General features: G+C 42.6%; 1 protein-coding gene, 1 long non-coding RNA gene, 1 other non-coding gene and 2 pseudogenes across 5 annotated transcripts; 2 read left to right on the top strand and 3 right to left on the bottom strand.

Moving 5' to 3' along the window:
* Nucleotides 1-10,283: 10,283 nt before the first annotated feature.
* On the bottom strand, nt 10,284-21,586 carry LOC100735236 (histone H3.3A). Of its 2 annotated transcripts, XM_063239406.1 has the most exons (5): nt 21,390-21,586; nt 19,785-19,930; nt 18,116-18,269; nt 12,726-12,866; nt 10,284-10,737 (listed from the first exon to the last, which is right to left on the bottom strand). In XM_063239406.1, the coding sequence occupies exons 2-4, from the start codon at nt 19,910-19,912 to the stop codon at nt 12,738-12,740; spliced, it is 411 nt and encodes a 136-aa protein (XP_063095476.1). In that variant the 5' UTR covers nt 19,913-19,930; nt 21,390-21,586; the 3' UTR covers nt 10,284-10,737; nt 12,726-12,737. The 2 variants fall into 2 exon arrangements, with proteins under 2 accessions (XP_063095476.1, XP_003462414.1); XM_003462366.5 differs by lacking the exon at nt 10,284-10,737 and having other exon boundaries at nt 12,218-12,866.
* Nucleotides 21,587-26,955: 5,369 nt separating this feature from the next.
* LOC111754452 (U6 spliceosomal RNA) lies at nt 26,956-27,049 on the bottom strand (annotated as a pseudogene).
* An 11,826-nt stretch (nt 27,050-38,875) lies between these two features.
* On the bottom strand, nt 38,876-39,017 carry LOC111754454 (small nucleolar RNA SNORA2/SNORA34 family). The gene has a single exon (XR_002789138.1). It is a non-coding gene; the product is annotated as a small nucleolar RNA SNORA2/SNORA34 family (small nucleolar RNA).
* Nucleotides 39,018-55,222: 16,205 nt separating this feature from the next.
* Nucleotides 55,223-61,136, top strand: LOC134473809 (uncharacterized). Of its 2 annotated transcripts, XR_010044248.1 has the most exons (3): nt 55,223-55,471; nt 57,470-57,718; nt 59,741-61,136. It is a non-coding gene; the product is annotated as an uncharacterized LOC134473809 (long non-coding RNA). The 2 variants fall into 2 exon arrangements; XR_010044247.1 differs by lacking the exon at nt 55,223-55,471 and having other exon boundaries at nt 57,401-57,718.
* Nucleotides 61,137-68,193: 7,057 nt separating this feature from the next.
* LOC100735512 (S-methyl-5'-thioadenosine phosphorylase-like) lies at nt 68,194-70,019 on the top strand (annotated as a pseudogene).
* Nucleotides 70,020-71,801: the final 1,782 nt, after the last annotated feature.

Below are 71,801 nucleotides of genomic sequence, written 5' to 3'. Positions count from 1 at the left end.
GGAGCACTGTTGAGCACCAGAGGCGAATCAGCACAAACTACCAGGTACTCCGTGCTGCAGGTAACCGTCCTGCCGATACCGTGGGCCTCCGGGCTTCAAGCAAACATGCATGTGGTGTCCTCTTCCTCACCAAGCCGTGGGATAGAGCATGTATGGCAGCAGTTTCTTACCATGTGAAAATGGCATAGGTGTCTTGTTTGTTTTTTAAGACAGAGTCTGTATGTGTAGCCCAGGTTGCCCTTGAACTCGAGATGATCCTCCTGCCTCAGCCTCCTGAATGCTGGGATTATAGGAGAGTACCGCCTCACCCAGCCAAGGGAATAGTATATGTGAGCTGTGTGAACTGGCGGCCCAGACTCCATGTCCCTTGCTTCACTGCTTCTCTTCCGTTAGTCCTCGGATCAGAACGGCGTCGCCTGAGAAGGAAACACTCGCGCCTGATTTGCAGATGGTCTGCACAGACAGCGACAGTTGTGGCCCTGGCGCTCCACGCCAAGGCGGCCTTGGGCAGTGGGAGAAGAAACCGCGCGCGGGCTCCACGGGCTCAGCGGAGGCCTCCTCCCGCGGGCGCGGATGGGAAGGCGCTTGCTTCCCTGCGAACGCTCCGGTGAGAGCTCCATCACCGCACAAAACGCCTGCGAGTACAGTCCAGGCAGTTACTCTGGCTCGCAGGTGCCGCGGGCGGGTTCCCGTCAACGCCGGGCCTTTTCCAAGGAGGAGCACCACAGTGGAGCCAGGCTGCAGCGGGGACAGGCGGGCGGCCCCAGGACCGAGCGCTCCGGGAGCCGCAGGCCGGACTCCTGCGAGGCCCAACTCCCGCAGCCGCAGGCGACCCGCAGAGGAGGCCGGAGCGCTCGGCGCGGCCTCGGAGCTGCGCATGCGTCGCCGGCAGAGGCCCCGCCCCGCGGCGGAAGCGTACGCGCCGGGAAGGGGACCAGCCTGCCCGGCAAGCCGGCTATCGGTGACCGTGGGTTCTGGCCTCGCGCGGCGCGGAGGCGGCCTTCGCATACACACGTCCTGCGGCTGTGGGGTGGCTTTCTCTGATCCTGTCCTGCTGGCGACACCGGGAGTGGCCTCGCAGCACGTCCCACTGACGTGTTTACGCCACACGACGCGGGCGGGCTCGGAGCGAGGAAAGAGCAGTCCGGCCCGGGCCCGCAGGATCGGCCCGCGCGTCACGCGCGCTACCGCCCAGAGCGCCTGGCCTGACCGCAAGGGCGGGCGGCTGCTGAGCGCACGTTTGCGGGGTCGCAGGGGCGGGGCGGGGCGGGGCGGGGTCTCCTGCCGTAGCGAGCCGACACTTTGAGTCAGGCTTGGGTGCTGCTGTTGGCCGTTTAGCACCCCCCTGAGCCTGGGAGTCACCAACTGCACGGGAGGCCGAAACAGGAAGATCACAGATTCCACCCGAGCCTGGGCAGATGAGTCTCAGAGCTATAAAAAGAGCTGGGGATGTAGCGCAGCATTCCCTGGGTTCGAGCTCTAGTGGGAGTGGGATGGGAATACCTCCTCTGTATCCTATCTAACACCTAACTGGTGGCCCGTTTCTCTACTGCTCGAGTTTCATCCAGCAGACAACCCACACTCATTGTTTTAATAGACAAAATTCGGTATAAACAGTTGTAGAACTGAAGAGCGAAAAGGAACTTGAAGGCATCACAAAGGTAGAGGTGCGGAAAACAAACTCATTCCTAGGACTTAGGGCACTCAGACCTGGGGGAGAGGTGGAAGCATCAGCCAGGGGACTTTGGGCCCTTGGCCAGCACCAACTTAAGGGCGGAGGAGAGCGTGTGATGAGGAATCTCAGGGGCGTGGATTTAGCCACTGCTGCCACAGCAGAGAAACAAAACACAAAACGCTGCTGCCACTGGATCGCAAGGGCAGGGCTGGAGTGCTGCCCGGGCTGGGAAGCAGCAGGACCGGGGGTCCCTTTCCTGGAGCCCAGAAGGGCTGTTGGAAATCGGAGTTCTGGGCCCAACAGCTTGCGGCTCGAAGAGGCCCAAAACAGGGCCCTGATGTGCAGGTTTAGGGAACACTACTTGTTAGGACTGAGGGTAGGTCTGTGTCTGCAAAACCTAACGAGTGTTTCACATACTTGTTATTATCTAAATTCAACGTCCTGTGACGGGCTATGAGGCTGGACCGCCACCGAGCTGCCCGGAGTTTGGGATTCCCCCGCCTGGGGAGACACGCTGCACTTCCTTGCCTGGACCTCTGTAATGCCACCAGGGAGAGCGCAGGAAGCTGCTCAAAACACTTACCCTGAACAAAATGCACCTTTAGGGTCCACCGTTTTCAGTACTAATTTCCGGGTCCCTGGGAACATTTTAGACTATGGCATTATTCTTTATTCCTCGGTAGTGGGCACTAGAAATCTCCTGTACCCCGACTTCCTGCCCTACAGAGCAGAAGCAGGGAGGCTCTGCGGGTCCCTGGTGAGGCTTTGCTGACATCCCAGAACGGAGCAGGTAACAAGCCCTTCTGCGTGGCTGCTTAGGTGCTGCTTTCTTAGAGAATTATATCTGTGCTTCCCAGAGCTTTTTTTTTTTTTTTACTTATTTTGCAACAGGGTCTCACTCTGTAGTCCATGTTGGACTGGCCTTCAACTCTCAGTCCTCCTGCCTGGACCTCCTCAGTGCTGGATTGCAGGCCTGTGCAACCACACCTGACTCCCTCCCCATGAAAAAACTGTAAAACTTCATAGCACAATAATAGGAGAATAACGGAGTTAATACATTGGATATTGCCATCTTCAAAGTGGTTACTCAAAGTACAAGATATGGGCATAAAAAATTCTCCAATCGATGTTAGCACAAACATTGCTTTTCAGTGGACTGAGACACTAATAATGTAGGTAACTTGCATTTATCTCCCTTTTACCTTCCTTCCTTTCCCCTTTTCCCCATCCTAGTTCCTTTTTCTTTTTAAACAATTCCTTCTCATTTCACAATGTCTGTGCGCTGACCATGGATGGAACCTATTGAAACTGTGAGTCAAAATCAGTGTCTCCTCCCTTAAATTGTGGAGGTCAAGGATTATGTCTGGGTGATAGGATTACAAATGATTTGGATGGTTATGAATGTTGTTGTTCAGCTTCTAGAAAGAAAAATACTATATTCCACAGCTTATTTTTTAAAAATTTACCAAGCTTGGAATTCCTTCTGTATCAATATATGTCTCTGGGAGTCGTCTTTTTTTTTTTTTTTTTTTTTTTTTTGTCTTTTTTGTTTTTATCGGTACCGGGGATCAAACTCACGACTGCCTGCTTGCAAGGCAGGCACTTATGCCGCTAAGCTAAATCCCCAGCCCCGAGTCGTCATTTTTTAACAGCTGCTTGGTATTTCTTAAATATCATGGTTTCTGAAATATAATTCTTAAACTCCATAAAACTGTACTTAGCCATTATACCCTACTGATGGACATGGAGCTTGTTCAGATTTTCAGTTTTACAAGTAGTGCTGTTTTAAGCACACACAAACTAGGCTATTTTTGCATTTCTAGGGGACAGGTTAGTAGAGAGAACTTTGAGGGAAAATATTAAACCATTTTCATATTTCCTTTCAGTTCTAATTTTGTTTACATGCAGCCTTCAAATCCAGCAGAAGTTAATTCTGAAGTTGTGAAATAGCAATATAATTCTCTATTGAATAGTTCAACTGTATCTACAAATTGTATAGCTTATCCTTATCTAATTTTAATACCATCTTTATATTTTAGATCCCCATGTATTCTTGTTTTGTGACCATTTGTGTAGTTTCGTTGATTACTTTTATGCAAATACTAGTTATAAATATTGTAGCTTGAGAATATACCTTGCCATCATCCCCATTAGACGTTGATCTAGAAAAGACTTTTCTTTTTCCTAAAATTTTTTCACATTCATTGCCCAAAATATTTTCTCTTCCTGAAGAACTTTAGAGTTCATCAAGTTATGTGACATCCTCAGCTCTTTTCATTTTTTATTTTGAGATGATTTTGCCAACTTATCCAGGCTGGTCTGAAACCTGTGATGCTACTGTCTCAGGGTCCCGAGTAGCTGGGATTCCAACATTTGGCTCACAACAAGCTAAAAGCCTGTTAGAACATTTATTAAGATTGTCTCAATGTCTAGATTAATGTGGAAAGAATCAAAACCTTTACAACCACCTACAGTGCTAGCATACAAAACATACAGCGGTAAAGGTATGTCCTATTTCCTCTGTCTTATAGGGAGAAACCCTGCTAGGCCACCACTGCTCCTTACAGTTACTCATTTCTCTCTACTAAAGCCAAACTCTTGGAAAGAGGTACAGCTATGCTTTTTGTTTTTCCTTTTTGAGACAGGGTCTCACTATGCAGTTCAGGCTGGCCTGAGCTCACTTTGTAGCCCAGGCTGGTCTCAAATTTGCAACAATCTCACCTCAGCCTCCAAATGCTGGGATTACAGGAATGCACCACCACACCCAGTTAGCTATTTTTCCTTGTTTCCTGCAATTCTCTTTTTCAGCACTGAGACAATTCTCTTTTTAAAAGCATCATCCCCAACCACTGTTCTGCAAAAATTTTAAACTATTGGTAAGTTTAAAGAACATCTTTTCTGGGGGCTGGAGGTTTAGCTCAGCGGCATAAGCGCCTGCCTTGCAAGCAGGCAGTCATGAGTTGGATCCCCGGTACTGATAAAAAGGAAAAAGACAAAAAAAAAAAAAAAGAACATCTTTTCTATAAATTTACTGATTGACATTTACATTTGTTTTTTGAAGTGGTTCATAAACAACATAGGAATCCAAACAGCCAAAATGATAAATTTGGAATTTAATTAGCTGAGCTCATCGACCACTCACCTGGACCCATTTCAGAGTCTCACCAAGTAGCCATGAACTAGAAAATTACAAAGCTTTTAAAAAAGAGAATTACAAAAGACATCCTGTTGGAAACAATTTAGCTAAAGTCTTACATTAACTTTTGGTTGACACCTGTATCCTGCTTCTCTTGTTGAGCAGGTTAATCTTTCTCCTGTGGGTACAGCTCATTCTGCTTTTCTCATGGGACTTATTCTGAATAATTTTCCATTTCCCTGGGTCAAATACAGGGCACTAGTTAAATGCAGGGCTCAAGATGGCATCAGTTATGCCAAGCTACATTTACTCTATGTATTTTAAGCTGCAGTCATTTTGACTCCTTATCTCTTTGGCCTACCTCTCCTAAGAGCAAGGACTGTTACAAAACTCAAGAAGTTTGAAAGAGATGCATTATTAATGCATAGTCCCTATTATATTTCCTCTATTGTCCCAATAATTTCTAAACTTTTTAATTTTTGTGGTACTAGACTATGAATCTAGGACTTCGTGCATGCCAGCCCTGTTGAAGTGGCCAGGTCTTGGGGTGCTGAAGCCTCTTCCTGGAGGCGGTTTATGCGTTCTTTTTGCCCTGAGCAAGAAATTAGTCAAGACAGTCACAAACAGTAGCAAAAGTTTTATTAAAGGTAGGAAAAGAAACAGATTCTGCAGCGCCTGTTTGGGCCAAGTAAAAGTAGGGAAAAGAGTGCACCCTGTAACATGAGGGCAGCCACCATGCAAGAGAGAGCACAGTGGCAAAAACTCACTCTTCAGGCTGACCAAGTTCTATGGAAAAGCTGTTGAGTCCATGTGCAGGGCTTGGGGGGCTGCTCTGTGCATGCATCCTGGGGTTATGTAACTAACAGGTCATGCCAACCTCCCAGTCAGCTTTCTTTGACACACTCTAATGTATTTTTTTTTTTTTAATGTGTGTATTCTAACACTTAAGCTGTATCTCCAGCCCTATTTACGTATTGAGACAGGATCTTGCCCCTCCCTGGTAAGCGGTGGTAGTGTGGCCCACTGCAGCCCTTCCAGGGGGAGAGCTAGCAGTGTCTCCTGAGATCCATGCCATGTTGGAACTTAGGACTCTGGGAAGCCAAGCCAGCACCTCCCCTCCCTGTAAGCGGAGGCAGGGTGGCAGCCTGCGGCCCTTCCAGGGGGAGAACTAGCAGTCTCCTGAGATCCACACCATGCTGGAACTTAGGACTCTGGGAAGCCAAGCCAGCACCTCCCCTCCCTGGTAAGCGGAGGCAGGGTGGCAGACTGCGGCCCTTCCAGGGGAGAACCAGCAGTGTCTCCTGAGATCCACGCCATGTTGGAACTGAGGACGCTGTGAAAACAAAGGACCATCCTGTCTCCCTGCTTAGCAATAGTGAACCTACTGCTACATGGCCTAGAGTCAAATATCCCACTTTCCCTACCCTCCTTCTCCTCCTCCTCCCCGCCCATTAGCAAGTGGGAACCAGAAATCTGAGCATCCCCTGGGAGATTGACCATAGCAAATAAGGGGGACTTCCTTCTACCATTTCTTTGAAGGCAAATATTTTTATTACTGTTTTGCTCTTTTCTGATTAATGGTACTGCTCTATTCAATATTCTGTTTTGATGAGTTCTATAGTGTTCTATATTTCATCTCATTTATATATACGGGATTGAAAGAACAACTATTATAAAGATAACGAAATATACTGATACCTATTACTATTATCCCGGTAACCTGCTGTGAAGTTCTGTACCAGTTTCACTGTACGATCTTAGTTGGCTTTATTCTGACTTGTTCTGTTATATCCTTTCAAAATAAAAATTAAAAAAAAAAAAAAAAAGAGACAGGATCTTGCCAAATTGCCTCCAACCTATAATCTTCTTGCCTCAGCCTCTTGAGTATTTGGGATTTTGGGCATGGGCCACTTACACCCAGTTGTTATTAGTTTTAGAAAAATCAATGGTACATAACAAATTTTAGTCCTGCCTGAGGAATTTTGTGAGACCATTTCAAAATTTTAAAAATGCTGGTTGTGGTGATGTAAGCCTGTAATCCTAACATTCAGTAGGTTTAGGCAACAGGATCACCATGAGTTTGACAGCCTGGACTGCATAGTGAGACCCCATCTCAAAACAAACAAAACAGAACACCCACCAAAATCAAAAATGTTTACAAAGGGATGGGGATCTGGGTTCAATCTCCAGTTTGTTTATTTTTTGATACCAGGAATCTAACTCAGAGTCTTGCACTTGCCAGACAGGGACTGTGCCACTGAGCTAATCCCCAGCCCAACTCCCAGTTGAAAACAAACAAACAAAAAAAAGTCCATCAGAACAATGACCTGTCTGCAATCCCAGATACTCTAGAGGTCGAGGTAGGAGTATCGCTTAAACCAGCCTGTGCAACATAGGTGAGCATTGGTACTACCCACACGCTAATCCAGTGTCCAACAATACTAACATACAAGGGACCGGGGATTTAGCTCAGCAGCATAAGTGCCTGCCTTGAAAGTGTGTGGTTGTCATGTTTCTTATGTTACCTTTACTCTAGAACTGCTCTTGCTGGGAGGTGTGGGGCACTCATGTAATTCTAGTGTTCAGGGAGGCTGGGGAAGGAGGACTGCAAATTTTTGTTCATTTGTTTTGAGACAGGGTCTCACTATGTAGTTCAGGCTGGAACTCACTGTGTCACCCAGGCTGACCTTGAGCATGTAACAATTCCCCTGCCTCAGACTGGGGTGCTAGGATTTTATAGGAGTGCACTACCACAACCTGGCAGGATCACAAGTTTCAGTCCTGCTTGGACAACTTGAATTAAAAAAAAGGAAAGAAAGAAAAGAGGGTCTGGGAATATAACTCAATGTGAAGGTCCTAGATCTAATTCCTGGCACCACCAAAAACAAAAACAAAAAGCATCTATTGCTGGTCTCTGCTTTGATTTGCTTCTATGGAGAACTGACCAATTGTTTTGTAGATTGTCTTTTGCTTAGTTTCTCTGCCAGTTTCAGGTTAAACCTTTGGGTGATGTTGTGTCCCTGATATATCAGTCTCATGATTGATGTTAAATTTGAACTTTTTTTGGTACTGGGGATCAAACTCATTACTTTGCGCTTACCAAGCAAGCACTTGAATGGCTGAGCTAAATCGCTGTCCCATAAATTTGAATAATTGATCAAAACCTCAATGAGCATTTCACCAAAACTGTAATTAGGATCACCAGTTACCTCTATGTTGTAAAATCTAGTAATTGATTCTCAGACTTCACTCATCGTTAGTGAGGCAGTGAGATGCTGTGCATAGCAGTTTTCAAAATTCTGTGCCCTGGACTTCTCACGAGAACTTCAGCAGGTTTTGCTAGGATGGCCTAGATCAGCCCTCTGCCTGAAGACTGCAAGATACAAAAAGCACAGTGGAGGTAGAGTTTTGCTACTGTGTGCTTGCAGTGAAAAAAGCATTCTTGCACTTAGGAGGCTAAGGCAGGAGGATCATTGCGAGTTTGAGACCAGCCTGGGCTACATTACTAAGTGAGCTCAAGGCCAGCCTGAACTGCAGAGACCCTGTCTCAAAAGAAAGAAAAGAAAAAGAAGAAAAGAAAATCAGCATGCTTTCCACTTTTAATTGACCCAAACTTTGCTCTGCAGAGCCTGCTTCTGTCCCTGTCTTTAATAAGTGTTCAACCATTTATATCATTTGCACTTGTCTTGACCAGTTCTTTGCTCAGGAGAGCAAGCTGTTAGAAACCTGCTCTAGGAGACTCTACCACCTCACCCCAGGAGCAGCATTACTGCACACAGTACCTCCCCATTCTGGAGCAGTGCTCTCTCACCCACATCTACATTCTCACTGGCCACACCACAGCGTATGCTGGGCCTCATCCCACCCCTGCTGAGTGGCTGCCCCGGACCCTCCTGATTTCTATCTGGACCTTGTCCCTTGGTGATCTCTAGCTTCTTAGCTTTAAGGTTATGTTTGAGTTGGCACAGTAGCACATGCCTGTAATTCCTGAGACCGAAGCAAGAGGATCACAAGTTCGAGGCCAGCCTGGACCACATAGTGATAACCCGTCTCAAACAGGTTGAGATGGGGATTTGGCTCAGTGGCCTAAGAGTCTGCCTGGCAAGTGCGAAGTTGTGAGATTGTGAGTTCAATCCCCAGTACCAAAAACAAACGAACAAGAAAACCAGGCTATGATTACTCCTGATGACATCCCACATTTGTATTTCAGGCCCAAATTTCTTTCAGAACTGTAGGTTACTAACACTCTGCCCTAAGTTTCCACTACAAAGTCTAATTCAGTGTCTCTATTTGAACATGTCCTGGCTGAACTCCTTTAACACCTGGCTACTGATTTCCATGCATTGTACCAGCTCACATTTTGACAACTGTTACTTGTTTAGCTTTTCTGCTCACTTTGCCTTCCTGCTAATGCCCACAGCAGGCCATGCCTACTGTCCTTGCAAAACCCAGGCTACAAGCTCTGGTCCCCACACCTGACTCCCTTCCTTAGTTCCACTGCTGTGTCCCTATTGTCCCATAAACACGCCCAAGCGTGTCTCAGTAGGCTTGGGGGAAATCATGGTACTTGACTGCTTTTGAATTTAGTGCTCAACACGTGTGTGAAAATTATGCCCAGGACTCATCACTTGGTCCTCCACATCCCAGAACTTGCTGGTATCAACTGCCTGACCACTGAAGAGTCGCCTGTGGCTTGTTGGCCCTAGTACTTGCTGCATCCCGGAACTAGTTAAGTGACAAGTACTGAGCTACAGCTATCTAGAAGATGCCTCTGATGCCCTCCCAACACTTATCCATTTTAGCACTTAAATATTTTACTTTCTTGTTTGATCTCTGGAACACAGCTTTGTGGTGACAGGGAATCTCTTCTATTCTGTGGTTCTTGCCTTGTTCCAAAGTTGGTGTGAAGCAACCCTTTCTGGCTTTTCTAAACCACCCCCCTCCTCAATCCTAATTTTTTCCCCCCTATCTTCATTTATTTTGATGAATGCTAAAACTTATCACGGGCTATTTCTTTCTGGTCTTTTTTTTTGGTCCTGGGGATTGAACTCATGACCTCACACTTGCAAAGTAGATGGTTATGCCACTGAGCTAAATTCCCAGTTCTTTTTGAGATAGGATTTTGCAATGCACTTCAGGCTGACCTCAAACTTGCAGTGATCCTCCTGCCTCCCCTCAAGTGCTGGGATTACAGGTGTGTACCACAACCAGCACTACAGGTGAGGTTGACAGCTCTTGACTAGCACATATAGGGTATAGTCTTATATCCAGTCTCCACCTGCTGCGTGACCCTGTACAAACATCTTCACCCATGTAGTGAAATGTGTGAATTCAAGTTGGGGCATTTTCATCACTTCCTAAGGTCAGATACATTTTCCAATTTGAATTTATTTCCTGCCAGATTCCACTGTTAAAGAACCCTAGGAACAAAACAAAACAAAACAAAAAACACCAGACAGTAAGCACTCTCACTTATCTGAAGCAGCACAATGAGAGCTCCCATTTATTTAAGGAAATGGTTTCCAAATTCTTTCCTAGAAGTTCTCCTACTTATACTAGTCGTCTAATTTTTCATAACGTATTTATTTTCATTATTTATAGACAGTCTTGCTCCGTAGTTCAGGCTGGCCTTGAGCTCCTAGCAATTCTTTTTCATCCTTTAAAGGGGTGGTATTACACCCCTACCACCTCTGGCTCCAAAACACAATTTACATTAAAAAAAATCCTCTCACAACTTAATTTTCCAAGGTGTTAAATGACCAGTTCTTTGAGTATTTCAGGCATAATCCCCATACAGTATTTGCACCCAACTCCAATTCAGTACAGCAAGTTTTTGATCAGCCCTATTGTACAGTCGGGAAGAGAGGTGCCATTCAAAAGTATTAACCCAGGTAGAGTTCCAAGGGCAGGCAGGTTGCACTCACACCTGTCAAAAGATAAAACAAGTTTTGAAACTATGTGTACTGGTCAATTCTGAAGAATATATACTTCTAAATTCCACTGCCTCATTTTGTGAATTTCACAGGAAATCTTAAGGGTACCAGTTAAATATGAACATACACAGTATACCAACAAAGCTCAACACACTAACCAGACACTTGCCTACATTCACTGAGTGGCAGATTCATCTACGCAATTCGCATTTCTGGAAACATGCACAGTCTAGCATTTGCCTACACAAGCAGAACATTTGTGCTTGCCTAGTAAGCACGAGATTGAGTTCATTCCCGGTACAAAAAAACAAACAAACCAACCCAAAAAACTTACAACTGGCTCCAACGACTCCAAAGCACAGCTATATTCCACTGGTACCCATCACTCCACCAGGTAGTAACACTTCCTCCCCACTGGAGACTCACATTTCTGTTTTCCAGTTACTACCTGCTCTCAGAGTGCATTGGGAAAACACCAAGCAAAGAGCATGAGATGTGCTTACTTTGAAATCTGAGCAGTAACCAGACCTTGTCCAGAGAAACTATTCAAGGACCACACTAAAAACTAGGATGCCATGTATTATCTACTGTATGATAAAAAAGTTTCATTAATTTCCCCATTAAAGAAATTTCACCTATAAAATTACTGCTGAAGTCGGTGAGACACAAGCCAAATGCTGGACATCACTAACATGAACCTGTTTCTCTGCAGTCATTACATGTCCAACCCAGGGCAGTTTCAACACACAAATGTTACAACTAATGTCACTGTATTAGGAACTTTACAGATCTTAAAAGGGCCATCATCTTCATTTAACACTCGTCACTACAATGCTAAATACAACAGGGCTAATGAATAGTGGAGTAACTCCTGGGTCGAACATCTTACAATAGATCAGCAATGCACCGTGGTTTTTTTGGCTTAGGGTCTATGTAGCTCAGGCTTAAGTTAATGGCAACTCTCCTGCCTCAGCCTCCCAAGTGCTGTGTGTGGCGTACACCACCAACACCCAGCTCCAATGGACTTTTGATCTGAAGACAGTTAAAACAGTCTAACAAGGCAGTGCATGTTCATGAACATGCTTTCAGCACTTTTAAGTATCTACAAGTAATGACGTTAACTTGCTAGGTTTGAGAATGATTCAGAGGTAGCACTTAACCAGTTAAGATCTGGTTTCAGGGAACACTATTTACAAGGCTTAAAAATATCAAAACTATAGGGCTTGGATTTAGCTCAGCGGCATAAGCACCTGCCTTGCAAGCAGGCAGTCGTGAGTTCCATCTCCGGTACCAATTAAAAAAAAAAAAAATAAAAACTATAGCCAATAGCTTGTTTTCTTTCCACATCCCTCAATAGTCTGTGTGACACAGTGGTATGTCCAAAGCAACTGATGCTACAAAGATTTCAAATATGGAAACTTAACAGTGAATTATTTTCATAAGGAAGGCTGATTAATAAAGACCAAAAGCAGATACAGTTTAATGTATTTTAATAGCAAACTTACAGGAACAGCACAGAAAGACAGACAACATTAAAAACATGTACTAGCATGTAAGACAACTCAGTTAGAAAAGTATAATGACTGAATGGAATCCACTGTATGATAAAAATGCTACAAACACCATTTAGTTGCTGTCAATAAGAAATTTACTTGTTTTTTAAAAAAAACCCAAATGCTGGCATTGTCCAGAAAAATTTAAGATTTTCATTTATAATTGTTATAAAATTGAAGTGCTGAAACTTGTTCACTGAAACATTTCAACTTGCATTAATGCTTTACATCCCCGCATGAATATTAAAAATTCACACACAAATGAAAATGGAAAAACTGCCAATACCTGATTTCTGTCCCCTATTTTCCACTCACAATCGTGTACTTAGGTACCTTTTGACCCCATGAGAAAAAAAATATCTAACATTCAGAACTACCAATAACAGGAAGAAGAGAAAAAAATTTTTTGAGCATGAAATGTCTCCCACCATAGTGGACTCTTAAGCACGTTCTCCACGAATGCGGCGTGCTAGCTGGATGTCTTTTGGCATAATTGTGACACGTTTGGCATGGATGGCACACAGGTTGGTGTCTTCAAACAGGCCAACCAGATAGGCCTCACTTGCCTCCTGCAACAAGAAAACTTTTCAGTGGTGTTATTTTCTAACAGATAAAGACACAAACGAATTCAAACAAGGTTTCTAAACACTTAAAATGTACTTCACAAGATGCTTATTTATTATTTTACCAATATAAAAGCATAAAGTATAAAACTTGCAGGTCCCAGTATACATCAGAAACGGGGCCTCAAGCCGGGCATGATGGCTCATGCCTGTAATCCCAGCACTCGGGAGGCTGAAGCAGGAGGATCATTGCCAGTTCGAGACTAGCCTAGGCTACAAAGTGAGCTCAAGGCCAGCCTGAACTACGTAGAGAGACCCTGTCTCAAAAAGATGAAAGAAAGAAAGAAAGAAAGAAAGAAAGAAAGAAAGAAAGGAGGAAGGAAGGAAGAAAAGAAAGAAAGAAAAGAAAAAGAAAAGAAAGAAAGAAGGCGGCATAAGGGCCTGCCTTGCAAGCAGGCAGTTGTGAGGTCGATCCCTGGTACAGACAAAAAATAAAAGAAAGAAACTGGGCACTGTATACTTCAATGTATTATGCTAAGGAGATGTGCCATCTCCTATAAAGTATTTGCTTCCTGCTCATTTCTTGCCCCCTCATAAACAGATCCCTACTTTTCCCCATTTGATGCTAAGATTCTTTCAAGGTATACTCCTATCTATAATACTACTCAAAACTGTTTGTTGGAGGAATCAGCCACTCATGCTTAGGGTGTGAAAATTATTCAAAAAAAGGGGGGGGGGTTGCTGGGGATTTAGCTCAGCGACATAAGCACCTGCCTTGCAAGCAGGCAGTCGTGAGTTCGATCCCTGGTACCAATAAAAAGGAAAAAGACAAAAACAAAACAAACAAAAAAGAAAAAGAAAACTCAAGGTATTAGTAAATCTCAGTTGTGTGAAAAGTTTAAAAATCTTTTGAAAGTTTCATCTACTTCCTCTTTTATTTTTTTGACAGGGTCTTTCTTGCTATATAATTCAGGCTGGCCTCACACTCAACAATGATCCTCCTGCCCCAGTCTCCCAAGTGCTGAGATCATAGGCAAGGAGCACCAAGCCTGGCTGATTACTCACTCTGAAATAAAATTATCCGTGTAATAGTCACCAACCCAACTGTTTTGGATTTGAAGCATTACATGTTATTTGGTTTTCTCTCCTCTATGAGGAAAATTTTCTCTTTTCAAGACATATTTGAAAAGTAAGCGCTCCTCTTACCAATGTCCTCAATATGATTAACTTTTCAACATTCAAGTGAATACAATGCTCTTAAGTTACTAACAGAAAACTCACTGTATACTCCCAATGCATTGTCCTCACACAGGCCCTTAATAGTTGCTATTGTATTTTTGTATCTAACACCTTGATTTAAAAAATGTACTATTCATCCCTCATGTCTCACTCATCACAAAGGTTTTCAACAACTCTAATACTCAGGGAATTACTCTTGGGATACTCTACAAACAGATTAAAAAGTCTGAAGAACATGGTACAGTGCAGCTTCCTCTGAAGGATTCACAATGCACAGATACTTAACTTAAGCTGCCCAGGTAGAAACCAGTTTAGTTGTGTTTAATCCATTGGTGATGGGGGTTCTGAACCAATAGTGGCACAAACCAGCCACATGTTAACCCAGTATTTTAGGATTATGCACATCTAAAACATGTCCGTAGAAAGCTATGTGGACAAGTCAACAGGTGCTAAGCCAGAAATGGTGACACACACCTGTAATCCTACCATTTGGGAGGCTACAGCCGAAGGATTGCTGTGAGTTTGAAGCCAGCATGGGATATGTAGGGAGCCCTCCTACCTCAAAACACAAAAACAAAAACCCAACATGTGCCACAGTTCTGAGCCACGTAGAGTGGTACCATGATCTATGGACTACTCTTATGCAGGGCTCTCAACTGCCATCTTAGAATCTGGCTGCTTGTTTGCATGGGTTGTGCATGCTCAGTTCTGCAAGATTACTGACCCTAGGCTTTCATAGACTTTCCCAGGCTGGCCTCAAATTTGGGGTTTCAGGGCTGGGGATTTAGCTCAGTGGCATTAAGCGCCTGCCTTGCAAGCAGGCAGTGGTGAGTTCAGTCCCTGGTACTGATAAAAAGGAAAAAGACAAAAAAAATAAAAAAATTAAAAAATAAAAAAAAATTTGGGACTCTACCTCAGTCTTTCCCATAGCTGGGGTAACAGACTTAAACATTATTCTGATTTCAATGTAATTTTGAAGTAATGGCACAAGAAAAAAAAAACACCTCTCAACTGTATAACAATGTTAATTTATGACGTTTTGAATATATTGGATGGCTGGCTCTTCTGTCTTCTAGAACAGTACCTATTTTTAAAAATATAAATGTGCTGGAGGGCTGGGTTTCAGCTCAGTGGTGTAAGTGCCTGCATAGCAAGCACAAGGTCCTGAGTTTGATCTCTGGTTAAAAAAAAAAGAAGTGCTGGGGCTGGGGATTTAGCTCAGCAGCATGAGCATCTACCTGGCAAACTTGAGGTCCCAAGTTCGATCCCTAGTACCCCACCAAAATAAATGTGCTTTAGCTTCAAATCCTCAGACATTAAGGGCCAAGGCTAAATTTATCATTTTTAGTGCATTGTAGACCCATGGTTTTACTTGCCAGTCAACTACGGTCTTGAAAATTCCAGAGAATTCCAGAAGTAAACAATATGTGGCTAAATGTGGAGGTATATCTCTATAATTTCAGCACTCAAGAGTGAGGCAAGAGGATTAACCTGAGTTCAAGGCCAGCCTGGACTATAATGAGATTCTGGGTCCCTCAATCCCAAATGTGAATTTTAAACAACTTTCTCTAATAGTATATTGTTATAATTGTTTCATTTTATCATTGATTACTGTTATTACACTCCTACTGTACCTAACATTAAGCTTACCACAGTTATGTACATACAGGAAAAAGCATAGCAAAAACAGGATTTTCTACTTCTACTTGTGGTTTCATGGACCCATAAAGTGTCTTGCAGTATATTCTCTGTGGACAATAGTACTACATTTAAAAAGTTGTGAAGTGGGGGCTGGGGATTTAGCTCAGCAGTGTAAGTGCCTGCCTTGCAAGCAGGCAGTCGTGAGTTCCATCCCTGGTACTGGCAAAAACGAAAAAAGACAAAAAAAAAAGTTGTGAATTGTGTAATTCTAAAGCCAGAAGTAAAGTGACTTTGAAATTCTATTTCAAATGCTATTTTCTATTATCCTGCTTCCAAGAACAAATTATCCTTCTATTATGTTTAAGAGATAATGTATGCTTGAAAAATTAAATACAAAATAAAATGCAGTAATAAACAAAAAGGGCTTGTAACAATTACTTATTCCAATAAAAATCAGAGTTAATGCTAAGTAAGAGAACTATTGGCAGATGCGAACATTTTGCTTACACTTTATGACAAATAATCGAAGTCTAAACACAAGTCATTCTAAAAAGGTGTCCCAGCACTCAGGAGGCTGAGACAGGAGTTGCAAGTTCGAGACCAACTCGGGCTACAAAGTGAGCTCAAGGCCAGCCTGAACTGCATAGCGAGACCCTGTCCTCAAAGACAAAAAAACAAAACAAAACAAACAAACAAAAAATTAAGAAGGTGGATATTTCTGTGAAGTTGTGAATCTAAATAAAGCTGGATTTTTAGAAAAGAAAAAGAAAAAAAGGGTCTTTTATACAGCATTTTGGGGGGGGGGTCTTTTTCCTTTTTATCAGTACCAGGGATCAAACTCACAACTGCCTGCTTGCAAGGCAGGCGCTTATGCCGCTGAGCTAAATCCCCAACCCCTACAGCATGTTTAATAACCTCCATTCACATGTCTGTTACTGACACCCAAACTCAAAAATACTGGACTTCCAAATGCAGTGCAGTGTTCTTTAAGCACAGTCCTGCTAATCATCAGCAAACAAAATTGGCAGTTTTAGACTTATCTAGGGACTCTTAGCAATGTTTCTGATTTAGTTATAAAATAAGAAATGAAGATTACCAGCTATTAAAACAAGAAAAGTTCTAAGTAACCCATGGGAAGATTTTAGTACTTGAAATTTCAGCCCACAATTTAATGGATGCCTAATTCCTGGAATTCACCAATCAAATGAAGTTTAGACTAACCATAGAAACAGCTCAACCAATGACACTTCAGGGTAGAATCCACCTATCAAATCTGTTTTTATATAAAGACCCAGGCACAGCAACAGCAGCCTTGAAAATCCTCCAATAGAATGTATGCAAGTCCAGACCAGTGATGGTGACCCTAACCTAAGCTTTTGAAGATGAGTGCCCAAACTGCAACCCCAAACCCACTTAGTTATTGCAAACTGCCAACACTGCAATTAAACTGAACACTCATTTTAGTCTAGAAAAAATAAACTATATTCTAACATTTTTTGTCTTGAAGTAACATGTGTGTTATAGGCCCACCACTGTTCATTTTGGACTGCATTTTAAATTACCTTCACATTTCTGATAAGAGTTGGTCTTATTATGAGATAAGAAATCTAAACAATGCCAACCACATAATATAAAACAGGTTATTTAGATAACTGATGTCCACTATATCTTACATATGGCTTGTGTAAAACTTTACTTGTTTTAATTCCTATCGATCAACTCTAATCACCAATTGCTGCTTTTTCTTCATGTATTTGGGCGACACAAGGTCCTGCTATGTAACTGACTAGATCTCTCTGCCTCAATCAGCATCCCAAGCACTGAAGTCCCATATGCATGCTACTATGCTCAGCTACTGATGCACAATTTTTTACTGCTGCTTGTCCCATCTAGATACTAAGCTCTCTATACTTGCATTTGTCACCTTAGTTCCAGGTCATTCCAGGAACTCTTTTATGCTAGTCACAGTTTGAAACCATGATCAAAATGTACAGACCTCTAGTTCTGTATTTTAATGCCCCAGAGTGTCTAGAAGTTTTCTATGAACACTGTTTATAATGCAATATTTAAACTTTAAAAGAATGGCTTCATATTATGACTGTGCCATTTTCTTTCTTTCTTTCCTTTTTTTTGGTACTGGGGATTGAACTCACAACCTTGTGCTTCCAGGCAGGCACTTACACTGTTGAGCTAAAAATCCCCAGACCTGACTGCCATTTTCTATGTGTACTAAACAACTTAACCTTCTGGAAGACTCTTCACCAGTGATTCAACCATTTTTCAGGATTAACTGCTGATGCACATACAGAGATTTCAGATCGTTCTTGGCACACAGTCGTACCAAAAAAAAAAAGATTCCCTGTTGGCAATCTTACCTGCAAAGCACCAATAGCTGCGCTCTGGAAGCGCAGATCTGTTTTGAAGTCCTGAGCAATTTCACGAACCAGACGCTGGAAAGGAAGTTTGCGAATCAGAAGTTCAGTGGACTTCTGATAACGCCTAATTTCACGAAGTGCCACAGTCCCAGGCCTTAAAAACAACAACCAAGAAAACAGCACTGAAGACACTTACCAGGTACACATTAACAGGGTAATTGGTTTTAAAGAAATGCATTAATACCTAAAAAACTAAGCTATTCAACTATTCTTCAGCTTCCATATCAAATCTGATAAATTTATTACCTGAACATTCAAATTCTTTTTTGGGTACCAGGGATCAAACTCAAGGCAGGTGCTTATGCCACTGAGTTAAATCCCTAGCCCTTCAAGTCCATTTTTTTGTTTTTTCAAAGAGGCCTTGAAATCATGTAGCCCAGGTTGGCCTCAAACTCTCAGTGATCCTCAAGTCTCAACCACCTGCTCAGATTATGGGCATATGCCACCATGTGCAGCTCAAGTCTATTAAAAATGATACCAAACTGGGTGTGGTGACATACCTCTGTAATCCTAGCATTGGGAAGCTGAGGCAGGAGGATTCCAAGTTTGAATACAAACGTAGGCAACTTAGTGAGACTGTCTCAAAATTAAAAATAAGCCGGGCAAGGTGGTACACACCTATAATCTTAACAATTGGGAGGCTGAGGCGAGAGGATCATTTCAAATTCAAGGCCAGCTTGTGCTCCATACCGAGTTCAAGTCCAACCTGAGCTAACAGCGGAAACCCTGTCATGAAAATAAATACAGCTTGGTGGGAAAGCCCTGGGTTCAATATTCAATAATGGAAAACAAAAAGCATGAAATGACAGGGAGCTTATCAAAACCCTGTCTGCCCTTAGGCCTGCCAAAATAACACAATGTGCTCCACTTAAAAATACAGTTAAGCATATTTAAGTTTGTTTTCCCAGAACTGTTGACTATCTTTTTTTTTTGTCTTTTTGAGACAAGGTCTCGCCATGCAGTTCAGTCTGGCCTTGAGCTCACTTTGTAGCCCAGGGTGGTCTCGAACTCACAATGATGGTCCTGCCTCAGCTTCCCGAGTGCTGGGATTTCAGGCATGAGCCACCACGCCCAGCTGCAACTATCACCTTTTTATCTTTTGTGAATAACAGAATTTGAAAACCCTCCATTATTTTTTACTGTCTACAAAGGATTTACCATTAAGTTGGATTTACTGTATAAGCTTTTATTTTAAACTAACTGTAAACTGTAGTCTGCCTGAGTGTGGACAACTTCTGCCCTCTAATGGCAGATGTCCTTAATAACACTGCTTAGGTCAAAACTAAATGCACTAATAAAGGAGAAAAATAAATTAAGGACGGGACTTTAAATTACTAACAGCAAATTAAAAAAGCTAGCGTATCCCATTACCATTATCAGTGACAATATTAGATCTCTTCAGGACTCTAGGTCAGACTATGGGTTTAAAATTGAACGTTTCCAGTAAGACTTGACACTAAATTATATTCTTATAAATATCTAGCCGAAGTAAATAGTCTAAGGGGAAAACATTAGTTTCCCTAAAGCAAAGCCTTTGACTGCTAGCTCATTCTTTTGTCAGAATACACGAACACCTGTGAGACTATCCCATTTTTTTCCTTTTTAATACCTGTAACGATGAGGTTTCTTCACCCCTCCAGTAGAGGGCGCACTCTTACGTGCGGCTTTTGTAGCCAGTTGTTTCCTGGGCGCTTTACCACCGGTGGATTTGCGGGCAGTCTGCTTGGTACGAGCCATGGTACAAGGTCCTCCTTACTGACATACCAGCATTAAAAAAGAAAAACAAATCACCATAAGCAGCTACTAAACGTGTAAGTCTTCCTGACACCAACACTCTCCCCAACCTGGAAACTACGATCAGCATAGAAAAAAAATAAAGTCCATAATGTTACATAATTCGAAAGAGTGCAGATCGCGTCTACCACCCAAATGACTTTCAAACAAACTGTAGTACTAGAAAATTGTTAGCATTAATTAAACGTCTCTCAAAAAAGCCAATTTTTGAGTCACAAACGGGGAGCCTGATTAGCCTTAATTAAAACATAAATTAGAAATATCTGTAAACATTCGAGCCATAAACAATTCAAAAGAAGCACCATCGAAATGTCAAGTCAAATTACAGTAAAAAAGGTTTCCGATTCCCCCACTGGTGGCCCCTCTAGCGCCTGGCAGTTGATAGATTGCTGTAAATATCAGAAAACATTTTTGGTTTTGCATTTTCAGTTGTACTGCCAAAAAAAAAAAAAAAAAAAAAACAAGAACTAACAACAACAACAAAAAAAGAGTCCCGAAAAACAGGAACAGCTACCCCGATGAGCAATATACAAAGCACCGTTCTCGTCTAGTCCTCACAGGCCTAGCAAAGCAATAAAGTAACCCGCACCCAGGTTTAATTAACGCGATACCGGCCATCCGGTTCACCCCCAGCTCCGCGTAAACTTTTGGTTCGCGGTCCCGGCCTGGGTTCCCCGCTGCCTCGCGCGGGCACCACCGCCGCCCCATCACGAGCAAAATGGAAACAATCGCGAAACGGATCCGGTTCCCTTCCAGAGACAAAACACCAAATCGTTTGAAAATACCCGATCCCCTGCCACGTGCCTCTTCCCAAATGCAAAAGTTTTTTTTTTTTTTTTTTGCATTTCCAACGCATCAAGTTTCTGTTTCTCCGAAAAAGGAGGCAAATGTCATTCTTTCAAAAAAATTTTTTCTTCCCTTTTTAAAATGGGGAAGAGAAACGGGAAAAATATGGTCGGTGACCAGAGAAGAGAGACAAGATGGTGAAGCTCAGCAACAACTGTGGAGAGGCAGCAGAATGCAAGTTACCCCAGGCTGGGAAGTGGCGGCGATTTCCACCCCCTTTCCCGCCCGAAAACTGCGGCCCGGGCCGGGGGACGGCGGCCCGCGGGTCCTGGTGAGGGTCCCAGGTCTGAGAAGGGGATGGCGGGCGGGCTTTAGTCAAAGAAAGAGCAGCCCTGACGCGGGAGGAGGCGGAGGGAGCCCAGGCTCCGCGTCGCGGCGGGCTGAGGCGCAGAGCCGGGGAGAAGCCGCCGCCAACGCGGGGGAGAACTCGCTCTTCACCTCCATTTCTGGGCCAAAAAGTTTGTCGACCAAGCCAGAGGGGCTGTAGGACCCGTCTCCGCACCGCCTTGGCCTAGCGCGGGGCCAGCGACAAGCGGGAATAGGTTGTGGGAAGCAGGCAGACGGGGAAACTTACCCCCCTTCTCCTTTGGCTGGAGCTCGGCGAGAGAGAGGCGGCGCTGGCGTTAGAGAGCGACAGTGGCGCGGCAGCGGCTGCGAACACAATTGAAAGATGGCTGACACTGAGGCTAGCCCCCAACACACGCGCTCCGCCCCCGCGCCGCACGCCAGCCAATCACACACAATGGAGGGAAGGATCGGCCCCGCCCCGCCCCACCCCGCACTCGCGCCCCGCCCCCGTCCCTCCCCCCCGCGCCGGTTCGCTGGCGCGCGCTCGCCCCTCCCCCGCGTGCCGCCCGCGCCCTCCTCCTGTCGGCCCCGCGCCTTGTGTACAAACACAAAGACATGCTGAGGGCGCCGCTTCAGCCCCGTGCGGGTCCCGGCCGCGGGGAACGCGGCGGGGGAGGGGCGCGGGCGCCCGGCGCATTCCATCCGCCGGGCGGTGGTGCGCCGCACTCCTGTGGGCCCCTTGTGGTTCCGGCGCGGCGGGGGTTGGGCCGCCGCGGCGCCGCGTGGTAGGCGCCCCGGCGGGAAGTTCGCGAGCAGAGGCGGGCGCCGCGGGGCGGCTGGCTCCCCGGCGAGGTCCTGTGGGCCAACGACGGCTGCTAGCTGCCCGCGCGGGTCCGTTCCCGGAAGGCTCGCGGCTCGGGCCTGCCGACGACTGCACTCCATGGGCTCTGCTGCGGAGCGGGTAGCACGACCAGTGTCCCCGGCCGCCCCCCGTCCTGGGAGCGCCTCCTGCCTCGGCCCAGTGCTGTGCTGGGTGGTTCTCAGTAAAGGAGTTGCCCACGCTGGTAGGGTGTGCCAGGGTTGTCTGATTGGCTTACAGGGGGCTGGAACGGCAGAGGGGAAGGTGGTCGGGAAGAGCCACAAGTATTGATTTTCTGGGTCTGAGCCAAATGGAGAACAGATTCCCTAGCCCTAGTTTTCATATTCACTGGCATTCGAGGGCCCTTCTGACATCTCGTCTCTTTTGGGAAGACAGAAGAGGCTCACTGGGGGTTGCAGGGTTTCTATGGGAGTGTCCCAAAGATATCCCGAAGCGACATGCAGGAGATGAATTTCCTAGATCATCGCTGGCAGCTGTTGGTAATCTGAAGACCTTGGGTGAGCCATTTGAGACCAGAGCACTGTCCTGAAACAGACGGAGGTCAGAGATGAAGGGAGGAATGGATTTGTGGCAAGGTCATTTAAATGAGGAGCAGACCCAGGGGAACCAAAAGTCTAGGTCCTGTTTCATTATTATGTTATGAATGTGAAGTTTCCATGATTGCTGTACAGAACATATGCACTCTTCCATCCTATCCTAAAAGCACAGAAGCAGAGAACCCTGACAAGCTGCCAGCAAAGAGTTCCTATAATTCAAACCAAGAGTTTTCTTTCTTTTTTTTTTTTCCTTCAGGAAACCAAAATATTGTTGGCTTTATCCAGGCAGTTGTACTTAAATTCATCATATCTCCAAGGAATGTTAAACTGGGTGTGGTAGTGCACATCTGTAATCCGGGCACTCAGAAGGCAGGGGCAAAAAGATCGTCAGGAGTTTGAGGCCAGCCTGGGCTACACAGCAGAACCCTGGCTAAAAGACAAAAAAAGTATCAAACAACCTGGCTAACATTCTCCTTATATATTAAGAAGTTTTCTTACAATTTTTTCCTGGCTTTAAACACGTCTTTCTAAGGGCTAGAAAGACTATTTGAATTATTTCTGGTGACATGCATCTGTAATCACCACTTTGGAGGCTGAGGCATTTGAGCCCAGCCAACAATTCAGTGACTTAGTGAGATGTTGTCAAAATATAATATTCAAAAGGAGCTATAGGTATAGCTCACTGTGGAAGTCCTACATTCAATTCCCGGTTCCATAACAAAACAACCCCCCTCTTCAGGTGAAAAAGTTTTACTCTTGGATGATGTGGAACAACTTGGCTGTCTATGTGGCATGCAGTGTGTGTGTGTGTGTGTGTGTGTGTGTGTGTGTGTGTGGTTGGGGATTGAACCTAGGGTCTTGGGCATGCTAAGCAGTGCCCTAGCACTGAGCTGTGCACCCTTAGCCTGTCCGAGACCAGGAAGTAGTAATATTTACTTGTGTGAAAGGAGATGCTATAACAAAATCACACAGCCTCTGCACCCGAGTTGCCTTCAGTTTCTTAGTTGCCCAAATAATAGTTCCTGTTCCAGTTGCTCCTGTCTCTTAGAAACAGCTGATCACTGTGATGCACATTGTATAAACCAGTTCCCAATTGACAAGCCATTCTTTCTCCATATTTCCTGCTCCTTATCCAGTATAAGCCCTAGACCACCAAAGATTGAGGCCTGATACTCTGGGAATGATTTTGATCAGTGCATGTCAAGTAAAATATGCTTCCAAACCTGAGTGTTGTTTTGGTGTTACTGCCTGCTGTTGTAGTCCCAAGTTTACTACTTGTAGATCAAGTACTTAAGCACCTAGATAGGTGTCTGGTTTACCTGCTCAGTGGCTTTAGGAACTTTTCTCATCAGACAACTACGGAACATTAACAGTTCCACACACTTGAGGGTGTGGGAATGTAGCAGCAAATAGCCCAACAACACTTACATGCTCATAGGATTTAAACTATCTCAAAGCACTGCTTTGTATTTGGCCAGGGAGCAGGGTTGCTGAGAGCCCCAAAAGTGGAAAAGCTGCAGTCAGAGGCAAAGGGGACAACAGACCAGGTGGTAGGTGAGGAGACCTGCCAAGGTGAGAAGCCATACCACAGAGTGAATATTGAGCAAGGACCTTTCCACGGAGCTGCAGCCTCAGTTCATACTTACTTTGAGATAGGGTCTCACTAAAGCCCTAAATTTCCCACACTGGACTTGAACTTGTAAATGTTAGAATTAACAGGCTTGTGCCTCAATAGCTGGCTAAGAAGGGACCTATAAGGCCCCAGGAGTTAATCCTGGATTGACTATACTTCCAGAAGTCTTGAATAATGGCCTCAACATTTGGAGTTTTTAAAGAAGGAGGAAGGAATCAAAAGCTTTCAGGTTAAAATATTTTCCTTAGAACAAATACTAATGACCTTTAATTTAGATCTGTTTATAAGTAGAAGAGGAAAAACAGAATGTAAAGCATTTTCATAGATCATTATTCAGATGTGTCCCTAGAGGGGACAGGTCATATGTGTCAGGTCACCTCCACATATACTATCACAATCCTGTTCTTTGTCATGTTGACTTAAAACTCATTTGTTTCCTTGGTTTATTTGGTCTGTGTCCTTAGAATGTAAACCCTAAAACAGATTATTTTAACTTTTTTTCTCCTGTCCTAGCATTGCCCCACCCATCCACTAGTCTGGCACCTTTTTCCATTTGCTCCATCCAGTTCTGTGTAAAGAATGTAGCCTTGAAAACCCATCTCTTAGGGGATAGGCATTTAGCTCAGTGGCATAAGCACCTGCCTTGCAAGCAGGCGGTCGTGAGTTCGATCCCTAGTACCAATAAAAATGAAAAAGACAAAACAAAAAAACAAAACCATCACTCAACTTCGGAAATTATCCACTTAGCTGGGCACAATGGTACAAGCTTATAATTGCAGACTTAGGCTGAGAGAGGAGGGTTGCCATGAGCTCTAGATCAGCCTGACCCGTGTAGTGAGACCCTATGTAGTGAAAAAAAACAAAAGTCCACTTATGGCCTGTCTTTAGTTTTGTACTGACTTGTTGTTGTTGTTGTTGTTGTTGTGCCAAGAATGGAACTCAGGACCTCGCGTTTGTCAAGTAGGTACTTACAATGCTGAGCTAAACCCTCGGCCCTATTTAACAAATTTTTTTTTTTATGTGTGGTTGTACTGACTTTTGTTCACTATTTTTATAACTTAAATTATTTGAAGAAATTCCAGACATCATATGTGTCAGTATAGCAGTTATGTGTAAATAGGAGACAAAGAAGTTATTGATTTGACCTCTTAAATCTCTGTTTTTTTCCTTTTTGAAACAGGGTCTCACTACGTAATTCAGGCTGTCCTTGAACTCATGCTAATCCTCCTGCCTTAGCCTCCCAGATTCTGGGATTATAGTCATGTGCCACCACACCCAGTTTAGATCTCTTACAATCTTTATTGTGGTGCTAGTGATTGCACCTACATGGAGGGGCCCCCCATGCTTTTTTTAAATTTTGAGATAGGCAGTTGGTAAAATGCTAAGCCATCTAAGCTGGGATTTCTCAGTCTGAATGTTAATTGTAGAACTATTTTAAACTTCTAGAATTGATACAATGTATTAACTACAAGAAGCAACAAGGGACAAGCAAAGGCTCTAATGCTTTTTGTCCTTTATATTTTATCCAGGCTACCTGGGTAGCACTCACACTCAGGCTGGGGTGCCCTTAATTGTTCCAGAACAGTGCCAAACCCATCTGTGGACTAATGTAGTAATCACACATCCTTGATCCCAGAATCATACACTTTAGGTCTAGCCACCTTTGAAAAGCCCCACTATGACCACATGAGGTTTTGGGGGAGACACCTAGACACAGCTGTAATACACGGCAAGCTCCTTGGTCAGATCTTGAACATAATGGAAGACATTCCCCAACCCTTTCCTTCAAATTACAAACTACAGCATTCTGCCACAGTGACCTTGATACTTCTCAAGCATTAAGAAAGAGACAGAAAATTGTACGAAAAAGAATCTCTTGAAAAGGAAAGAAGCTGGGCATAGTAGTGCATGCCCTACTCACAGTGCTGAGGGAGGTGGAGGTAGGAGCATCCTCAGTGTGAATTCTGCTTGGGCAACTTAGTGAGACTCTGTCTCAAAGTGAAAACTGAAAAGGAAAAGGACTGGCGACGTGACTCAGTGGTAGAGTATAGGTCTTGTATGCATGAGGCCCTGGTTTCTATCTTCAGTGCTACAAAAATTAATGCTAAAAAAGAACAAGGCAAAAAGAAAATAAAGGTTCAGAGAAATAGCTCAGTGGCAAGCGCCTGCCTGGCAAGTGTGAGGTCATGATTTCAATCCCCCGCCCCGTACCAAAAAATAAACAAAACCAAACAAACAAACAAAAGAACAAGTTTCAACACTTGCTAACATTTTCTTTTCTTTTTTTGTGGCACTTGCAGTGAACCCAGCCTTTTATATTGAGCTACATCTGAAATCTTGTTTTGTTTTGTTTGGTTTGGTTTTTTGAGGTAGAAGCTCCTATCAGACTGGCTTTGAACTCATTAAGTAGCCCAAACTGGCCTTGAACTTGTGACTTTCTTCCTGATTGAACCTCCTAGTGCTGGGATTACAGATGAGTACCATCATGCTTGCATTGAACCTTTTTTTTTTTTTTAATGTTTCTTATTTTGAAACAGCCTCACTAATTTGCCTATGCTGGGCTCAAACTTGATTATCTTCTACCTCTGCTTCCTAAATTGCTGGAATTACAGGTGTGCACTGCCACACCCAGTACTAATTTTTCTTCTAGCTAGAAGAGAAAGTTCCTTTGGAAGACCTGAGAATGGCACCACTCTACTGAGTTTACCTACCTTTAGGACAAGGACCTGAGTTTCCAGGGATCCCTCAAACTGCCTGGTTTTATTTTTTTTTAATAGTCCAAGTATTGATGTTCTATTTTTTTAAAATTATGGAATGCTTCAGGAATTTGCATGTCATCGTTGCACAGGGTCCATGCTAATCTTTTTTTTTTTTTTGTATCCGTGATCGAACTCATGACCTCATGCTTGCAAAGCAGGTGCTTAGGGTGCTGAGCTAAATCCCTGGCTCCTAATCAAAATATGTTTTTTTTTTTTATACTGGGGATCAAACTTACTACCTCGCACTTACATGCAAGCACTTGAACCACTGAGCTAAATCCTTGTATCATTCCAATTTTAATATAATTCTCTGTATCATTCCAATTTTAGTATATGTTCTACTGAAGTGAGCACTATTTTTTTTTTTTTGTCTTTTTTGTTTTTATCGGTACCAAGGATCGAACTCATGACTGCCTGCTTGCAAGGCAGGCGCTTATGCCGCTGAGCTAAATCCCCAGCCCCCACTATTTTTTTTTTATGGTACTCAGAATTGAATCCAAGGCCTTTGCACTAAGTGACATCTCCAGTCTTTTTTGTTTTATTTCATTTTTTTCCTTCTGTTCAGCCATTTCATATAGGAGTTTTACTTCATTTTTAAAGTCATTTTTTCTAGAGAACTACTTTATTTATTTTTTAATTTTTAATTTTAAAGAGAATAAAACCAAACAAAATAAAACAGAACAAAGCCAATTGAAACAAAACAGTGTAAGTGACACAGGATTTCAAAACAAGATAATAGAAAATCAACAATGGCTACCATAATGCTTCTTGACTTCAAAATACCTCCCCATACCATCAGACATAGGAAAATCAAACAAAACAGAACAGAATAGAAGCAATAAAAGCAAAGCAATGAACACAATACAGGACTTGGAAACAAGATAATAGAAAATCCAAAATAGCTACCATAATAACAATATATCTTGTTATCTTTGAAATAGCTGCCCCATGCAAGCAGAAATAACAAAAAAAGAAAAAGACAAGACACAATCAAACCAAATCAAATAATGAAAATACAGGACTTTAAAATAAGATAATAGGCAATTAACAATGGCTACTACCGTCAGAAGGAGATCCCCCATAGATGCCATACTGCATATAGTTATCCTCTAAATTGATAATCAGACTACCAGCTTTAGGCCTGGAAAGTCAATGAAACACTAAACACTACTAGCATTGAGTTGTATTTTATTTCAATGGCTATCATCTCAGCCTGTGTTCCCTGAATCAATTTGTTGCTTACAGGGTGGGGGACAGAGGCGGGACCTTAGCCCTTCTTGTCTCCTAGACCTTGTTCCAGGAGAGGCTGGTTATCTGGTTGTCCTCCCTGAGGGCTGAGCATAGACTGACTCACAGGAAGTGGCTGACTTTTTGTTCCCTCAGTGGCCTGCAAATGGCACCAACTAACCATAAGGGACTTATGTCTGGTTGTCCTCCCCACAGCCTGCACATGGCAGTGACTCACAGGAAGTGGTTGGTTTCTTGTTCTCCTCTCTGCAGCCCATGAATGGCACCCAATAGCAGGAAGGGGCTGGTGTCTTGTTATTCTCCCCATAGCCACATATGGTGCTGACTAACAGGAAGGTCATTTTTTAAAATCTTGAGAGAGGGCCTCACTAAGTACTTCATACCCAGACTGGGCTCAGACTCATGATTCTCCTGCCTCAGTGTCCCAGAATGCTGGTATTACAGATGTGCACTACTGTGCCCAGCTTGAAATGATGTTCTGAAGTGCTACTCAAGTTAACTCTTATTAGTTGTTATGTTAATAATTTTTCTTAGGGCCTGGGGATTTAGCTCAGCGGTATAAGCACCTGCCTTGCAAGCAGGCAGCCGTGAGTTCGATCCCTGGTACTGATAAAAATGGAAACGAAAAAAAAATTTTTTTTTCTTTTTAAATAGACTATTTCTTCCAGTTAGGTTAAGAATTTTAATCATAGAACATATCAAACTTTAACTGTGAAGTCTTTGCCTAGAAAATGAAAATGTCTGTCCTATTAATCTGAAAATTCAGACACCTATAAGATAGACTTAGATTCTTTGTCTCTTTCTAGGCTGGAATAGCTCTTCACCAAAGATGGTCTGTGTTGATTCTATGTAATTATAAGACACTTAAATACCCCTCTGTGTCCTTATTGCCTATGTAATAATGTCATATTGATATTATTAGATTAATAAATCATGATAATCAGCTACTTAATAGTAAGTATTATTTTGCCCCATTTACAGATAAGAAACAGTCTAGGGAAGTCAAGTGCCAATCCAGGCCAGCAAGAGGCAGAGCCTGTGTTCTGTCCTCCTCCTGATCAGAGCCCGAGCTTTGCTGCCTGTAATGCATAAGCTTCTATGTGATGAAATTTGTCTTTAAAAACAACCACATCTATATATCTGTATTTGTATCTCTGTCTGTCTACTGATCTATAGACAGAATAAAGAGCATCACACATGCTAGGCAAATGCTTTACCGTGGACTACTAATCCAGCACTTTTTAAAATTTTACAATTTGTTAGTACACATTTGCAGTGCATAATGATTACATTCACCTTGGGGAGTTGGTACATGTATATAACATATTTATGTTTCCTTCTCTTACATCCCTCCCTGTTCATCTCTTGATCTCCATCCCATTTGCAAAATATCTGTCTATATCTTATTATCTATCTTTATTTTGCTCTTTATTTGTATGGGTTTCTCATATAAGAGAAATCTTGTGACATTTAAGTTTATGAGTCTGATTTGCTTCACTTACTGTTATAGTCTGAGATTATATCTATTTTTCTACAGATGACTCAAATTTATCCTTCTTTGTAGTAGAGTAGTACTCCATTGTGTACAAATACCACATTTTCTGTATTTATACATCTGTTAATAGACATACAGATCCCTTCTAAATTTAACTACATGAATTGTGTTGCTAGTAAACATAATGTATTACTGTGACAATATAGCCTTAACTCTTTTGGTAAGATACCTACAAGGGACATAGCTGAATCAGATGGAATTTCTAATTTTAGTTTTTGTGGAATCCCCATACTGATGTCCATAGCGGTTGTACCAGTTTACATTCCTATCAACAGTGTAGAAGCATTCGTTTTTCCCTGCTGCCTCGCCAGCATTTGTTATTATTATTATTGTTGCTGTTGTTATTGTTATTGTTGTTATTATTTTGAGGTAAGGTCTCACTACATAGCCCGGGCTTGCCTTGAACTTGCAGTGATCTTACCGCTTTAGGTTTCCAAGTGGTGGGATTACAGAGGTATGTCTTTTTTTTTTTTGTCTTTTTCCTTTTTTATCAGTACCGGGGATCGAACTCACGACTGCCTGCTTTACAAGGCAGGTGCTTATGCCGCTGAGCTAAATCCCCAGCTCCCAGAGGTATGTCTTGATGATAACCATTCTTGATGATAGCCATTCTTTCTGGATTAAGATACTAGTCCTCTGTGAAGTAACTAGAAAAATTTGTTTCCCATTTTTTAGGTTTTCTCTTTACACTATTGGTCCCTTTTAATTTGGTATAATTTCGTTTGTTGTTTTTTGTATTATTTCTTGTGCAATTGAGGTTCTGTTCAGAAAAGTCCTGTCTACACACATGACTTCAAGAGTTATGCCTAGTTTATCATCCAGCAGATTGTTTCTGTTTTAACGTTTACTTCTTTGATCCAGTTTGATTTTAGTTTAGTGCATGGTGAAGATGTTGGTATAAAGTCAATTGTCTGCAATTGGAGAGCCAGTTTTTCCCAGCACCTTTTGCTAAAGAGGCTGTCTTTCCTTTAGCATATGTTTTTGACCCCTTAATCAGTGGTCAAGTGACTGATATGTCTGGAGTTGACTCTTTACCCTCTATTCTGTTTAATTGGTCCATGTCTTTGTTGTTGTGCCAGTACTATCCTGCTTTTATCACTGCAGCTTTGTGATGTAACTTGAAATTCATTATTGTAATGCCTCTAGCTTCATTCTTGTTAAATATAATTGGTTTTGCTGGTCTGGATCTTTTCTGGTTCCCTATGAATTTTAGAAATGTTTTTCTAGTTCTGTGAAGAATGCTGTTGGAATTTGGATTGGGGTCAGGAACAGGGGATATTCCATTTCCTGATATCATCTTTGATTTCCTTTTTAGTGTACTGTAGTTTTTGTTATAGAAGACTTTCACTTCATTGGGTGGATTAATTCCTAAGTATTCAATTTTCTGGATGCTATTATGAATGGTATTGTTTTCCTTTCTCAGTGAGTTCATTACTAGTGTATAAAAATGCTATTGAATTTTATAGGTCAATACTGTATTGTGGTTATGTTGCTGATTTCGTTATTAACTCTGGGAATATTTTGGGGGAAATTTTGGTCTACTAAGTAGAATATCATGTCATCTGCAAATACTGATAATTTCATCTCTTCCTTTCCTATATGAATCTCTTTTGTTTTTTTCTCTTGCTTCATTTCTCAGGCCAAAGTTTTGAACTCTACTGAACAAGACTGATAATAATGAACACCCTAGTTGTGTTCCTGATTTTATTTATTTTATTTTTTGTTTTGATTTGAGGTACAGTCTTGCTGTATATTTTATACTAGCTTTTGCCTCAGCCTCCTGAGTGCAGGGATTATAGGCATGCACCACTGCATATGGCATGTTCCTGATTAATTTTTCAGTTTTTCCTTATTAAATATCAGGTTAGTAGTTGGTTTTTCATAAATGGCTTTTATCAGACTAAGATAAAGTCCTTTTATATATTTTTCTTCATGGTGTTTTTGAATAAATAATTTCTTTTTTCTTTATTGGTAAGAATATGTATCTATATTTCTATATGTGTCACATTCATCATAAGGAATTTGTAGCTGTACACGATATAGCTTGCTTCTTTTTTCTCCATTCCCCTCCCCCCTTTTCAAGCCCTTTTACTCTCTTTATAAAAGATGTTTCCATTTTTCCCTTCTATTCTTTTTCCACTTGTCCCTCCCTTCCTTTTTCACTCTCCCTTCAGTTTCCCTTCTCATTTGAATATTTTCTTCTCCTTTCCCAATATCTATTATACATTTTGTTCCTTATTTATACTTCCAATATTTACAATATTTAAACGTGTGTCTGACTGATTTTACTTAAAAGTGTGTTCTTAAGGTGCATCCATGTACCATAGACTGTCTCAAGTTTTTTGTTGTTTATGGCAGTTGTGCCGTCTCGGTCATTTTTGTCTAATTGCTGACAAAATACCCAACACCCAAAATTAAGGAAGGAAATATTAATTTAGCTCAGTTTGTGGAGGTTTCAGTTTATAATCAGCTGGCTCCAAGGCAGAGTGGCATGGCTTGGGGGCAACAGTTCAAGGTGGCAGAAGATAGCAAAAACAGCCAGAACAAATGGGAGAAATACATCTCTTTTCCTGTCATGTATTGTAAGCAGGCTACCTGCCCTAGGGCAGGTGTAGTACTCTACCATCACCATGCTCTCCTCTTGCACAAGCTCAGATGTTTACAAAATGAGGACCCTGACCCCTTGCTGAGTCTTAGTTAAGCCATCTAGACTTCTCAAGTTGACACAATGCCTCAACCATAATAAATACTCCTTATATAAAAACACATCTTTGTCCATTCATCCATTGATAAACACTTTAGGTATTCCCAAAATTTAGCTATTACAAGCCGTGCCACTATAAACCTGGGTATGCATATATCTCTGTGTTATGATGTTTTTAATTCTTTGGGGAAGATACCAAGAAGGAGAATATCTGGGTCAAATGGAACCTCTAATTTTAGTTTTCTGAGGGATCTCCACACTGATTCCAGAGTGGTTGCCCAATTTACTCGCCCATCAGCAGAGGAAAGGATTATTTTTCCACCACAGCCCATCAGCATTAGCTATTGGTTGATTTCTTGATAATATACATTCTTTCTGGAGTGAGATGGGATCTCAGTATTGTTTTAATTTGCATTTCTTGAAATGTATTTATTTGCCATTTCCATTTCTTCATCTGAGAAATGTCATCTGTCTTTAGACTTTCAGTTCACCAAAGGCAAATCCAGAGATAATGAGGTAGAAAAACTCAAAATCCACCCATCTGAACACTTTGAAGTTGTAACATCAGAAGTAATATGAGCTGGGCGTGTTGGCTCACATCTGTAATCCCAGCACTCAGGAGACTGAGGCAGGATGATCATTTTGAGTTCAAGATCAGGCTGAGCTACAAAGTGAGCTCAAGACCAACCTGAACTTCATAGCGAGACCCTGTCTCAAAAAGACAAATAAATAAATAAAAAAGAAGTAAATCAAATGAATGAGGTTCTGGAATAAATAATATCAGATATAATCTCTTAGATAACTACAGAGATAGTGACCATAATGAAAGATCCTATTGACTCTGGTTTCTTTTCTTTCTTTTTTTTTTTTTTTTTTTTTTTTTTGTACTGGAAATTGAACTTAAGACCTTGTACTTGCCAGGCAGGTGCTGTGCCACTAAGCTATATCCATGGCCCAAGACCTCATTGATTCTAATGCAGATATAGATAAAAAAAGAGGAGCTTAGGGGCTGGGGATTTAGCTCAGCGGCACAGCGCCTGCCTTGCAAGCAGGCAGTCGTGAGTTCAATCCCTGGTACCGATAAAAAGGAAAAAGGCAAAAAAAAAAAAAAAAAAAAAAGAGGAGCTTAGAAAAATGATGGAAAGCATGAATGCCAAACATAGGAAAGTAATGGAATCTGTGAAACAGATTCAAATAGATATCCAGGAGGTCAAAAAATTCCATTGAAAGTATACAAAGCAGAACAAGCCAATGTGAAGGCCAGAATCTTCTATCTATAAGACAAGATTGTGGTTAGTGATCATTAAGTTTAATGGTACATTTTAGGCACACAAACTGACCACATTATAGGTAATTTGTACCTGTACATAATATAACAATTCTTTTTTTCCCCTTCTTGTACCCTCCTTTCAGTCCCTCTTCCATGATCATAAGAAGAAAGATTTATTTTTGAGACAGAGAATTGCTATGTTCAGGTTGGCCTTGGACTCACTGTGCAGGCTGGCCTTTAACTCACAAGGATCCTGCTGTCTCAGTCTCCCAAGTGCTGGGATTACAGGCATGTACCACCATGTCCAACCAAAAGATTTCTTAAAAACAGCAAAAAAACATGAAAAATCAATCCAGCAGCTGCTAGATGATACAAAAATGAATAACATAAGATTGGCATGAGTTAAGGAAAAAGCAGGAGATGGCCCAATGTACAAAAAACCTGTTTACTGAAGTAGTAGCACAAAACTTCCCAAGTATAAAAAGTTCACATGCAGATAAGTGAGGCATATAAAACTCCAGTTACCCATGATAAAAAAAGAAAAGGAAAGGAAAAAACTACAGAAGATGGCAGAGTGTAAACACCAGAGAAAACAGCTTGTCTGAGAGTCACTATCCAGAAGCTGGAATATGGCATCATGAAGAAGACAAGAAAGAAAGGACCCAGGAAGAATCTAAAGTGTGAATTGAAGCCCATTGGGAGAAGAAAAAGGGAAAACTTCAAAAAAGAAGGCAGTAGCCAGCAGTGCCTTCACTCTGAGACAGGACTTACTGGGTGAGAGGAGGAGTTCAAACCAGGGGACACATGGTCATGGTGATGATGATGGCTGGTGACCCTGGAGGCTTCTGCAGAGAGACATGGCAGTGGAGGGGAGCAGCAATGGAGGACTGCTGGCTAGCATTGAGTGCAGAGGACTTAGTCCTCCGATGGGGAGAGAGTAATTAGCCAGGAGCCATTTTGGAGATGGGACAGATAAGCTCAGAGCTCAGAACCACTGCCAGCTTCCTCTAGCAGCTCTTGGCTGGCACAGACCACTTGGACTGTGACAAGCCCAGTGAGACTGGTCTCGGGGTAGGCCTACTGAGGTTATCCAATATTCTACCATAAAGCAACTAATGACTTCCTGGGATAGAGTGGCATGATTCAGGACTCTGTCTCCACTGGTTATCTGTTAGTGAAACTAGAGAGAATCTTGGAAGGAAACTGTTTGTTTTTCTTTTAAATGTTTCATTTTCTTTTTTCTTTCTCCTTCATTGTTTATATATGAGTGTGAAAGTGGTTCCTAACCTCTTTGTGGGTGTGGTTTTTGTTCTGTTCTTTCTTTTATCTCTTCCATCTCTCTTCTCCTTCAGTCTTCTGCACTAGTTTCCCCAAGTTGGCTTGATTTCCTTTTTCCTCCAACCTTACTTCTAATCTCTTTCTCTTCTTCCACTTCTCTGTTTTCTCCTTAATCCATTTTAAATTTTAACCCAGAGGGCAAAACTGACACATGTTGGACTTATATATTTCATATAGTTATCTGGTTTTACATTTTGTGATATAACCATAAATATAATTCATATGCTTAAAAGTTGAAAATTAAGGATTAGCTCAGTTTGTTGTTTTGTGGGCTGTGTTTGATGCTATTTGGTACCACCATAGCCAAAACTGATATAATTGTTGTAAAGAACTGTTGGTCCTGATAATCTATGACTGATATATAAAGGTCACAAAAATATGGTGGCACAGTGCCAAAGAACTAGGAACTGGGTCAAACAAGCAACAACTTCTTATCTCCAACAAACTGAAGAGGTTAGATCTTCCGACAGACTCAAAACCCAAAAATCAGCTACACCTGGAAGATACCTTAGAGACTAATCATCACCTAAGGATCCTAAATACTACCAATAAAGTGATCCACTACAGGCAGCTTACAAGCATCGTTTCAGAAATTAAACTAAAAAAAAAGGAGAAAATAAAATGAGAAAACATTTAAGCAAAATGCAACCTCAGACATCCAGTTCACCAAAGGCAAACCCAGGAGCAAATGAGGTGGGACAATCTGAAAGCCCCTCACTAGGCCTCCTTAAAGTGGCAACAACAAAGCAACTAAATGAGGCTATGAAAAAAATGAGATCAGAAATAATCTGTCAGATAACTACAGAGATTACCAAAATACATACCATGCTTAGCAATATTAGAGCAGAAACAGACAAAAAGTAGACAAGTTTAAGCAAATTATGGAAGCTCAGCATAGGAAAGAAATGGAATCAATAAAGCAGATTCAAGCAGATTTCCAGGAGAATAAAAACTCCACTAAAAATATTTGAAGCAGATTAGGCCAATGTGAGATAGGATCTCAGATATTGAAGACAGGCTTGCAGTTAGTGACCAGGAAAAGAAAGATTTCTCAAAAATAGCAAGGGACCATAAGAAATCAATCCAGCAGCTGCTAAATGAGACAAAGAACAACAAGATTAATTGGACTCAATGAACAAGCAGTAGATACCACAAATGATATTTTTAAAATGTTCACAGACTCTTCAAACAAGGGTCTCTGAAAAAAAAAATGTTCACAGACATCATGACAGAAAACTTTCCTGGTAGAGAAAAAGAATTTGACATGCAGATAAAGGAGGCATACAGAACTCCAATTAGTAATGATCAAAAAATAATCTACAGTCAGGCATATCGTAGTGAAGATTCCAGAAATTAACACAGGAATAAAATCCTAAAAGTTGTTAAAGAAAAGAAACAAATCACCTATAAAGGAAAACCCATCAGTATCACAGCCAACTTCTCAGCACAAACTCTCAAGTCAAAGAAAGTTGGAGTGAAGTACTCTAAGTTCTAAAGGAAAACAACTTTCAACTCAGATTGATGTACCCCACAAAAATAGCTTTCAAAATTGGTGGAGAAATAAGATACTTCCATGACAAAGAACATCTGATGAAATGTGTGATCACCAAATCAGCACTTCAAAATGTTCTGAAGGACATTCTAGAAAGAGATAAGAAGGACTACAGCTCCATAAACCCCAACAGAAGGAATCCACCAGTCAAGGCAAACAGTTGGAGTGGAAAAAAGAGGTGAGCCAACAACAGGAAAATAACATGACAAGTATAAGTCAATACATATCAGTCATAACCATCAATATTAATGGTCTCAATTCACCAGTCAAAAGAGACAGACTGGCACAATGGATCAAGAAGCAAAATGCAAAAAAGCCGGGCGTGGTGACACACTCCTGTAATCCTAGTACTTGGGAGGCTGAGATAGGAGGATTGTTGTGAGTGTGAGACCAACCTTGGCTACAGAGTGAGCCCAAGGCCAGCTTGAACCACATAGTGAGACCCTGCCTCAAAAAGACAAAGAAAAAAAAAAAAAAGAAGCAAGATGCCACAATATACTGCATACATGAAACATTTAATTCAAAAGGAAATTCATAGACTGACAGTTGAAGGATGGAAAACAATACTCCATGCAACAGGAACCCAGAAAAAGCAAGGGTAGCTATACTATTTACAGACAAAATGAATTTTAAGCCAAGACTAATTAAGAGAGATAAAGAAGGTCACCACACCCTTATGAAGGGAACAATGCAAGAGGAAGAGATAACAATCATAAATATACATGCAACAAATACCAGTGCATCCAACTACATAAAATAAGTATAATAGACATGAAAAATCAAATAAGAAAATACAGTTGTATTGGGAGATGTCAATGCCCCATGGTAACAAGAAGACAGATCAACTAGACAAAAAATTAATAATTAAATATTAGAACTAAATCAAACTTTTGAACAAATGGATCTAGTAAATATCTACAGATTATTCCATACCACAGCATCAGAATACACATTCTTTTCAGCTGCACATGAGACATTCTCCAAAATAGACCATACACTGACTTACAGAACATGCTTAAGTAGATGCAAAGGAAATTATCCCATGCATACTATTAGACCATAGTGCAATAAAACTGAAAATCCATGCCAAAGGAATTCATAAACACATGGAAATTAAATAGTACCCTATTGAACAACCGATGGGTCACAGCTAAAATTGAAGAAGAAATTAGTTTTTATAGTTGAACAATAATGTACTGGAACCTGTGGGACATGATAAAAGCAGTCTTAAGAGAAAAATTTACAATAGCAAATATCAGGAAAATAGAGCAAGTGCATATAAACAGCTTAATGTTGAACCTCAAACTTCTAGAAAGAGAAGAGCAAGCTAAACTAGAAGCTTGTATGAGGCAGAAAATTACAAAGATCAAAGCAGAAATTAATTCATTGGAGACTAAAAAAATACAAATAAGCAATGAATCAAGAGTTGGTTCTTTAAAAGATTAAATAAAATTGACAAACAATTAGCCAGCTTAGAAAGAAATAAATCCATCCAGTTAGGAATGAAATGGGTAAAATCACAACAACCTGGAAGAAATCCAGCAAATCATCCATACCTACTTTGAAAACTTGTATTTTAATAGGATGGAAAATACAGAAGAACAGATTTCTACATACATAGAAATTAACAAAGCTGATCAAAAAAGATATAAAATCTCTAAATAACCCAATATCCATAAATGAAATCAAAGATGTAATTAAAAACCTGTCAACAAAGAAAAGCCCAGGCCCTGACAGTTTTTATTTTTTTTTTTAAAGGGGGTAAATTTAAACACAACAAAACAGAACAAAATAGGACACAAGAAAGCAATGTAAGAGATATAAATTTCAAAGCTAGACGACTTGAGATCTTCACTATCATATTGTCTATTGTTTTCTTCCAAATAGTTGTCCATGTCTTTGCATACAGAGAATTCATACATAGTATAAAACTTATCCAAACAGAATGAGGAAGGCGTTTTAGGTCTTCAAAACCAGACAATAGGGAATTCCTTAATGGCCATTGGAGAGTCTCTTGTTCTCCTCAAAATAGCTGTCCATACTTTCATGTATATTGAAGTTCAACAAAACAAAACAGGCAAGGGGGGAGGGGTTGCTTGGTTTTCTGGCGCTCTAGGCCCCAGCATAGCACAAATCCCAGTAAACACCAGTGGCTCCCTCCCTGGGCCGACAGAGCGTGCCACACTCACAGCTGCTCACCAGGGCAGGGAGGGGTTGCTTGGTTTACTGGTGCTCCAGGTCCCAGCATGGTGCGGGTCCCAGTAAACGCTGGTGGCTGGGGAGGGGGGTTTGGTTTAAGCTGTTTTTTTCTAATGAATTGACCATTTCATTGTTCAAGTTCTGAAATAGCCAACAGACCGTAGAAAGACATCTCTTTAGGCTCCTGCTTGAAACCAACAGCACCAGGAAGCTGCTGGCCTTTGTTTGATTCAGGGCCAGGTGGCCCTGACAGATTTACTACTGAATTATTCAAGAAATTTAGAGAAAACCTAACACCACTATGTCTCAAACTCTAATGAAATTGAACAGGAAGCAATACTTCGAAATTCACTACTCAAAGCAACATTACCCTACTACTAAAACTGTAGAAGGAGATTAAGAAAGAAAATTACAGGCCGGTCTCCCTAATGAACAATGATGCAAAAATGCTCAATAAGATACTGGCAAACAGACTACAGCAAATTATCAGGAAGATTGTACAACATGATCAAGTGGGATTCATCCCAGGGCTGCAGGCATTTTTCAATGTATGTAAATCCATAAATGTAATATACCATATTAACAGAGCAAAGGATAAAAATCATATGATGCAGAAGAAGCTTCTGACAAAGTCCAATACCCATTCATTATAAAAATCCTACAAAAAGCGGGGCGTGGTAGCTCATACCTGTAATCCTAGCACTCGGGAGGTTGAGGCAGGAGGATCATTGTGAGTTCGAGACCAGCCTTGGCTACAAAGTGAGCTCAAGGCCAGCCTGAACTGCATAGAAAGACCCTGTCTCAAAAAGAGAAAAAAAATCCTACAAAAAAGTGGAATAGATGGTTTTTATCTCAATCTGATAAAAGCTATCTATGACAAACCAACAGCCAGTATCATACAGAATGGACAAAACCTGAAAGCTTTCACTCTAAAATCAGGAACAAGACAAACTTCATCTATCACCACTATTATTCAATATAGTCCTTGAAACTTTAGTTGGAGCAATTAGACAAGAGACAGAAATGAAAGGAATAAAAACAGGAAAGGAAGAAGTTAAACTACCATTATTTACAGATGACATGATAGTCTACTTAGAAGAACTGAAAAACTCCACCAAAAGACTTATGGATTTAATAACCAGATTCAGTAATATACCTGCTTACAAAGTCAGCACTCAAAAATCAAAAACCTTCCTGCATATGAATGACAAGCTCACTGAGAAAGAAATCAGGGAAACAATACCTTTTTTGGGGGGGGGTACTGGGGATCGAACTCACAACCTTGCACCTGCCTGGCAGTGCTTATGTCACTGAGCTAAAATCCCCAGCCCCTTTACCTTTTACAATAGCATAAAAAACTGAAAATGCTAGGAATCAATCTAACAAATGATGTAAAAGACCTCTACATTGAAAACTATAGTACTCTGAAAAAGGAGATAAAAGAGGATATTACAGCATATCTCACAGAATTAGAGAAAACAATCCTAAATTTCATCTGGAACCAGAAAAGACCTAGAATAGCAAAGGCAATCCCGGGACAACAAAGAAGACAACCCCTGACTTGAAAGTATACTATAAAAACAGTGTGGTACTGGCAAAAAACAAACCAAACAAACAAAACAAAACAAAAACAGACCCAAAAATCAATGGAACAGATCAGAAAATGCAGGAACAACTCCAGACACACTAAGCCACCTTATCTTTGACAAAGGTACCAAACACACTAATTATAAGAAAGATAGCCTCTTTAATAAAGGGTGCTGGAAAAACTGGCTCTTCACATGCCAAAGATTAAAACTGGACCTGTATCTTTCACCACGTACTAAGCAAAAGTCAGAATGGATCAAAGATCTTAATATTAACATACAAATATTAAATCTTCTGGAAATGAGTAGATAAAACTCTTGAAGGCATTGGAGTAGGCAAAGTCTATGAACAAAACTCAGATTGTACAAGAACTATCTCAAAGAAAGAAAACTAGGATCTCACCATACTGAAAGGTTTTTGCATAGCAAGAGACAACACTAGCATTATGAAGAGACAACCCACTGTGTGGGAGAAAATGTTTGCCAACTATCTCAGACAAAGAATTACTAATGAGAACAAATAAAGAACTCAAAAACATCAGTCTTCCCAGATTCAAAGACCCAATCCAAAAATGGGCATCTGAGATGAATACACACTTCTCAGATGAAGAAATACAAACAGCAAATAAATATGTGAAAAAATGTTCAACATCAGTGGTTATTCAAGAGATGCAAATTAAAACAACACTGAGATTCTACCTCATCCTGGAAAGAATGGCTACTATCAAGAAATCAAGCAACAATAAATGCTGGAAGGGCTGTGAGGGAAAAGGAACCCTTCTGCTCTACTGGTGGGAATGAAGACTAGTACAACCACTGTGGAAATCAGTGTGGAGATTCCTCAAAAAACCTAGGACTAGAGGTCCCATTTGACCCTTCTATTTCCCTTCTGGGCATCTTCCCAAAAGAATTAAAGACATCATATCACAGTGAAGGATGTGCACCCATGTTTATAGCAGCACAATTTGTAATAGCCATATTTTGGAAACAACCTAAATACCTATCAACTGAGGAATGGATAAAACAGATGTGATATTTTTATATAATGGAGTACTACTCAGCCATAAAAAGTAGATTTTTATAGGTAAATGGATGCATCTTGAGGAATACTCATTAGTGAAATAAATAAGACACATGTGAAAAGCATTTTTTAGTGTGAGAAGCTGAAAGAAAACATGTATATGAATATGTATATAAATAATAGTTAAGATGGTTATACTACTGATTTCTCTGAGTTGAAGAGAAAGATTGTGCTGATATTGTTCAGACAATTGAATGCAGATGTGTTGTGCTCTAGATGAATGGTTTGGGGATGACAATGTGCAATGCACGTACGATTGTTGCCCCTGATATGTTTCGAAATTTTGTTGTAGTTTTTCTTCTTTTTTCACTTCTTTCTTTTTTATCCTTGAAATGAAATGGACTTGGAAAAAAGTTTTAAAAAGAAGAAATTAATGTAATGAAACCTGAGAAAACAATACAAGGACTCAATGAGCTAACGATTTGGTTCTTTGAAAGATTAAATAAAGTCCACAGGGGCTGGGGATTTAGCTCAGCGGCATAAGCGCCTGCCTTGCAAGCAGGGGGGTCATGAGTTTGATCCCCGGTATCGATAAAAAGATTTTTAAAAAAGTAAATAAAGTTGACAAACCCTTAGCAAACCTTAGAAAAAAGGAGAGAAAAGGTCAAATCCATGCAATTAGGAGTGTAAAGGGAGAAATGGCAACAGACCCTGCAGACATTGAGAAGATCATCAATACTTACTTTGAAAACTTCTATTCTAATAAGATGGAAGACTCAGAAGCAAAGGACAGATTCCTAATATGAATGAATTACCAAAGCTGAATCAAGAAGATATAAGAATTCTAAAGAAACTAGTATCAGTCAGTGAAATTGAAGATCTAATTTAGAATCTACCAACAAAGAAAAGTCCAGAACCTGATGGATTCACTGTTGAATTCTGCAAGAAACTTAGAGGAACTTAGTGCTGTTGCTTCTCAAATTATATTGAAATTGAAATGGAAGCAATAATCCCAAATTCATTCCTGAAAGTAAGTATTATCCTAATACCAAAACTCGAGAAATACCAAACCAAAAAGGAGAACTACAGGCCACTCTTCCTAATGAACACAGACACAAAAATCCTGAATAAGTTACTGGCAAATAGAATGTAGCAAATCATCAAGAAGATTATACACCAACTCGGATTCAACAGGGAAGCCCGGATAATTCAACATATGCAAATACATGTGTAATCATTATATTAACAGAGCCAAAGACAAAACCCATAGAATCACCTCAACAGATGCAGAAAAAGTATTTGACAAAGTTCAACACCCATTCATGATAAAGAAAAATCCTACAGAAAATAGAAATAGATAGTCTTTATCCCCATCTGATAAAACTATCTGTGACCAACCAACAGTCAACATCATACTAAATAGATAATGAAAACTCACTCTAAAATTCACTCTAAAATTCACTCTAAAATCAGGAAGAGAGAAGGATGTCCACCATCACCATTCTTATTCAATATAGTTCTGGAAACATTCACCTGAGACAAAAAGAAGAAATAAAGAGAATGAGGATAGAAAAGAAGAAGTTAAATTATCATTATTTGTGGATGACATAACATTACACATAGAAGACCCCCAAAACTGCGGTTAGATATCTGAATTTCATGACCAAATTCAGTATCATATCTGGATACAAAGTCAACACTCAAAAATCATTAACATTTCTATACACAAATAATGAACTCATTGAGAGAGAAATTTTTGTTTTTAAATTTTTTTATTTTAAAGAGATTAAGACAAAAGAGGACATAACAGAGCAGATCAGAACAGAACAATGTAAGCAACACAGTATTTCATCACAAGACAACCTGTAATTAACAGTAGCTACCATAATGTCTCTTTCTTTAAAATAGTGAACATAGCTTTATATACAATAGCATCAAACATAACAAAATAGTATAAAACCATTCAAGAGAATGAAAGTATTAAACGGCATTCAGAACCAAACAACATAAAATGAACAATGGCTACTATATTATCTCATTGTCCGTAAAAAATTGTTTATTCTATCACACATGTTAAAATCCAATAAGACAGAACATGATAGAACCAATGGAAACAGAAGAACAAAAGCATGGTAGGACTTCAAAGCAAGATGATATTAAATCAGCACTGGCTGTCATAATGTCTTGTTTTCTTCAAAATAGCTGTTCATATCATCACACATAATAAAATCAAACAAAACTAGGATAAAACCATTCTAATTAATGAATGAAAACATTATAAGGCTTCAAAGCAATGTAATGGGGAATCATGATTACCATAAAATCTTATGTACTCATTATTTCTTACACTAAGGAGAACTACATGGTATTTATACTTGTGAGTTTGATTTATTTCACTTATGAGTATGGTCTCAAGTTGCGTCCATTTATTTATAAATATCTCAATGTGATCATTCTTTATAGCTGAGTAGTACTTCATTGTATAAAAATACCACAGCTTTTTTATCCATTCCTCAGTTGATGGGCACTTAAGTTGTTTCCAAGATCTGGCCATTACAAATTGTGTTGCTATAAACACCGGTGTACATATATCACTGTGGTTTGATGTTTTCAGTTCTTCTGGGAATATGCCTAGAAGTGGAATAGTTGGGTCAAATGGGACTTCCAATCCCAGCTTTTTGAGAAATCTCCAGACTGACCTCCATAGTGGTGGCACCAGTCTACACTCCCACCAACAGTGCAGGAGAGTTCTTTTTTCTCCACAGCCTCTCCAGCATTTGTTGTTGGTAGTTTTTTTTTTTTAAGCCAGTCAAATTTAGCAGGGGGGGGGGTTGGTAGTTTTCTTGATCCTGGCCATTCTTTCAGGAGTGAGATGGAATCTCAGTGTTGTTTAAATTTGCATTTCTCTAATGATTAATGATGTTGAACATTTTTCATATATTTACTTGCCATTTGGATTTCTTCATCTGAGAACTGTGTATTCATCTCAGATGCCCATTTTTGGATTGGGTCTTTGAATTTTAAGGATCTGATTTATTTTAATTTTTATATGTTTTAGACAGAGATCCTTTGTCTGAGGGACAGTTCACTAAGATTTTTTTTTCCAGTTTGTGGGTTTTCTTTTCACTATGCTGGAGATTTCTTTTGACATGCAGTAACTCTTTAATAAGTGATCCCATTTATTGATTCTGGGAAATATTTCCCGTGTGGTTTGATTCCTGTTGATGAATTCTCTACCTACCCCTATGTCTTCAAGATTTTTACCTAATTTGTCTTCCAACAGATTTAGTGCTTCTGTTTTAATATTCAGATATTTGAACCATTTAGATTGTAGTTCAGTACATGGTGATAAGCATGGGTCTATTTTTAGTTTTCAGCATGTGGAGAGCCAAGTTTTTCCAGCACCATTTATTAAAGAGACTGTGGTTCTTCCACTCAACATGTTTGGCCCCTTTATCAAAGATAAGGTGGTTGAGTGTGTTAGTAGTTGTGGTTGTATCTTGTCGATGTCGCTCCCGGCCGGCAGGAAGGACACACGACAAAGTCTGGCAGTGGACAACCTTTTCTTTTATTTTCTCTCCGTACAGCCTGCCCTGGGATCGCTCCCAGCCGAAGCCTCCTCTGGTCCGCTCCCCGCGGCTCCTTCCGTGCTTCGCTCCGAAGCCTCTACCGGTCCGCTCTCCGCGGCTCCTTCCGGGCTTCGCTCCGAAGCCTCTACCGGTCCGCTCTCCGCGGCTCCTTCCGGGCTTCTACTTCCCCCCAGGGGTGGCACCAGTATATATACGGATACAGTGTCCAATCATATTAAAGTAAGCAAGGCAAGCTGATTGGCTAACATATTATTGAGCGGGTTGTTTACGTGGTAAGCAGGAAACTAACGTGCTCGATGGGAGGAGTAATCTAACTCAGGCTTTACTCTTTACCACAGGCCGCATGATCGCTATATGCGGCGGCTCGGCAATGTGGTGGCTCCCAACATCTCACCCTTTTTTATTTTAAATAAGTCTACGCATCGCAGCCCGTCCTGAATTGAGTGTAGAGGCCTATGCCCTGATAGGAGGCCCACCAAGGGCTCTCGGCGTCGGCCCGGGTCGGCCGTCCCCGAGTCTGCCGAGGCCCCGAGGCCCTCGTCCTTTTTCCAGGGCCAGGAAGGAACCGGACGGAACCTGGATGCACACAGGCATACACTCATGTCGCTCCGCATGATCCCCCCGGGGCGACATTTGGTTTGGGCGAAACCTAGTAATTCAGTGGCTTTCGTGCGGTATGGGGTAGGGCCTGTCTTAGGTTGAGTCATGCTGGGGAGGCATGCTCTTACCCGTCATTGACTCATCTACCCTGCTATATCATAATTTTTTAGAGGAGGAGTGTGGGAAGCTCACCGTCCCTAGACTCGGTTGTAGGCTAGGCGAGCGAGCCATGCATATGCCTGAGGATCTTCTTGTCCATTTCGGGCTACCGCTATTTCTATTCATCTTGTTGGTTGGTCTGTGATGGATCTCCGGTAGGGCAGGTCTGATCTTCAGTCGAGGGCTTTGTCGCCCGTGTCAGTCTCTCAGGTACCCACAGTGGTTCTCGTCCCGGTTCCTGTGGGAAGACACAAACCGCACCTCGGTTCCAGCTGACCACTGGATCCGGGCCCATCCATTGTCATGCCATAGATAACCGCGCCTTTGGAGGCAGGCCTTGGCTTACTCCCCCTTTTTGTTTTTTATTTTTTATTTTTTATTTTTATCTTTTTCGTTTTTTTTTTTTTTTTTTTTTTTTTATTGGTACCAGGGATTGAACTGGCGATTGCCTGCTTACAAGGCAGGCGCTTATGCCGCTGAGCTAAATCCCCAGCCCCCATTTCCTCGACCGGCGTTTTTCTCAGCCTGCTCGGCAGAGAACTCTGTGTACCAGGCTCGCCAATCCAGGTAACTACCCGAGGGCAGACACGCCTTTGCCAGCTGAATCCAGTCCGCGGGGGTGAGGGGCCCAGAAGACAGGTTCTCCAGCATGGCAATGGTGTAAGGCGCAGTTGGCCCAAAGGTTGTAACTGCATTTTTAAGTTCTCTAATCTGCTTTATCTCAAAAGGCTCCCATGCATTACGTCCCTGGCCCATAGCTACTTGTACAGGAAATATCCCATAGGGGCGACTATCTATCCCAGGTGGTGGATGTACCTCATGAGACAAACGTCCCCCCTGCCAAAGCCGCCTGTAAAAATACCGACCCGCCGGCGGCGGAGCATAAGACGGCGGCCGTGATTGGGCGGAAAATGGGGGCCCGTGCATCACTTCCTGTTCTGGCGAAAGGGGAGGGAGCTCCCACGCGGCCGCCTTGTGGCGAGGGATCGCTTCCGGGAACAGCCCCCAAGGTGGGGCGGAAGGCTTCGCCTCCCTCTCGCGCCAGGGGGCACTCAGGAGCTCTCTACTCCTCCGCAGACCAAGTTGAGCGGAGCGCAATTCGCGGCGCAACGCTGGGAAAGAACCCTGCGACTCCTTATCGAGCGGCCTATCCTCTTGGCATCTAGGCTCCTTGGTCTCATCGTTGTCTAAGCCTTCCTCGTTCTCGGAGTCAGACGACTCCGAGGCCTGAGCCCCGTCTTCCTCCTTTATATCTTTGTCTCCTTTGACGGACCCCTCCCGGGAGCTCCCTGACTGGGCCTGTTCGAATGCCCTACGCACTTTAATGAGCTCTTGAGAACCTTCCCTGCAACCACCCTCGCTCTTCAAGCATGCATATATCATTTCCCACAGTGGCCGAGCGAAGACCGAAGCCCCGCCCTCCCTTTCCGCTAGAGAAAGATCCCTGCCCAACTTCTCCCATGAGGGCAGGTTTAAGTGCCCTGTGGGCAAGAACCAGGGAGCGAAACTATCAATCTCCTCAAAAAAGCTCTCCAGCGTTTTGCGTCCCACCTTGAGGTCTCTGGACTTTAAGAGCTTCCGGAGGACCTGTACCAAGGGCTGGGTGTCGTTACTCGGTACGTTACCCATATTTAATATGTTACTCACCGCGTGAGGCCCAAAAATCCGCCACTTACGCGTGAGCCTGAGGGGAGTCTAAAAACCCTGTAGGTGCGCGCCACCCAGGGCCCAGGTTTATCCCCTACTCACCTGTCTCGCAGTGCTGTATCAAGGAACGTTGTCCACTACCACGTCTCGGGGGTGATCAGTTGTTCCCCGTGCGGGCCTCCAAATGTCGATGTCGCTCCCGGCCGGCAGGAAGGACACACGACAAAGTCTGGCAGTGGACAACCTTTTCTTTTATTTTCTCTCCGTACAGCCTGCCCTGGGATCTCTCCCAGCCGAAGCCTCCTCTGGTCCGCTCCCCGCGGCTCCTTCCGTGCTTCGCTCCGAAGCCTCTACCGGTCCGCTCTCCGCGGCTCCTTCCGGGCTTCGCTCCGAAGCCTCTACCGGTCCGCTCTCCGCGGCTCCTTCCGGGCTTCTACTTCCCCCCAGGGGTGGCACCAGTATATATACGGATACAGTGTCCAATCATATTAAAGTAAGCAAGGCAAGCTGATTGGCTAACATATTATTGAGCGGGTTGTTTACGCGGTAAGCAGGAAACTAACGTGCTCGATGGGAGGGGTAATCTAACTCAGGCTTTACTCTTTACCACAGGCCGCATGATCGCTATATGCGGCGGCTCGGCAATGTGGTGGCTCCCAACAGTATCTCCTAATCTATTCCATTGATCTGTAGGTCTGTTTTTATCCCAGTACCATGTTGATTTTATTACAGTAGCTTTGTAGTATAGCTTCAAGTCAAGGATTGTGATGCCTCTTACCTTGCCTTTGCTGTATAGCATTGCCTTTGCTATTCTAGGTCTCTTCTGGTTCCAGATGAATTTTAGGAATGATTTCTCTAGATTTATGAGGTATGTTGATGGTATTTTCATTGATTGCACTGAATCTGTATAACAGTTTTGGGACAATGGCCATTTCCACAGTATTTATTCTTCCTATCCATGGGATGTCTTTCCATTTTCTGAGATCCTCTTCAATTTCTTTTTCAGTGTATTATAATTTTCCATATATAGATATTTCACTTTTTTGTGAGAATAATTCCTAAATATTTCATTTTTTTGGATGTTAGTGTGAGGGGTGTGGCTTCTCTTATTTCTCTCTCGGTGATTTTGTTGTTAGTGTATAGAAATGCTATTGATTTTTGAGTATTGATTTTGTATCCAGCTCCATTGCTGAATTTATTTATTATATCTAGGAGTCTTTCAATGGAGTTTTGGGGGTCTTATAGTAGAGTGTCATGTGATCTGCAAATAATGATAATTTAACTTCCTCATTTCCTATCTTTACCCCTTTTATTGAGAAATTTTTAAACAATACCTTTCACAATAGCATTCCCAAAAATGAAATTCCTAGGAACAATCTAACAAAGGAAGTAAAAAACCTTTTCATTGAAAATTATAGTATTCTGAAAAAGGATATAGAAGAGATTATTGGAAAATGAAAAGATATCCTTTTTCTTGGATAGAAAGAAATATAGTGAAAAATGACCATACTTTTAAAACTGTTATACAGATTTAATGCAGTCCCAATCAAAATATCAATAGCATATCTTACAAGATAGAGAAAACAATCCTAAATTTCATTTGGAACCTGAAGAGACCTAGAATAGCAAAGGCAACGCTGGGCAACAAAAGCAAGCAAGGGACATTACAATCCTGACTTGAAATTGTACTATAAAGCTACTGTGATGAAAATAGTGTGGAACTGGCAATAAAACAAAGTGCAATATTAATGGAACAGATTAGAAGATGCAGGAACAACGCCAGACATACTTTTTTTTTTTTTTATCGATACCAGGGATTGAACTCATGGCCATGCACTCGCAAGGCAGGCGCTTATGCCACTGAGCTAAATCCCCAGCCCCATCTGCCCTATATTTGAAAAAGAAGGCAAACATCTTCACTGGAAGAAAGATAACCTCTTTAATAAATGGTGCTAGAAAAACTAGTTTTCCGTATGTTGAAGATTAAAATTATATATATTGTTGAAGATTAAAATATATATATTTTGTACTGGGGATTGAACTTGTGAACTTGCACTTGCCAGGCAGGTGTTTATGCACTGAGCTAAATCCCCAGTCCCATAGATCGTGTTTTTCAACATGCAATAAACTAAATTCAAATGAATCATAGATCTAAATATTAAAATAGAAACATTAAATCTGCTGGAAGATATAATAAGTAGAACTCTTGAAGACACTGGTGTAGGCAAAAACTTTATAAACAAAACCCAGATTGCATATGAACTATCATAAAGAATCAACATCTGGCATCTCATTTTATTAAAAATATTTGCATAGAAAAGCAACCACCAACAGAGTGAAGATACAACCCCTACTGTGGGGAAAATTTTTTTCTAGTTGTTCCTCAGACAAAGGGCTAATATCTAGAATATATAAAAAGCTAAAAAATTTTTCAGATCTCCCAAGTTTAAAAACTAAACTAAAAATGGGCATCTGAAGTGAGTGTCTATTTTCTCAGGTGAAGTGGAAATAAATATATGAAAAAATATTCAACATCACTGGTCATTTGAGAGATGCCACTTGACCCAGCTATTCCTCTTCTTGGTATCTTCCTGAAAGAATTAAAGATGTATTGCAGTGATGTATGCACACTCACGCTTATAGCCACACAGTTTGTAATACCCAAGTCTTGGAAACAGCCCATATGCCCAATAACTAATGAATGATAAAGAAGATGCAGGGTTTGGAGTACTATTCAGCCCTCTTCTCTACCAGTGACATAGGAGGTAGGATGTGGCAAAACTGGCTTGGTAAATAAGTGAGACCTGTCAATTATGAGATCCTAGGACAGTGCCAAATAATTCCCAGGAGATCTGTATGTAGAACATCTTGTGGAATCCCAGGAGACGTGGATAGCATAAAAGAAATGAGCCACAATGAGGAGCCCTCTGCTTTGACTTCACAGTAATCCCTCTGTTTACCAGACCAGAGTGTACCTTTATTTTTCATTTTATCCTTTCTTTTGTTCAGCTCAAATTCATTCTGCAGAACTAGTTTTCCCTTGCTCCTTCACCCCTCATTTTTCTCTTTTCTTGCATTCTTTTTGAGACAGGCCTCATTTTATAATACAGGTTGGCCTCAAACTCATGGTGGTCCTCCTGCCTCCCCCTACTGAGTACTGGGATTACAGGCATGTACCACCACATCTGGCCACTCCTCACTTTTCAAATCAAATTTTAGCATCAATTTTGATTTGTCTTGTTTAGTTCTCTGCTCATGGAAAAAAGGACTTGAAATACTTTTAATTAGTGAGCCATTTTTCAAAGTAGTACCTGACAACACCAGCCCTTTAAAAACTTTGTATTCTGCTGCGCATAGTGACACATGCCTACAATTCCTGTACTTAAGAGGCTGAGGCAGAAGGATCAGAAGGAGCAAGGCCAGCCTGAGCTATACAGCAAATTTTTAAATTAAAATTTTATTTTGAGACAGGGTCTCACTAATTTGCCCAGGCTGGCCTTGTACTTTTAATCCCCCTGCCGGCCTCCTAAGTGGATGGGAATACAGGCCTGTGCCACTATACCTGGAATAATAGTTTTGCTTATCGTGAACTGGCTAATTTTATCAGCCAGGCATGTTTGTGCATGCCTGTAGTTCCAGCAATTCTAGAGACCGAGCTGGAAGGATCTGTTGGGCCCAAGATTTGAAAACCAACCTCTACAAAATAGTAGAGATTTCTCAAACAAAACAAAACACAGAAAACCAGTCAACCAGCCAACCAAACAAAAACAAAGAAAAAAGATTGATCACTCATAGTGATCAATCTTTTGTGAGTGATCAGTCTTTTTTCTTTGTTTTTGTTTGGTTGGCTTGTTGATTGGTCCAATCAAAAAAGTTTGATCATGTTTTTCTAGTGTGTCATATAAATGTATGAAGAACTTCACTTAAAGTTGCCTCAGTTCAGGAAGAAAACTTCTGTGTGCTAAATAAATGTAAATAATAATGCAAAATATTAGAAACTGCAGTTGAATGGGGGCTGTAACTCAATGGGAGAGTGTGTACTTAGGCAAGACCCTGGGTTTGATCCCCAGCAAGGTGGGATGGGAGGCTGGGGAGAAGCAGCAGTAAGTTGTAATTTTTTTGTGTGTGTGTGATACTGGGGATGGAATTTAAGGTCTTTTTTTTTTTTTTTTTTTGTCTTTTTCATTTTTATCAATACCAGGGATTAAGCTCACTACCGCCTACTTGCAAGGCAGGTGCTTATGCCGCTGAGCTAAATCCCCAGCCCTGGAATCTAAGGTCTTAACACTTGCTAGGTTACTGCTTTACAACTGAGCTACATCTTCAGATAGTTGCAGTAAAAAAAAAAAAATTCTTTTTGGTAGTGGAATTGCACCTATATCCTTTGCACTAAATTACATTCCCCTAGGCTTTTGAATTGTTTCTTTTGAGGCAGGTCACTTGATGAGTCACGGAGTTGCCCAGACTGGGCTTGGAGTTGTTGTCCTTCTGCCTCCCAGCAGTTTGGGGTATCCCTATACCTGGGTGTTGCAGTGTTTTAAAAGGAGTAGAACCTAGACATGGAGACTTAGTATGTCTGCACGTATTGGTAGCAAGGATCATTGTGGCACTTTGGAAACACTTTTCTATCATCTTTCTTCCTTGAGCTGTAAGGGTCCTGTTATCTTACCGTCTTCAGAGAGATGCCACGACCAGACTGAGATGTAGATTCTGGGGGAACTCCAGCCACAGGGTCCCAGAGAGTCACTCTGTCCCCCTGGAATGTGATTTTCAGAATTGCCAAGTGAGGCTGAAGAGCCAGCACTCTGGATCCATGCTAACTCGTTTGTGGCATCCTCCAAATGTGATTTTCCCCTTTTTAAAAGTCAATGAATGATATTTATTCGGTTTACATCTAACTACTGTTTATTGTTATACTACAAAATAATAATTATTATCATATATTTCATCTGTAAGTGGAGTTGACACATCCAACAGCTGGTAGACAATGCTTCTCATGGCATTTGCATAGAAAGCAGACCTTTAAACAAGGAGCTGCTTTAATGCCTGGAGCTGCTTGAAATTTGACTGGAGACCAAATCTGTCCCAATCCCGTCTGCTAGAGAGCTGCCTCAAGGGGCATCAGTTGTCCTTTGGGCTTCTTGGCAGTCCACAGAGACATCACTGAAAACTGTGCTTTACAGAATCATTTAAGTGTTTTTTTAAAAATGCTCATGACTTAAAGGCATCATTTTTATTTTTTTATACCAGGGGTTGAACTTACAATCTTGTGCTTACTGGACAAGTGCTTGAGCTGCTGAGCTAAATCCCTGGCCCTACTCATCTCATTTAAATAACACCTCTCTTCAGTTTGTCATCTTCAGTAGAACATCTGCTTATTACTGTTTTTGTACTTGACATTACCTAGTAAAATAAGGAGTGCTGTTCAATAAATTTGCCATGAGAATCAGTTCAGAAGTTCTCAACACTCTGGTTTGTTATTGGAGATGACATGGGACCGGCACACTCAGTCATTATTGATGGTTGTGTAAACAGCCACAACCTTTTGGAAAGTAATTTGCAGGGTGTAGTTCAGACATAGAGCACTTGAATAGTGTTATGCCTTGTGTCTAGATGTCCTCCAAAGCCTCATGCAGTCACAGGTGGTGCTTTTCAGAGCTAGTTGGATCTAAGGCTTGTGATACTGGGATTAAGGTTGTATGCTATTAATTAGTCCATGATTGGAATTAGAATAGTTCTGGGTGTGGGTAATGGATACCTCATCTGGATGTGGGTGGCACCAGTCCAAAGGCTGGTAGCCTGGTGGACTCTCCAGGGAGAGCTGGAGGCAGGCTGGGCCCTGCCGCTCGCTCCTTTGCGGTTCCCGCTTCCCTTGCCGTGGACTGTTCTCCTCTACAGTGCCCCAGTGCCATGCCATGGCGTAAGCCAGCTTTGGACTGAAAGTTCTACAAACTGTGAGATGAAATCAATCTCTCCTTCTTTAACTTGTGGGTGTTGGGTATTTTGTTCCAGCAACAAAAAAGTAACTAAGACATATAGCATAAAAAAAGAAAGAAAGAAAAAAGACTTATAAATATAGTCATACACTAAGCCTATAATTAATTGAATGTCTGGAATCTAAACTAAGAAAAAAATCTGAATATATATCATTATGTATATAATTATGTTTATTACATTTTTTAATTTAATTTTTGTAGTGCTGGAGATTGAATACAGTGCCTTGAACATCCTAGGAAAGTGAAAAATTATAAATAGAAATATGATTGATATATTTTAATAACCCCTTGAATAAAGTATTATCTTCCTATTAAGATGCTCTCTTAAAAATGTTCACTAAAAATATTTCTTAAAATGTTTTTAAAAACAATTGGTTGAGGGAAAAAGATTCAAAATTGTATATACTTAGTAATATCCTGGACAAATCACATACCTGTATGTATCCATGCACCAATATAATGGGTGACATGATTTTCTAATTTTACCAACTTTTAATGGTATGCTCATATTATACTTATACTGGAAATTTTTAAATTAAAACCTCCAACTCTTTAGTATAGTTAGAACCAGGAACTGTGTGATGAGTATTTTCAAAATCAAAGAGAAAAGCTAGGGTCTGGAGATGCAGCTCACTGCTAGAGTGCTTGCCTAGCACAGACGAGGTGGTGCACACCTGCATTCTCAGCTACTTGAGAGGCTGAGGTCGGAGGATCACAAGTACAAGGCCAGCCTGGGTAACCCGACCTCATCGTAAAAACCAAACCAAACCAAAAAAATCAAAAATAAATTAAAGACATTAGGGAAAAAAGAAAGAAAAAACAAAGCAACAAACAAATGAAGATACCAGGAGATGGCTTTACAGCCTGGTAATGGAACAAAAGATATAAAATGAGAAATAGTCCCCAAATTCAGGAAATACACAGGTATATAGATAAAATGGAATGATAGCATAAGGCCAGAGTGACCTGGGTAACTGGTTTTGTTTGAGGGAATTTTCCAGACATTGTTGGCAGTGACCCCAGCCATGCAGCATAGTATAATCACAAAGCCTCTCAGCAGTTTCCTGCTAAGGAACCTTTCTGTTGGTGCTATCACGGGACATCGTTCTAGAAAGTTCCTAAAGCTGAGGTAATGAGCTTAATCCCCCTATTCATAGGTTCACTGACTCCACTTATGGGAAAAGAATTTTCAGGACTAGTCAGTAAAAGACATGGGAAGAGTTTATTTAGCAGAAATTAAAGTACACATTCAAGAGTGGAATGCAGTGTTCAGAGAAAAGAGGTGACTGCTCTCTCTAGAAATTGCTGGTATTCTTAGAACAGGAAGATGCATTGCCCATTAGCAGCCTTGCTAGCTCTAAGATGTTGTGGACTTGGGACTTTCAGGAGCCGCTGGGCAGCATATACTTTGTTTCCTTGTTGCTCCTTTAACCCACGTTGCTATTGAGATCTAGTCCTTGAATCTGCACCCAAATGTGAATGCCTCTAGACATTCACCAGTTATGCTTAATTTTGACATTTGGGTCTGACTGGTGACAGATGAGCTTCTCGGTTTTCTTTTTTTTAAATGATCATAAGAAGTCTGCGGGTTACAGTGATGTGGAGTAGGAGATGGCAGCCTCAGGCACAAGCTGTCAGGCATCTGTAGGAATTGGAACAAGAGCCTTCCGTTTAACATGTAAACATAGGCAGCACTGAGGAAGATAGGCAGCTGTGGGTTTTGAACCCAACCTGTCATCAGCTAACCAGATGTTTTGACCTTACAATACCATACTCTGGCCTTAGTTGGCATTGGTACCTGTTATGACATATCTAAAAATCCCCCCAGAGCTGCATGCTCTCATTGGGTGAGGCTTTTTTGAGGTGGCTAGATCAGGGTGTGGATTAAGAGTATATAAACATGGATTTAATATGTTATAATTGTATTAACCTGCTGGTTGATTTAGAGTAGTTTTGGCTGTAGGTGCCACCAACCTATAGGCTTACTGCATCCAGCTTGCCCTGCCATGGACTGTTTCTCATCTGTAATGCTCCTCTGCCGTGCTGCCCTACCTTGGAGCCAGCTGACTATGGACTGAAACTTCTACAAACTGAGGTGAAATAAACCATTCCTCCTTTAATTTGTTGGTGTTGGGTATTTGGTCCTAGTAACAACAATAACAACAACAACAACTAAGACAGCCTCTGCAGAGGGAATTGATATGAACAGCCCTTTGATTTCTGATTCAGACAGAAAAGGAGACCTTAATTCTCCATATCTAGTGTCCCTGAGCCCAATTCAGATATGTTTTTGCAGTTAAAGGAGGTCTTTTCCTGGCAAATATATGTGAATGATGACTTGATGATGCCTCTTACTCAAGTCCTGCCTATCACACATTGTGGACTCCACCAATGCTTGTGTGTTAGGACCTATTGAGCTGAAGGAGGAAGTTCACTTGAACTGGAGGGATAATGAAATGCATAGTAAGTTGTAGTTAAAATAGTACTGCTGTAGTTTGCGTTTTGAATGACCTTAAAGGTTCACATGTTGAAGGCTTGCTTGTAGCCTGTGCTCTTTTGGGAAGTGGTAGGATCTTTGGGAATGGGACCTGGTGAGAGGAAATTAGGTCATGGAGGTGTGGCAGAAAGAGGATACAGCAACCCTGGCCTCTTCTATACCCTCTCTTTTTTTTTTTTTTAACTTTTTATCGGTACTAGGGATTGAACCCATGACCGCCTGCTTGCAAGGCAGGTGCTTATGCTGTTGAGCTAAATCCCCAGCCCCTTAAACCTTCTCTTTTGTACTGCATGAGATACTACGTCACTACAGGCTCAAAGCAATGGGGCTCAGTAACCATGGAGTGAAACCTCTGAAATCATAAGCCAAAATTAATATTCCTTGTAAGTTATTTATATCAGGTATTTTGTCATGATAATAGAAAGATGACCAACACAAACACTGTACTATTAAATTCAAGTAAATTGTGAGCTCAAGGGGCATTTTGTAATTTGATTTGGACCCCTCAAGCACTGCTGGTAACATTTTTGTGGAGAATGCTTTTGGGGTGTCCATACATTTGGAATACAAATCCCTCTGTAAACGGTTCCCTGGGTGGCCTTCCCCCAGGATATGCCTTCTTTCAGAATGTTTCAAGGTAAAGGGGACTGTCACAGCTTTGTCGCTATGGTCTATAATGTGTTCTTGAAGCCCAGAGCCTGCAGTAGCAGCAGCAGCATTACACGGGAAAGTGTCAGAAATTCACATTCTCAGGTTTTGCCCCTAACCCACAGAATCAAAAACTCTTGGGCTGGACCAGCAGTGTCTCTTAGCAATTCTTGTGTGGTGCTATAATTTGAGAGCCCCTGGAGTATTGTAAAAACATATTTACCGAGGGAAAAATTGGGGTGTTTGTCTTGAATGTGCTTGATGTTTGTGTAAGCACCATTTTTGTGCCTTCTTTGCAACCTAGTTCTGCATGTGAAAAGCAGAAATGACCTCACTTGGGAGCCTACAGACAGTGTAATAGCGAATTCTGTCTTTTATCTTGTGATGGAGACAAGTTTATGCTTAGAAAAAAGGCGCTCCTGCCAATACTGGGCATCTCAGCCCTGAAGGGTCCCAGGCAAGGAGCTTCCTGTAGTGTAATTCAGAAGCAGCCTGGCAAATAGAGGAGGGACAGGAAGGATCTGTAGCTCTCTGACAGGGAGAAAATCTGCTGATGTACTCAAGAGTCCTGCCCCATTCTCCGAGAGAGCCCTACAGCCTGGAAAGGAACAAATGGAACAAAGACCTGCTTCTATATTGTTGGTGCTAAAGCACCATTGTAGGGAGCCGAATGACAGCCCATTGCCACCTCCCTGCCTCTCTCTCCTATGGGCACTGTGTCTGCCTACATTAACCATAATCCTCTCCTGCTTATGTCACATATCCGGATGTGACGGTGACACTGTTGTATTCACCCCTTAACCTCTTCTTGTCCCACCTCCTGCCCATGGCCTATAAAAGATGTGATCATTTCCTGAATAAACGGAAGCTTGATCGGATTATTTCGACTTGCTTTCATCTCTCTTTGTCTCCCCCATGACTTTTATTTAATCCCTGTTCCCCCTCCAGGAGTTCTCCACGGATTGATCTGCAGGCCGGATCAAGTGGCGCCCAACATGGGGCTCCTGGCATGGAGGAGTTAACAAGGGAGCCGTTCTAGAGACAGCTGGCTTAAACTGAAAGTGAAAGCAAATTGAACCAAAGACCGCGGCAAGGAGTGAGCAAACTGAATCAAGGATTAAAGCTTAAAGCAACAGGACATTAAATCAAGTACCAAGGCCTGTGCAGATGACTACCCAACGTCCTGCCCGAGTCATGGTGAGTGAACCGTGACCCCATTTCCTTTCCCGGACATGGGTCAAGTATTGAGTGAACACGAAGTGTTCGTGGGAAGCCTTATAAAGGCATGAAAGACAAGAGGGGTAAGGGTTAGAACAAAAGAATTATTGCAGTATTTTCAATTTATTCATAAGGTTTGCCCTAGAGGGTTCTATAGATACCAAGAGGTGGAATAGAGTAAGAGATGCTTTAAAAGATTATTATAGAGTTTTTGGTAAAAAAAAAAAAAGGTTCCAGTGACCACCTTTACATATTGGGATTTAATCTCTGAGCTGCTTGCCCAGAGGCATGCAGATCCTCAGATTGAGGAGACAGTCGCACAAGGCCTTATAGTGCTCCTAAGATAGCACCTATCTCCGGCAAGCCTCATGGCACTCTTACAATGGCGCTTGCCTCACTTCCGCCACATCGGTGTGGGTCCATTTATCAGTCTCCCCAAAAAGAACACTCCTGCCTTATTTCCAGGCTGTCTCAGACCTAATAATTCAGGGTAGAAAGCAAGGAAAATGTTACTTTGGCAAAGAACCAGACATTATCATTCAACCTTTTACAAAAGACCAAATAGATTGGCTACTTCAGACTACGGAAGTGTGGCCTATTGTCTTAGCTTCCTTTTCAGGGACTATTGACAATCATTACCCTCCAAATAAGCTAGTTCACTTTGTTAATTATCACCCATTTATATTCCCTAAGATCACAGCTTCACAACCCCTTCCAGGTGCCCTGGTATTATTCACTGATGGCTCATCCTCCAGAAAGGCCACTTATGTATCCCAAAACAATGTTTCTACCCTCCAGGCAGACACTTCCTCTGCCCAATTAGCAGAGTTACAAGCTATTCTTGCAGCCTTTGCAGCTTACTCCGACTGACCCTTTAATTTGTATACTGACAGTGCTTACCTTGCTCAGTCTGTTCCATTATTGGAGACTGTTGCTACCTTCTGTCATGCTTCCCTGGCTGCAAATCTGTTCAAATGATTACAATGCTTCATACGGCTTCGCCGGCATAAGTTCTTTATTGGTCATCTGCGGGCCCATTCCAACCTCCCTGGGCCTCTTGCCCAAGGGAATCATTTGGCTGATGTTGCTGTACGAGCACAGGTTTTTATGACTCATGACTCCAAGGTGTCTGAGGCCCAAAAGGCCCATCAGCTACACCACCTCAATGCTCACACTCTCTGCCTCCTCTACAAAATTACCCGTGAGCAAGCCAGACAAATTGTAAAAAATTGCCCCTCTTGGACTATCCACTTACCTGTTCAACACCTAGGAGTCCACCCAAGAGGTTTAATTCCTAACGCCTTATGTCAAATGGACGTTACTCTTCCAATGAGTTTGGCAATCTAAAATATGTACATGTCATTATTGAAACATATAGTGGCTTCATTTTTGCCACTCTCCAGACTGGAGAAGCTGCTAGACACATTATAGCCCATATGCTGTCAGCCTTCTCAGTTCTGGGATGTGCTCAACAGCTCAAGACTGATAATGGCCCTGGCTATACCAGTACCTCCTTGGCTCAATTTTGCAAGAGCCTTAATATCCTCCACACCACAGGTATACCTTATAATCCTCAGGGACAAGGCATTGTTGAACGTGCGCATCGTTCCCTTAAATTCACCATAGATAAAATAAAAAGGGAGACATGGTACCCCACCCGGGGGTCCCCTAGAAATGTCCTTTCACATGCTCTTTTTATTTTAAATTTTCTGACCCTGGATCCTTCAGGCTGCTCCACAGCATCTCGATTTTGGCATACTCAAACTCAAACACGGTTTGCATCTGTCTTATGGAGAAACCCACTAACCAATACGTGGAATGGCCCTGACCCAGTCCTTATCTGGGGACGCAGTTCAGTGTGTGTTTACTCTCAACAAGATAGAGAAGGTAGATGGCTACCTGAACGCCTCGTAAAACAAGTAGACAGTTCTTCAAAGACCCCATGCAACGCCCAGGAATAATGTCATTTCCTGAGGGACAATCCCCTGTGTTCTCTTACAGGTGACACACTCCCTGGAGCCTTATGCTGCCTAGTCAGCCTTCTCCTTGAGCCATACCACACCCTTGGTGGATTTTGACCCCTGCCAAACAGACTACAACTGCTGACAGCCATACATAGAATCCCCTGTGACTGCGGAAGAGGCTCTTCTTGGTCTGGAGGAACATATACCAGCCAAACAGACTGCGTCCAATGTTATGCGAGGCATGCTCCAAGACATAGGAGAATGACTTCGACAGAGACACCGACAAATGGCAGTTAACCCCTTCTCCTCGATGTGTGGGGAGGGGGGTGGAGTTTTTCCCTTACCTAGTGCCCCTTTTGGGTCCCCTAGCTGCCCTATTGCTTCTCCTTTCTGTGAGTCCTTGTATTTTTCAGAGGATTATGATGCTCATTAATAACCAGATAGATGTGTTTATGGCAAAGCCCATTCAGGTACACTATCATCAGCTGGAGATGGCAGATCAACAAACCTACCAGGAAGGAATTCCCACGAGTGGCCCATATGACGATGCAGCGTAACTGCCCTGGGGCAATGGACAGGCAGTCAGAGACGGGCAACAAGGACATGCATGTTAATTCCATCGGCCACCTAAGACAGGCACAGGACCAACTGCTGTTCTGCAAGCCCATGACAGGTAAGGCCTGGTTGGGTTCATGCAATGAGGTCCTTGACCTAAGACAGACACTGTCCGGCAGGGCCTGCCATACTCTTGATTAAATAATATAAAAAGGGAGGAAATGTAGGGAGCCGAGTGACAGCCCATTGCTGCCTCCCTGCCTCTCTCTCCTATGGGAACTGAGTCTGCCTACTGTTGGGAGCCGCGGCCGAGCCTGGTCGCCTTACTTGGCGGACGTGAGGCCTGTAGAAAAGAGCAAAGCCCGAGCTAGATTACCCCTCCCATCGAGTGAGCCAAGTTAGCGCCTGCTTCCTGCCCCCTGATTGCCCTGGCGACATAAACAACCCGCTCTGTAAGATAGTCTGCCTAGCAACAACTGATGTTAGCCAATCAGCCCGCATCGCGCGCTTTGAACTGATTGGCCACTGTTACCCTATAAAAGTAAATGCCTCTCCCGCCACGAGAAAGAAGCACGAGAGAGATAGAGAAAGTCCACCGGCGAGAAAGGACTGGTGGCAGAGAGGAGGCCTCGCGGGGCCCACGCGGAGACAAATAAAGGCAAGGTTGCACACCGCCAGACTTTGTCGTGTGTCTTTCCTGCCGGCCGGGAGCGACCCCGACAGCCTACATTAACCATAATCCTCTCCTGCTTACGTCATGTATCCAGATGTAATGGTGACCCTGTTGTATTCACCCCTTAACCTCTTCCTGTCCCACCTCCCGCCCTTGGCTTATAAAAGATGTGATCATTTCCTGAATAAACGGAAGCTTGATCGGATTATTTTGACTTGCTTTCATCTCTCTTTGTCTCCCCCATGTCTTTTATTTAATCCCTGTTCCCCCTCCAGGAGTTCTCCATGGATTGAGCTGCAGGCCGGATCACACAATGTCTGCTGGGAGGGCAGAGTGGAGCAGAAGCAGCGCTTGGCAGGGCCTGCCTGTGTGTTGCGACATTCTAGAAGCACAGGGTGCACTGAAGAGGTGTTAAACAAGGCAGTGACATAGAGTATTTACTCACAGGGAGGCCACTCTGGCAGCTGTGTGGGCATGGGGAGCAGGTGAGGGCGGCCTAGGGACTTCCTGGAAGGCCGGAACCCAGGACAGCTGAGCCGAGTGGTGGGTCAGCTCAGAGAAGGAGGTCTGGGAAGGTGTCTGCAGCGAATTTTGGACAGTAAATAGCTTTGGAGGACAACTGTTCATGAGTCACATTTTCATCAGCGTCACCAATGCCTGAGCTGATTCCCTTCTAAAGAGAAAAGCTTTATTTTGGCTCATGGCTTTGGTGGTTTCTGTCCATGACTGGCCATTACTCTGGACCTGTGGCAGCATATGGTAACATGAGGAGAGATAGAAAGTCAGACAACAGGGTTCCACAGTCCACTTTGAGGGTTAGTTCTCAGGGATCTAAAACCTCCCACTCTCTCTCTCTTTTTTTTTTTAGGGTACCAGTTATTGAACCCATGATGGCCTTTACATTGGGCCACATTACCATGTCCTTTAAAAATTATTACTACTGTTATTTTTTATTTGTTTTTTTTTTGAGACAAGATCTTGCTTAGTCAGTAAGCTGCCAGACTGGGCTTGAATTTGTGATCCTGCTGCCTCAGCCTGCTGGAGTGCAGAGATTACAGGTGCCACACTGCCAAGCCTGGTTTAGCTGACTTTTTTTTTTAAGGGAAAAAAAGCACAGAAAAATCCAAAGCAATCATACAAAGAAAGAAAGAAAAAGAAAAGCCAAACAGCAACAACATCATCAGTAACAACACACACACACAAAAGAAAAAACAATAATGATACAGGATTTCAAAATAAGATGATAGGAATTTAACAATGGTTGTTATACTGCATCTTGTTATCTTCAAAATAGTTGCTCAGGTTACCAGATTTAGGCATTTAAAATTGATCAAATAATATGATTTCCCTTTGAGCAACTAGAGATCACACTCATAAGTCAAATGAATTAGACTCACATGTGTAAACACCATATTCTGTCTTTGATGTAGGGAACTGAAAGTAAGATCTAAAACTTACAATAGATTTAGTGAAAGGGAAAGAACCGGCCCACAGGCCACACCTCTTAAAGGCACCACCACTTCCCAGTAACACAAAGACCTTTGGGGGGCCTGTATCTAAAACACAGCTGAAAGAGTTGCTGGCCCAGACCAAACACTGTAACCAGGAAAGGCTGCAGCTAAGTTAGAAACTCCTGACTCCCCCCGCCCCCTATAGACTTGACTGTAACCCTATACCCCCTCCCTAGGAACCTGCTTTCTGGCGCTAAACCTGTGCGCCAATAAAATACTGGTACATCTCTAATGGCCTTAGGGCACTGCCCTAAGCTTAGGCTATTTAGATTCCCCCATGCCACATGTCTGAGAGAGATCGCCAGAGAGAGATCGCCAGAGAGAGAGATCGCCGGTCAGAGAGAGATCACCAGATTCCAGCAGCCAGTGCGCCAGTCTCCTCTCCCTGTGTTAACCACGGCCCCGGGTGCAGTGGAGAGGCTGTGCCCAGGGCCGGCAGGGGGAGGGTCTCTCTCCCCGTGTTCCCGAAATAAAGCCACTGCTGCCCACTACTTTCACGGCCGTCCACTCCATTCCTTCCACTTCCTCGGACCTCTACCTCCACCTCTCTCTCTCCCTCTTCCCCTCCTCTTCTCCTCCTCCCTCTTCTCTCAGACCTAACAGATGGTGCCCTGTGACTCGGCAGCAGGTGAGAGACTATAATTTTCTCAGTTTTGTTTTATGGTCCCCTGCTGGTCAAACTTCTTCACTTCTACAGTCACAAATCTGCTACGACCCTGGTGAGTAACTCCCCTGATAACTTTTAAAACAGGCTCTTTGTTTCCCAGTGTGCGCTCTTTCCTCCCTCTGTCCCCGACCCGCGCGCCCTTCTTCCAGCTCCCACGCGCAGCCTCGGCGCCACAGGTCCCACAGTCATGGCACAGTCTCCCACGTGGCCGGCAAGGCCTAGTCACCCCAGGGGGGCCCCGCGCCCGGCTCCTCCGCGCGCGGCTCCTCTCCCTCCCCCTCCAACCGCGTTATAGCTCCCTTTCTTTCACCGGCGCAGCGGCTCTGGACGCGAGCCGCGGCCCTTCCCATGGATCGCCTCCGCCCGAGCCCAGCTCCTCTCCCCTTTGTTTCCCACTTTACGCCAGCCCGTCCGCCACCGCCATTCTGCCGAGGTTCAATGAGACCAGACAATAAGAGATTCACATAAAACTGCTTTAGGTTTTAAACAGCTTTTTTTTCTTTTTGCTCTCACGTCGCGTCCCAATTCTTTGGGCCCTGCGGTTTCAGCCTCTTGCCCAGCCCGCAGCCAGTCGTTTCTTCCGCTGCTAATGCGGCACTGCTAGGCGCCACGCGCCTGCCGTGTCCCTGCGCCGTGCCCACACCCCGCCCGCCGTCGCTTTCACAGCGCACCCGGGTCTGGCACGGCCCATAATCCTTCAGAACAGAGCCCGCCTAACTTCACGCTGTGCCTCTCCCGCGGCCACAGCGTACTACTCGCCCCGCCCCACGCGCGGGGCTCCGTGCTCAGCAAGCCGTGCCTCTGACTGCCCCTGCAGCTGCCTGGCCGCCGACCCGCCCCACCAGGGCAGGGCCATCGCCTCTGTCGCCCGCCTCTGCTGCCCCGCCCCTCCGGGGGGACCAAACGCGAGCCGCAGCTCCCATTGATCTGACGCCAGGCGTCACCTCGGATCACCACTCGGGGCCTCCAAGCCCCACCCCCTTATGCGGTCGCAGCGAAAAACGTCATTTCCCTGCGCCGCTTAGCGCGTCATAATAAGCCTCTGTTCTCTGCTTACCGTGTCCCGCGTTCGCCCTGCCCACTCTACACGTTCCTTGCCTGCCCGCCCCTCCGCGGCACTGGGCACACAGGCTGCCACTGCTGCCCCACAACAACCAAACACGCGGCGGGCGCGTGCCATGGATTTCAGTGTTCCAACCTGCCTTTAACACTGCACGTTTCCAAAGTCTCACGGCCCTGCCCAAACTTTTTTTTGCAGTTCAGTTCCACTCGAGAGAGGCTATTTTTTTTTCCTTTCTTTTCTTACAGTCTTTCTACCATTTGTTCACTATTGTTGGCCACCTGATAATTTTACCAACCTGCCTGCCTTATAATCTTAAATGCCGATATAAATTCCTACATACTTACTTAATTCTACTATAGTCCAAATCCCAAACAAAAAGGCAAAACTTGACCTTCAAACCTTATAGAGATCTTAATATGGTTTTTCATATTTTTAACACTAGTGACACTTGGAGTTCTGAGACAGGTAAACCTACACAAGGTGGAGCTACCTGCCCCCTCCATGGACCACGCTCAAATGCAGCAGAAGACATTGGGCAACAAAATGCCCCATCCTGGCATTCTTTGAGACCTTACTCCAGGGCTATTGGACTGTCCTAGCCACCAGAGAGTGGGTAAGTCATCCTAAATAATAGCCCTCACAGGAAATGTCGACACTGCCAGATTCGTCACTGACAGAAAATCGCTGCTGGAGGCTGAGGGGGTTCAGGGCAACAACAGCTCCCTTTAAGGTGTCCGTCTCAGATTCCAAGTCGCACTACAGTCTCAGGTAAGATATTCTCTATATTTGTGGACATAGAGGCCATATATACAGGGTTCTTCCTGAGTATTCAGGTTGCTATATTAAATCAATCTCTATGACATGGTATTGATGGTCAACCTATGCCATTTACAAACAGGCCCATTTTTATACAGGTCCCAGTCCTAAATCATAAAATGCTTTTATTCCCTTTTAAACTGCCATTCTGGTTTCACATCACTCAGGCCCTAGATCTAACCATCCTTTTGATGCTCATCTCTGCCTTATGACTCACAGGTTGTCATGTTTTGTTGTCCAGTTTGATTCTTAGTTTCTTACATTCTATTAATGATCATTTCTATAGCAGGAGTCCCTAACAGGATTGCCTACAGACTCCAACATCATATATACCAGAGACAAGCCTTACCTACCTACCTTTTAACTTTTATGCTTTCATAGGGGGGAGTAAACACCTCTCATAACTTCACTCCTCCTAATCCCACGTTTATTTTTCAGAATTCTGCCTTGCCACCTCAACGTCACCCTGATAAAATACCATCTCAAAACCAAAGTCACCTTCCTATCTACCTCACCTGGGTCCTTAAATATAATAGTGCCATGTCTCCTAATAACAGTATGTCTCTTTGTTTTTCCAGTCTGACATACATACATTCACCAGTGAAGTTGTCCTGGCTAAAACACCTGGCATCAGTGTCTACCTGGGCATCAACCTTCATCCCGTCAAACTCCCCTAGACCCCAATACAGTGCCCTCAGCCAGCAGGAAGTAGTTACAGAGTGAAATCTTCGCCCCTTTTCCTAATAACCATAAGACGGGATATGAAAGAGTTGCTGGCCCAGACCAAACACTGTAACCAGGAAAGGCTGCAGCTAAGTTAGAAACTCCTGCCTCCCCCCGCCCCCTATAGACTTGACTGTAACCCTATACCCCCTCCCTAGGAACCTGCTTTCTGGCGCTAAACCTGTGCGCCAATGAGATACCGGTACATCTCTAATGGCCTTAGGGCACTGCCCTAAGCTTAGGCTATTTAGATTCCCCCACGCCACGTGTCCGAGAGAGATCGCCAGAGAGAGAGAGATCGCCAAAGAGAGATCGCCAGAGAGAGAGATCGCCGGTCAGAGAGAGATCACCAGATTCCAGCAGCCAGTGCGCCAGTCTCCTCTCCCCGTGTTAACCACGGCCCCAGGTGCAGTGGAGAGGCTGCGCCCGGGGCCGGCGGGGGGAGGGTCTCTCTCCCCGTGTTCCCGAAATAAAGCCACCGCTGCCCACTACTTTCACGGCCGTCCACTCCATTCCTTCCACTTCCTCGGACCTCTACCTCCACCTCTCTCTCTTCCTCTTCCCTTCCTCTCCCTTCTCTCAGACCTAACAACAGCAATGACTCAACTTACACTCATGCTCGGGCAAGTAAATAAGAGTACCATCATTGAGTTAGTGAATACATAACATTAAGCCAAGTAAGGAGAAAGATAGTTAATCTTTGATATTCATCTAGGATATTCAAATGTCAGAGAACTGAGAAAAAGTTCCACTCAGCTGTGACAGGGAGGCCATGGTAGAAAGGGGCAGCAGCAGCCCTGGAGAAACTCAGGAGCGTGGCCAAGCAGGGAGGGGACTAAGAAGTCACTGAGGGGACTAGGTTGGGAAGGCTTTTAGAATTTAGGACATACAAAAAAAATATGTATCCAGGCTGCAGAAAGAAACCAGGAGAATTGGTTATTAAAAATATGTCACAAAGGCCTTTTTGTGGACTTGGGGTAGAGAGAACAAAGGACACATCAGCGAGCAAACCCAGTCGGAACCAGTGCTATGAGTGGACCCCTGCCAAACTGGTACAGCCAGACCCTAGCTCCTTTGGTGCTTGGGCTGGCAAACAAGAAATACCATCCCACAGGCTCCCCCTCTCCCCTGTAAGCTACCAGCTTACCAGAGAAACACAGGCTGTGATGATAGCTATGGAGGTGAAATGTAGTTGGATACCTGTGGTACCTTGGTGTTTCACTAACATTATAGGTCTAGGGCCAGTGGTCTGATCATAGGGTCAGAGGATAGTGGTACACAATGTGACATCTAGTGGGGTTCTCTTTCTGAGGGCTGCAGTCATTGTTGATTTCCTGTGGTCTTGTTCTGGAAGTTATATATCATTTTGATGTTGTTGGGTTGGGTTTTATTCTCTATTGTTTGATTATGTCAAATCTAATGGCGGGAACAGCTATTTCAAAGATAGCAGGATATACTACGGTAGCAATTTTGGATTTGCTATTGGCTTGCTTCGAAGTCCTTTATTACATTCATTGTCTTGTTTTTATATTTTGTCTGTTCTGTTTTATTTTTACTGTGTATAAAGTTATCTGAAGCTATTTTGAAGCCATCAAAAGGCATTATGGTAATTATCGTTAATTTCGTAATGTTTTTAGGCCTATATCTTATCGGGTTCTGACCTAGATTCCTGATCTCCCAAACGAGTGTATGGCAGAGGTTAAATAAAAAGAGACATATTGTGTGATTTTTAGGGCTCCAGGACACTCCAAACCCTTTAATTAAGCTCGAGACTTTGAGGGTTAAGACAAAAGCTTTTCTGGATCAGTCCACTTATATTAGGACCAAGGACAAAAGGCGGAGAAACTGAGGGAAACACAGAAAATGAGCAGGACCTTGGGAATCACTTCAAGGATGTCTCCAAGTCATGAACAAAGTCAATTTAGTAGCGCTGTCTTATCAGGAAGACATGGTAGAAGTGAGACTGTAGGAATAATTTTTGCAGCTGCAGTCTCTACCTTGTTAATTGGGGTTGGAGCCAGAGTGTCCGCAGCTGTGGCCTTATCTTGCCCTTTGAGGTATCTCTGGCCTCACAGGCCACTACAGGCCTCAGCCAGGACAAATGATTCATAGAGGTTCACTTACTATGAATCAGCTCCTGTCGCCAGGCAAGGGACCTAGGACAGACTCACAGATAAACATAGAAAGCCAATTAGTAAAATTTAAATCCTGCTCAGAGCTGCTTTGTAGTGGTCTCCAACAGTATCTCTTACACTGATTTGTTTTGATTGGTTTTATTGTTTTATCCTCTTTAAAGTAAAAGAAAATATGTCCTGGAGAAATTCCATCTTTATGTCTTGCTTCCAGTGGGGACTGAAATATCTAAGAAAAGGTAATCATATTTCCAGGAAGCTGCTCTTACTCTAAAATAAATCTTTATAGTGTCAAAGTTATAAACTAATGATGTTGCCTCATTAGCAGCAAACAGACACTTTGATGCTTGAACAAAGCAGTGTATCCAAAATTACAATAATCGGCCATCCAGTCTCCGCTTCCCAGCCAGCGAGTCGCCCGCCGGCCTCCTTCCCACTTAGATATGGCCTCGGTCGCCGCCGCCACGCCCGTGAAGATTGGAATAATTGGTGCAACAGGCCTGGATGATCCAGAGACTTTAGAAGGAAGAACTGAAAAATACGTGGATACTCCCTTTGGCAAGCCCTCTGATGCCTTAATTTTGGGGAAGATAAAAAATGTTGATTGCGTTCTCCTTGCAAAACATGGGAGGCAGCACACCATCATGCCCTCAAAAGTCAACTACCAGGCAAACATCTGGGCCTTGAAGGAAGAGGGTTGTACACACATCATAGTGACCACAGCCTGTGGCTCCTTGAGGGAGGAGAGTCAGCCCGGTGATATCGTCATTATCGATCAGTTCATTGACAGGACCACCAGCAGGCCTCACTCAGACCTTCTATGATGGAAGTCATTCCTGTGCCAGAGGAGTGTGCCACATTCCAGTGGCCGAACCATTTTGCCCCAAAACAAGAGAGGTCCTGATAGAGACCTCTAAGAAGCTAGGACTGCGGTGCCACCCAAAGGGAACAATGATCACAATCGAGGGACCCCGTTTTAGCTCCACGGCAGAAAGCCTCATGTTTTGCACATGGGGAGCAGATGTTATCAATAAGACCACAGTTCCAGAGGTAGTTCTTGCTAAAGAGGCTGGGATTTGCTATGCAAGCATCGCCATGGCAACTGATTACGACTGCTGGAAGGAGCACGAGGAAACAGTTTCAGTTGATCGGGTTTTAAAGACCCTGAAGGAAAATGCTAATAAAGCCAAAAGCTTACTCCTCACCACATACCTCAGATCGGGTTTATGGAATGTTCGGAAACCTTCCATAACCTGAAGAATATGGCTCAGTTTTCAGTTTTATTACCAAGACACTAAAACAGCTGGCTGGCTAGAAGAAAAGAAGACTTTCTAATTGAATCATTTTGAGAATTTTACTTAATATAGAAGAGAAAAAAGGAAAGACACGCAGCTTTCATGCCCTGCAAAAGAAGAACCTGTAGTAAGAAGGACAAGACAGACAGTGCACATTAGAGGCTCTACCTAAAGGACTTGGACTATTTGAAAACACAGAAGGAAAGAAATGGACCGCAAATATGAGTGGAATCTTATATTTTAGGGGAAAATGTAAGCAGATAACATTTTCTTTTCCTCCTATTAACTTTACAATAAAGGCTGAGGATTTCCTTTGTTGTCAGGGAATGTGAGGAAGAAATGGGACTCAGTTTATTTGCGTGATTGTAAATTTGTACAGTCTTTCTCAAGGGAAGTTTGGTAAAATGCCTCAGAATGCTTAAAAATATGTATGCACTTTGTTGATCACTCATACGAGTTTCTCTTTAAATATGTGCCAGAATACATACAGCGAACTATGTATAAAGACAGGAGTTTAATGGGGTTAATTATAGTAGCAAGTATTCAAAATAACTGGAATATCCAACAATTGGAGATAAAAATTGTTTTATTTAGGGTTAGATTGTGAGTTAACTACGTTTTCACAAATTCAGTGCCCTAAAGAAGTAGCTGCTGTATAATAAAAAAAATTTTTTAAGTAAGCATTTTACATTACTAGTTTGTTTTAAAATGCCATGTAAATGTATAAAAAAAAACTAGAAGGAAATAAACAAAATCTTTTGTTATTGTATTTGAAGAAGGAATATTGAATAACTTTTTATTTGCCTTGCATATTTCTGCATCTATATGTTTTTCTACAATGAATGTAATCAAACAATAAAGTTGTAAAAAGAAAAAAAAAATTACAATACTCACACAAAGGAGGCTGGACATGTAACTTGGCCATAGAGCACCTGCCTAGCATGAATAAGGCCTTGGGTTAGATCCCCAACACAACACAAAACAAACCTAGAAATTTTCATTAATAACAAACATTATGAATTCTAATCTCAATAATTATTAAAACAACTATTGTCTTAATCATTGACACATGTAGATGGTATAAAGTAACGGGCTCCATTGTGATGTTTCCATACATGCCTATGATGTACTTTGATTGTATCCATAATTTTTTTGAAATCCCACAAAGGCTGGCACCAGGCTGAACAAAGGGAAAAAGAAGCTAAAGCAAAAATAAAAGTGCACACTGCCTCTGTGAAACGTGGTGTGTGTGTATCCTGGGAAGGTGCAGTAGCAGACCCTGGGGCATGTAGTCTCCTTTTATGCCATCCATTCCTCCTGAGAGCTTGGGAGAAGTTCTACATACAGAGTCTGGGATTGTCCTGGGATTTTGTGAGCTGTGCTGCCTCCTGTCTCCTGTATTAGAACTTTACTGTTATGGGGTGTAGGTCAAACGGCTTGACCTTGGTCTGTTTCCACACTGGTAAAAAATAAATCTGAGGAAATGTTAGCTGTAACTCTCAGGAACACCAGTAACACTCAGCTGAACCGAGTCAGCGCTGGTCTGGGTGTGGAAGGCTAACTTGAAGATTGTTGCCACAGCATAAAAGGAGAACTGCAGGGGACCATGGTGTGTTGTTGATTCTTCTGGAGAAGCTTGTCATGCTGGTTTTCCAGATATGAACTCAGCTTAGAGGAGCTTGGGTCCTCCCTGTAGCTGAGAATGGCTGTGGGTCTCTGGGGGAAGCTCTGGTCCTTACCTTGAATGTTGCTTCCTGGCTTCTTCCCAGTGCAGATCCGTCAGTCTCCTGGCATAGATCCTTCATCCCGCTGGAGCAGACATTCTAGCATCCATCACTGACCTTGGGCCTTCCCAGTCCAGATCCTTGATACAGACCTGATACATGAGACATTAATGTGGGTTCTAGGCCTCCAAATGGACTCATGCAAGACATCGTTGTGGGATCCAGGCCCTCAGCTGGATTCTTTGGTTTCTATTGTGGACAGATCTTTCCCACTTGTTGAATTTGACTCTGGATGAATTTTATAAGATATAAATTATGTGTCCTCTATTAAATCTGACTACAACAGGTTGTTTATGATTTCAACCTCTCCCCAGGGTTATTTTTTAAAAAACAGATCCGACCTTATCTCTTCAGTTCAAAATCTTTTCTTTCTTTTTGGATGAGGCCCAGCTGTCTCAGTCTGTCATTAAGAGCCCTCTCTGCCTCTCCAACCATTAACTTCCACAGCTTCCACGCCTCCTCTGTGCCCTGCACACGTTCTCTGCAGGATGGTAGACTTTTCCAATCTGTTTAAACATATTTGTGGGGGTGGTGTTGGTGTTGGTTTTCTTTTACCTACTCAGCCTTTCTAGTGTACACTCATTCAAAACCCACCTCTCCCCTGTCCATGTACCCTTGGGATGTTGGTGCCTGTGTGTCTATTATAGCATTTCTAGTCTGACATATTCTAAAGATGAATTTTTCAGTTATGGTTTTCAAGCACTAGGAGAGTAGTCCTTCCCTCTTTTGTCTTGCTGTTTCTCTGTCTGGTTCCTCTTACACCTCTTTTCCTGGGCTCAGGAGGCAAATGCCTGGCTGTTAAACTGAATTGTATGGCCTACTAAGATCGTAGGTCTCTGAATCTTCAGCATGAGCCACGATGCATGCAAGCTCATCTCT

This window comes from Cavia porcellus, unplaced genomic scaffold, assembly GCF_034190915.1.
Source record: "Cavia porcellus strain 051 isolate PalLab524CR breed Dunkin Hartley unplaced genomic scaffold, mCavPor4.1 scaffold_28, whole genome shotgun sequence".
Classification (NCBI taxonomy): Eukaryota; Metazoa; Chordata; class Mammalia; order Rodentia; family Caviidae; genus Cavia; species Cavia porcellus.
Note: the sequence above shows the minus strand (reverse complement) of the source record. Positions and strands in the feature narration are given on the sequence as shown.

Bases quoted from the DNA above. Each gene is read 5' to 3' on its own strand.
- LOC100735236 (XM_063239406.1), bottom strand. From the start codon at position 19,912: ATGGCTCGTACCAAGCAGACTGCCCGCAAATCCACCGGTGGTAAAGCG. The intron at 18,270-19,784 runs GTATTAAAAAGG...GTTGTTTTTAAG, and splicing joins AAGAAACCTCATCGTTACAG to GCCTGGGACTGTGGCACTTC. The intron at 12,867-18,115 runs GTAAGATTGCCA...TTCTTGTTGCAG, and splicing joins CAGCTATTGGTGCTTTGCAG to GAGGCAAGTGAGGCCTATCT.